Source organism: Arachis hypogaea, chromosome 13 (assembly GCF_003086295.3).
Source record: "Arachis hypogaea cultivar Tifrunner chromosome 13, arahy.Tifrunner.gnm2.J5K5, whole genome shotgun sequence".
Taxonomy (NCBI): domain Eukaryota; kingdom Viridiplantae; phylum Streptophyta; class Magnoliopsida; order Fabales; family Fabaceae; genus Arachis; species Arachis hypogaea.
This window is the reverse complement of record NC_092048.1, coordinates 22,189,335-22,246,601: the sequence shown is the minus strand read 5'-3', so window position 1 is coordinate 22,246,601 and position 57,267 is coordinate 22,189,335. Positions and strand designations below refer to the sequence as shown.

The window sequence follows — 57,267 nt, the reverse complement described above, 5'->3', positions numbered from 1 at the left end:
TCACAGTAGTCGCTGCGGCTCCCCCCTTTTTTATTTTTAATGGGTCTGGGGGGTGGCAGCCTTTCAGTATTACAAATCTCTCTGTATACATCCACTATAGAGACCTTTAGAGGAGTATAAGAGTGATATTTCCTTGGTCTATCGAGACCGAGTTCTTCCTTCTTCTTGGTTTTCCTCTCCCTCTCTTTTGTTGAGGGAGGGTGCCCAGGTCGACAGCTTAGGTCTCTCAGTTTAGCATTTTCCTCCATGTTGATGTACTTTTCGGCTCTTTCCTGTACATCGCTTAGGGAGGTGGGGTGTCTTTTAGATATGGACTGTGAGGAGGGACCTTCTCTAAGCCCATTGACTAACCCCATTATGACTGCCTCTGTGGGCAGGTCTTGAATCTCTAAACATGCTTTGTTGAACCTTTCCATATAGGCTCGTAAGGATTCTCCGACCTCCTGCTTTATTCCCAGGAGGCTTGGCGCATGTTTCACTTTATCTTTCTGGATAGAAAACCTCATCAAAAACTTCCTTGAGAGGTCTTCAAAACTGGTTACCGACCTCGGGGGAGTCTGTTGAACCATTTCATCGCTGCTTTCGACAAGGTGGTCGGAAAAGCTTTGCAACGCGTTGCGTCGGAAGCATCAGCCAGATACATCCGACTTTTAAAGTTGCTCAAGTGATGTTTTGGATATGTGGTTCTATCATAGAGGTCCATATCGGGGCTTTTAAAGTTTCTTGGAACCTTTTCCCTCATTATGTCCTCACTGAAGGGATCCTCCCCTCCTAGGGGCGACTCTTCTCTATCGTCACGGGAGTTTCGACCTGTGAGGGAGGATTCCAACTTTAAGAGTTTTTTCTCTAACTTTTTTCGTCGATCCATCTCCTCTCTTAGGTGTTTTTCTACCTCCCTTTGTCGCTCCCGTTCCTGTTCTAGTTGTTCCAAGCGACTTTGGTGGACATGAACTAATCCCATAAATTCAGTTGCATGGGACTGTCCGTCCTTCTCCGATTCACGGCCTTCAGAGGAATTCACCTTTGGGGTTTTGACTCCGAAGGTACCCTCTCTTTGTTGATCGTTGGTTTCCTGGTGGAGGGTTAGGTCCGGTCGTTATTTCCGGTATCCAGATTCTCTTGTTCGGAATCTGTTTCTACATGACCCTCCTCAGGGGATCTGTCCGCCATCACTGGTTGATCTCTCGGATCTCCGGCAACGGCGCCAATGTTACGGTGGGTAACCGGAGATTAATGGGCTGGACGGTATTGGTTGGCCCAAACGTATGGGAGAGGAGGCCTGTAGGTGGATTGACGATCCACGGGCTCCGTCCGACCTGCTCGTGAGAGGTGAGGGGGGTGGTACCTGCAAAGACACTCCGATGCCAAAGTCAGCAAAGGGAGCAAAACAGGTCTAGAGAGTATTGGGACTTAGAGATACCTGAGAGATGTCAGTGTACTTATAGTGGTGAACCAATAACCACCGTTAAAGTAGTGCCACTTTTTTAGGGTGTTAACCGTCCCTTTATCTTAGGGAGGTTAAGATATGGCTCCTAGAAGTGGTTAGAGAGATTCTAGGGGCAGTTACTCATTCAAACGAGTGTTTATCTGCCAGCTAACTCTCGTCCCCGACTTCTTTAGAGTAAGTCGTGGTAGGAACCGACTTCCTGGGAGGAAGGTGGGTGAAATGCGAGGCTCATCCTTTAGGATTGGGCCTTTTATTTAGACCTGGGCCTTATCATTGGGTCAGGGTATGAACAAATACAATAGGCTATTAGCGACGGAAGTGACGGAAAGACTAAAATGACTAACTTAAAATCTTTGAAAGATGAATTTGATTAAAAAAATTTTTTGAGATTCAATTTGAAGAATAAGTGATCTTTTAGAAATAATTTTGATTATTTACTCGTTTACTTTTAAAGTGATAATTTGACAAAAATATATTAGCAAGTATTAAAATTTCAAAAATTAAAAGGTGTTTTAGAAGACGACCCCTAATTAATTGAGTATAATTGGCAAAAAAAAAAAAAATCGTGGTGATTGTCATCAATGTGATTATTTTGTTGGTAATTTAATTTATAGCGGTAAAATTAAAATAAGTGAGTATAAACATGTCTAAGAGATGACAACTAAGAATGAAGTGCACTTGCCCATAAGGCGCTCCCCTTGTACATCAGAGCCATGTCTCTTCCCTAAAACAAGACAAATTACAAATAGCAGAGATAAGATACCATAAGATCATTTTTTTTTTCAGAAAAAAAAAGTATTAAAAGCCACCTTGTGAGTTGTGACTCTCTAGTCGCCGTCCAATTATTAAGAGTGTTTTGTTTTTCTCAATTTCTTTTTTATAATAATACAACCTAAAGGAATCATATAAAGCATGATAATGAAATTATGATGGAAAGTTGGAAACTCGACTCAAAATTTATAGTAAGATGTTGAACATATCAAATTCCACCCCTTTTATAAAGATTGGGCCGAGATTAAGCAATGTTTTCTTTAAGGTGAATTATATGGTAAAGATGTAAGTTTATAGATCTTTCTTTATATGGAATGAAAGAGAGGTTGAAAAAGGTATGACCCACACTTTGAAAGATGAAAGACCAAATAAATGCTGTTTTTTTTTTTATTTTTTGGTTTAGAAATAAATGCTGTTAACCCCTCAACCATTACAACCCAAAGCCCAACCCAAGTCGTTTTTGTATCAACCCAACCTGACCTTATTGGAACCCCAACCCAGTGTCCCAGTTTCTAAACAAAGAATTTTGTGAACCATATCCCACCCTCTAACCATTTTTTGAAAACAAGCCACCCCCTAATGATCAACCCATCCCTCCACACCCTCTTCCGATCTCTCAATCTTCTAATGCCAACAACCAACAATACTTCCAGGAGAACTGGATGGACACCGCTTCTAGTATGGACATCCAAACTTCAGTTATTTCGATTACTGAAAAAGATGATATTGACATGGAAACTCAACCGAAATCCAAACCACTAGATTTTAGCTTGGTGGAATCTGAAGTATTGGTTAATGCCATGATTCAGGTGGAGAAGCATATGGCAGAAAAGAATGAAGAGGAGGTTCAAATCCAATATGAAAAAAATAATCGTGAAGAATCCTTACTGCAGGGAGATAAAATGCAATTGGTGTGAAAGGCCTCCTTAGCCAACTCCTGGGGTTCGTATTTTCCTTCCTTCCTTTCTTTTACTATGATTATCATGGCTTGGAATATAAGAGGGGTCGTGAACAAAGCTACAGTTCACACCCTTAAGAATCTTGTTAATCAGAACAGACCTAGTATAGTCATGCTACTTGAACCTAAGTGCAGTGGAGACACTGCTAGTAAGGCTATTCAAGAAATGGATTTTTTTTTCTCTATTAGAGAAGAAGTTGTGGGATTTTCAGGTGGAATTTAGATGCTTTGAAACAATAATAATCTAGGAATTCAATGCATTACCTCCCATAGGCAGTTTATCCATCTGAGAATCAGAGGTAAAAGAAATAGGACTTGGCTCCTAACTACTGTCTATTCAAGCCTATAGGAAGGAAATCGAAAAATTTTGTGGGATGAACTTGTGGGGATTTCTATTAGTAACAAGGAGCCATGGATGCTGATAGGAGATTATAATGATATAACAGATGAAGGGGAAAAGAAAGGGGGAGCTAGGGTAGACCTCCATGCTTGTCGCAGGTTCAAAGGCTGGATTGAAATATGCAAATTAATAGACCTGGGATACACAGGGTCGAAATTTACATGGGTTGGAGACATAAGGGACAGTATGGATAGAGTATTTAAGAGATTAGATAAGGCCTATTCACACGTTGAATGGCGTATCATGTTCCCTGAGGCCAGAATCTAGGTGCTTCCGCAAGTTTAGTCTGACCACCATCCTCTGCTGACAGTGCTTGACCCGGATCGTGTTGATAGGGGAGAGAAGCTCTTCCATTTCGAAAGAGTTGTGACTGAGTTTTGGAATGCACAGCTATCTTTTTCGCGTGCCCTGTCAAAATTCGGATGATTTGAGAAAATGGAATAGAGAGATTTTTGGCCAAATGTTCAAAAGAAAAGGGAGAATTTTAAATAGGTTGGCTGGAATACAGAAGGCTCCATCTTACGGACAAAACTCTTTTTTGGAAAGACTCGAGAAGGAATTAAAAGAAGAGTTTCAAGAAATTCTCGATCAAGAAGAAATTTTTTGGCTTCAAAAATCTAGGCAAAGGTGGATTGTGGAAGGTGATCAAAACGCTAAATTTTACCATACTAAAACGGTTATTAGAAGGGGGAAGAATAAAATCATCAAATTGAGAGATGAAGGAGGAGCTTGGTGTGAAGATCAGGAAGAGCTAAAGAATAAAGCTTTGCATTTCTTTAAAAAGCTTTATCAGAAAGAAAATACTTCAAGGCCCTATCCCCAAACTCTGTTTACTTTCCCTGACATGACAAGCCAACAGAGAATTGATCTATCCAAGATGTCGATAAATGAGGAGATAAAAGCTGCTATCTTTAACATCGGTTCCCTTAAAGCGCCCGGAGAAGATGGGTACCATGCTGTCTTTTATAAGGAAAACTGGGAGACCATTGGAACATCCCTTTGCCAATTCATCAAAGAAGCTTGAAAAAATTCGTCACTTATACAACATATGAACTAGACGCTTATAGCTCTCATTCCCAAAACTAACCAACCTGAGTTTATAACCCAGTTTAGACCGATCGTCTTATGTAATGTTATTTACAAATGTCTCACAAAGTTGCTGGTTGAGAAAATAAAACCGACCCTTGCTAGTCGTATAACCCCAAACCAGACCAGTTTTGTCCCTTGACGAATCATCCATGAAAACATCATAATTGCAAAGGAGATGATGCATGATATGAAGAAGATGAAAGGGAAGAGTCAATTTATGTCTATTAAAATTGATTTTGAGAAAGCTTATGACCGGCTAAATTGGCATTTTTTGGAAGATGTGTTGAAAGAATATGAGCTGCCTGAATCTATTATTACCATCATCATGGACTGCGTCTCCTCAGTTTCTTATGAATTAATTTGGAATGGGGTCAAAACTGAAGCTTTTTATCCAGAAAGAGGTTCTCATATGATTGAGGAGAAAGTGATGAATGGGGAATGGGTTCCAATGAAAGTTGGGAGGAATGGACCTGCTATCTCTCACCTCCTTTTTGCCGATGACATTCTTCTTTTTGCCAAAGCTTCAAAGGAGCAAATGAGAACAGTGTTGGATGCTCTTCATCAATTTAGTGAGGCCTCAATATTGATGGTTAGTGTGTTTAAAATATCTATTTATTTTTCCAAAAGTGTGCAAAGAGGAGAAAGGGCATATATTTGTGAGATTAGTGGATATAAGGAGGTCCCTTACTTGGGATGTTATCTGAGTTCCATGATAACGAATGAAAGAAAAATCAAGAAAAATTACAAGACAACACTTGAAAGAGCTAAGGGAAAGATGAGGGGATGGAAAGCACATTGCTTATCCTTTGTAGGTAGAGTAACTTTGGCTAAGTCTGTGATAAGCCCAGCTATCAACTATAAGATGATGCATGAAAAAGTCCCTAAGGGCATATGCTATGAAGTGGAAAAAATGCAAAAGCAGTTCATATGGGGCGATAGTGAAGAAGGACGGAAGTTTCACGCTATTGAAGATAATCATAGAACCGAAAGCTCTTTAGGCAAGAGTCCTGTACAGTAAATATGGGAGAAATAGTATGAAGTTTCCTATTACAAGCTCAGATTCGCGATATTGGAATAACCTTGCAAAGGTTTGGGAGAAAACTCTGAGAAATATATCGTGCTCCATTAGAAATGGGGAGAGAGTTAACTTTTGGCTAGACAAATGGATGAATAGGAGGAACCGTTGGTTAATTTGTTAATGTTCCCCATTGAAGATAGGGACAGAGAATTCAAAGCAAAGGACCTTGTTAGAAATAACAGGGAATGGGACCTGGAGCTCATAAACAAGTACCTTCCCATTCATATAATAAACAAAATTTGAGCCTATCACCCTCCAAGGGATTATCTGGGCCAGAATAGATACTTTTAAAGCCTCACCAATGATGGAAGCTTTAGCGTGGCAAGCGCTTACAAGAACATTACGCAACATGGGAAAGAACAAGACCAAATTTGGAACATTGTATGGAAGTGAAAAGGGCCGCAAAGAGTTAAAACGTTCAATTAGCTTGCTATCCACAACAAGTTGTTAACCTCTAGTAGAAGAGCTTGATTCATGGGATCATATCCGAACTGCCACAAATGCGGAGGACAACTTGAAAACAACTACATATCCTAAGGGATTGTCCTGAGACATCTTTTATTTGGTCAGTCATGATCAATCATTCTCATCTAAACTCCTTCTTTAGAGCTCCCTTCGATGTCTGGTTTTGCTAAAACCTTACAGTAGAAATCAGAGAACCAAACCACAATGACTGAAAATTCCTTTTTTTAGTAACTTATTGGTGGCTATGAAAATGGCAAAACAGAAAGGTATTCTCCCCACCTTTCCAAAGACAACTGAAGGCACACAAATTCATATTCGATTATGTCAAGGGCATAAAACAAGCCTTTGATAAGGAAAGTCTTGTCAAACCTGCACCCAGGAGAAGAGAGACACACATAGCATGGACAACCCCACCTAACGGGTGGATCAAGTTTAATCCGAACGGAGCTTCTATAGGAAACCCAAGCATAGCCGGATGTGATGAAGTCATTAGAAATGACTAAGGCATGTGGGTGGCTGGTTTTATGACTAATATATGAGTGTGTATTGCATACCAATCGGAACTTTGAGGAGTTTTACATGGCTTAAACATTGCTTGGAACTTAGGGTGTAAAAAAGTGATGGTAGAAATAGACTCAAAGGCAGTAACAGTGATGCTCAATGCTAGAGAGAAAAGCAAATATCACCATGACCTTTTAATTCGGAGAATTGCTCAATGTATAGATCAAAATTGGATGGTGGTATTGAAACACAACTTCAGAGAAAGCAATCAACTGGCGGACTAGCTTGCGAAAGAGAAGGAGAATATAAGCATGCATCCAGATTTTCTTTTTCTAGATCAACCCCCTAGGGTGTTAAGCAAATCTTAGCTGATGATTTAAGAGGGGTATTGTTACCCCGAATGACCTCTTCTCTGTAATCTCTTCTTGGGCTTTAGACCCGTTTTTTTAACAAAAAAAAATTAATTATATTCGGAGGTTTTATCATCCAACTCCTCTTCTGAACTTAGTTGTAGAAACTTTATAATTTTTGAAGTTCGAATATTGATCACAGCACCTTAGGCCCAGACCAAAAAAAAAAAAAAAAAGAATATTGATCACAGCAGCGACAAAGGAGGAAAATATATTCCAGTATAAAATATAAGTCAGTATAGACTCACTTCAACAAAGAGCCAAGAAACCATTGAAGGACACATCTAGTGACAAATCCACCTAATATAACATAGCACACCTAACCAAATGATATGGATTTATGTTTATTTATTCAAACTATCAAGACTTGAAACCAAAACCTCTATGGATAATTTTAATGATATTAAGAATAACTCTAATAGAATGGTTTTAGGGTTTTAAAATTTACGTGTGTATAAAGCAAAATGGTTTTTTTTTTTTTTTCGTGACTTGCAAAACGGTTTTAATAACTCTTTGATTGAGACAATTAATAAAATAAAACTTGTTTCATTTTAGAAAGACGTTTTTACTTTGGTAAAAATCTATTAAATTTTTAAAAATATTATATGCTCACAAAAAATCGGTCACGGTGTATGTTAAGTTTGAAAAATAATAATATTAATTTTTTTTTTGTCAAGTGGATTGGACAATCCTATAATATTAGTTTGATGATGGCAAATATATAAGTGTTTGGGTTTAAAAGTTCAAATAGTATTTGATTAATGTTATTTATGTAGATCCAAATAAGAAAAGTTGCTCAGTACAAAAAAAAAAAAAAACATTGATCAGTTTTGGACAAAATTAAATGGGCATTGCAGCTACAAGTTGGACAGGAATAACAAAAAGTATTATGCATCTTAGTCCAGCATCTCATATTCGAGTATAGCACACAACCACACAGCAAGAAGAAAAAGTGTGTTTATTTCATCTTTGGTACCAAATCATTTACATCAAAGTATGATGGAGGCAAATTAACAAAACTTGGAGCCAAAAAACAAAATTAAGTGGTGCAGTTTTGGTTTGTCCAACCAAGGACAACGTGCTACCCACAAAAGAAAGAAAAAGAAACAGCAAAGACAGCACATTCCTACCCATGATCTTCTGTCACTGTAACATTGTTTTTCTGTCATTTTGCACCTCCACTACTCTTATGTTGTATTCATTTTTTGAAGGAGAATACAATCATGTTTTAGCCCTTGATGCTCAACAATTGTCACCAAGAACAACTTCAAGTTTTAGAAGCAATCCATCTATACAAAAAGAGCATTTGGCCAAAAATTGAAGATAAGGAGTAAGAGCACTAAATCTGATTTTTTTTTTATAGCATTCTTGCTATATTTATCTTTTCGTGCATGTTGTTCATTGAATATATTGTTTTTTAGTTTATCTTTCTTTGTTTTCATGGTAAAGACAAATATGTGAGGCATTAGTAAAGTTATTAAGAGAAAAGACAAAAAGAGATATACTTGTAAAAAAAGTCATTGAATGTATCAAATATTTTTTATGTATTTTTTTTATTTTTTGTCATGAACTTGAGAGGTTCTCCTTACTAAATTTGGAGTGTACTTAGTATTGAAGTCTAAGTTAGGTAGCTTAGTGGTTACAAGTTTAGTTAGAAACTTATGTCCTTCTTGATAGGATTAGAAAGAATCCTAAGAAATTGATGTATGTAATTCTTGAAACTATAATAAAAATTCTATCATTGTTATGGTAAAAACTAGATGTAGGCCACATTGTACTAAGTGGCTAAACTAGGATATTCTATTTTTTATTCTACTTTTATGAGATAAAAATAAAAAATCTCCTGCATAATTATTTTAACAGACACTATAACATTTAAGATTCAATCCGTTTTGGTTACTAAGTTAAAAAGTTGTCTTAGATTCAATCTTTTTTTTCTAAGTTATTAATAATCTTTAATGTATTTGTGTATAAATACATATAATTTATTTTTAATATATATTTATATTTTAATATATATTTTATATAAATAATTATTTTGATAGTTAATCTTTTATGTATATTTAATATAATTGTAAATTTTATCATTTTATATAAAATTTAAAATAAATTTAAACTAAATATTAAAACAATAAATTTTATATTTAATTTTAAATTATTATTTATCATATGTGATTTTACAAATATTAATAATATAATATTTTATAAGATCTAAAATAAAATTAAACTGAAACAGAATATTAGAAATATTCTAAAGTAACACACTATGAAAGTATGAATAGTTACTCAGACATTTTCTTCAATTTCTCTTTCCTTGTTTTACAATGGTCAACAAAATTAACAATTTCATTTTCCATAAGGATCAACAACTCTTATATTGTTTATGTGGACCATGTGGACAGCTAATCACATTACTTGGTTGCGTAAGAGTTTATTACTTCCCTTGGATAAAATTCAATTACCGGCCAATAATATCTAATTAATTAACAATGATCGGTCAAGTGGATGATGATCACAGGATCTTATCCATGAAGCCATGCTACTTTGATATTATTTGAAAAAAGAAAATGACACTAGCTAGCCGACACATGAAGCCATATGGTTTATTTTATGATTCTGGAATGCGTTTTTGTACTTATCTTTACTCAATTTCCTTTATCTTTTTAAAGAATTTAACTTTTGTTTATATCTAATGACTAATGAAACGTTACTTTATTAATGTCTGTTTGGAAGACATCAAAAAATAAAATAAGATTATCAGTTTGGAATGTCTTTAATTTCTTGGGTTAGTTCTTTGAAGCATTCTATCAACATCTTTGGACATGTAATTTTTCAAAGAAAAGTAGCGTTGGATTACACCGCACTGGATAATTTACTAAATTTGATAAAATTTTCATCTTGTAACCTTTATTTTAGTTTTCAAGTTTGTTCTCTATCATTTAAGATCTCATATATATATACTGCTCAAATAAACCGTTATTACTAGACTGCTTGATTGCTCCTTGTGTGGGGTTTTCTATTTTCCATTTTTTTTTATTTATTCTCTGGACCATTTGCTTTGGATTCATTTTTTCCACCAAAATACTATAATTGTGAATAGCAAAATTAATTAGGAGACTGATAATATATTCTAGTCGGTCATTTTTCCTGGCTTGCTAACTCACTACTCTTTGTTGGATTGTCTTCTAGTGTTGACACACATAACTTATTTTTTGGATCATCTTTAATTTCTAATTTCTTTCATCTCATCTTGATTTATTATTTATTTATTTTTGGGATAAAAGTTTTCTTGCCTTTTTGGTAAACTCTCATATCATCTCCCATTAGAATGTCATGTGTCAGAGTGTAAGATTATGTTAACCTTAAAATGTTAATTTTGTTGAGTTTAATTGTTAATGTACTAATTATCATCTAATTCGAAACTTACATTATTATTTACTCAGGCAATTTTGTTTATATAATAACATATAGTTGAATGTCTATTGGAAACATTTTTACATTAATAAAATAAGAGAAAATGACAAGTAGGTCCCTGACCTTTTGTCCCGCGGACAGTTTCGTCCCTAACCATTGAAAAATACTTTTAAGTCACTGACCTTCACAAAATTTGGACGAATCAGTCCCTCTGTCCAAATGCCTCCGTCAGAGACTGATCCGTCTAAATGCCTCCGTCAGAGACTGATCCGTCCAAATTTTGTGAAGTTTAGGGACTTAAAAGTATTTTTCAATGGTCAAGGACAAAAATGTCCACAGAGCAAAAGGTCAAGGACCTATTCGTCATTTTCTCATAAAATAACATAACTTTTAATGCGTAGAGTTAAATTCTAAAGTAGTATCTAAAATTGGTATTGTATACTAAAATTATTCCAAAATTTTCATTATAGTAAATACATTTTTGAAATTAATAAAAGTACACCACGTTGATCCCTGACCTATTTTTTGTTACCACTATACTGATGTAATTTGATGACGTAGATTATTAACGACACATATCAATTCATGGTTTAATCACGTGTAATAATATGATAACGGGTCGATGAGTAACACGTGACATGCTGACATAGACAAATGTGCCGCGTGCTATAATACTATTTAGCCATGTGTCAAGTTGTGTCACATGTCACAACATTATTTGTCCACGTTTCATTTATTATATCATCAATATAAATGCATCAAATTGATCATTGACTTTGCATAAGTGACTCATTTTAGTCTCTAAAATTGAATATCATGCATCAAATTAGTTATTTCACTATTTTTTTGTTTGTTTTATAAATTCAAAATTCTCAATATTTTTAAATGCACTAATTTTAATTCTATTTTTCATATATTATTTAAATACAAATATTTTTTGATATATTTTTTTTTAATTATCATACAAATTTTTTCATAATAATTTAATACTGATAAATATGTAATGTGAGATAACTTCCCATGCAATAAAGAAAGAAATCATACACTCGCTTTCGATAAGATCATCAATTCAGTCATCATCCTTCTCTATAAATATCTCAACAAATTCAGGTATTTTTCAACTCAATTTTCACATAAACTAACTTAAACTCTAACTAACTTAAACATCGAAGTCTCTTGCAGATATCTTCAACCACCATCTTAAAATACATAAAGGCACTTCAAGTATTTTCACTATCATTTCTGATCTCTTTCACTTAGTCCATTTACACACAACTGATTACAAATACACCTCATAATAATGATTATGATATTTAATAAAAGGATTATATAATTAATTTAAAAGAATATATTTTTTAAGTTTAAAAAATATGTATTTTGTAGAAACCAAGAAGATAAAAAAGGTATATTTTAATTTTTGATTTTTTAAAAAAACACGTGTGTTTTTGGACACAAAAAAAAGGTGTATTTGACTAATTATATATTTTTTTAAATAATATATTTATATATTACAAAATTTATTAATATTAAATTATTTTAAAAAAAAGTGTATAACTAAAACTAAAATTTAAAAATATTCTATAAAAGTACTTATATTTAAATGACATATAAAAAAATAAAAGTAAAATTAGTGTATCTAAAGATATTGATAATTTTTAATTTAAAAAAATGGTGAAGAAATTAATTTGGTTGGGACATTTAATTTTAGAAACTAAAATGAATTAATTAATGCAAAGTTAGAAACTAATTTGGTATATCTACAATAACGATATAGTAGATGACATATAGACAAATAATGTTGTGATATGTGGTACAATCTGACACATGTCAAATAGTATTGTGATATATGACACACTTTTTTATATCATCATGTTATGTGTCATTGATTGATCCGTCATTGTGTAATTATATGTGATTAAATCATTAAGTAATATGTGTTATTAATAATTCACATCATCAAATCATGTTAACATACACACCATTAACAAAAAATAGATTAAAGACTAATGTAGTATATTTTTGATAATTAAAAAACGTATTAATGCAACTAAAATCTCACGAAAGATTTTAGTAAACTATCCTAACTCCTGAGACCACTTTAAAAATTAGATGGTCTTTATTATTATTTTTTTTTATAGGTAAGCTATATATAAATTCCAAAGATAGAGAGGGAGACCCAAACAAGACAGCTAGACAACACTTGCAAAAAAGAGAAACAACACATGCAAAGGTATATATGAGATGAGGATAATTCTATGAAAAAAATATTTTTCTGTGGAGAAAATGTATAAGAGTATATAATAATTATAAAATGATATATTTTTTAGACAAATTTCTTCTTTTTTTTTATGAAAGAGAATTTTTATCTTTTTATTATTTTTCTTTTTTACTATAGTATATATCATAAGATAAATGTCGGATTAAAATAAATAAAATTGCTATTTATTTTTTAAATATCATTTTTTACTCGGTCTTTAAATTTAATATATTATTATTTTATTTTTTAATTAATCATATTTTTTATTTTTCAAGAACCAGTGAACCACTATTATTTTTTATTTAATTTAAATTTCATAATAATTATACTTAGCACTACAAAAATGATAACCACCTCTAATATACTGATTTTTTTTTTCACAAAATCAGGATAGTTTTCATAACAAATTTAATTTTGTTTCTTAATTTACAACAAACTCTTACAACGGGAGTAAATGAGGGGATTCAATTTTTTCGGAGGAGGTGAATATTAAAGAAGAGATAGTGATAGTGGCGGAGAATAATAATATTGTGGATGTTAAGTACAAGATAGGAGGTGTATGCTTCACTAAGCGAATAAAGTGGGAGAGTATAGTAATAACAAAGAATGAAAGATGGGTGAGATGAGAATACGAAGAACAAATTATAGCTTGAAGATGCAATCAGGTGTAAGAAAGATGGGGAGTAATCTTGAGCAACTAACAAGATGCATTTTCAAAAGGTAGAAGTATATTGATAATTTTCCTTTTTGTTTGTATGCATTAGGAACTTATCTATGTTGTTGCTTTACCGTAACAGTTTTCTGACTTGTTATTTCATAACACATCTAAAATAATAAGATAACATAGAAAATTTTTAGTATGTATTTAAAATTTGTTTAAATTTATGCTGATATTTTTTAATATAAATAATTTTTTAACATATTTAAAATAATAAAATAACACAAATTATTTTTTGTAAACATCTAAAATTTTTTTAAATTTATATTTATATTTTTTAATATAAATTTTTTAACACATCTAAAATTATATAATTGTTTTTATTATTTTTGTTAAATAATAATATTACACTTAAAACCAAAAAAATTAATTTTGATAGTATTATTTTAATTTTAACTTATCTAGGATTTAATTTAGTTTGTTATTTTTGTTTTTCTAGGTTTAAATTTAAATATTTTAAATTTTGAAGATATTATTTTAAAAATATAAAAAAATTGAGACATAATATCTAAAAATAATTAGTATAATTATTTTGTTGAATTTTTTTAGATAATGTCTGAGTAAATAATAAATTTTGATAGATACCTAGTTATACTATTTAAAAAAAATACTAGGCGTCTCACATCCAAACATTTTTTTAAATCAAATCTGCATGCTTCTTCTTTTTCGTATACACACAACACTTCTTCTTTTCTTGCTTCTTCTTCTCGTCGTCGTCATTCACTCATTCCCACTGTTGTTTGATCTTCTTCTTTTTTTGATGTTGTTGTTTATTTTATTTTTATTTTTTTTTCTTTGTCCTCTTTTGTTATCATTATCATTGTCTTCGTCGTCTTCATCAAGAAAACTAGAGCACATAAATTTTGATGTATAACACATAAATTCTGGTACACAACACACGAATTTTGAGTTAATACTCAAAATGGTCCCTGAAATTTGACCCGCGACTCAATTTAGCAGTCAAGATTTTAATTGACTCTAATTGTACTCTGAAATTTTGACCCGTGTTTCAATTTGGCCCTTCCATCGTTTTCCGTCACTGAAAAACTAACCTGACAATTTTAGTTAACACATGGCACGGTAAAAACAACGTCGTTTAACTCTTGGCGCCAAAAATATTTAGAAACGACGTCGTGTGACATGAGAAAGGAGTTAAACCTAGGGGTCGCAAGCGGGGAAGCCCACCCCGCCACGCCAGAAGCCCGCCAAGGACTAGCTCTTTTTTTTTTTACTATTAATTACTAAATAATATATATAATTTTACAACCATATTAATAAATTTATAATTTCTAAAAGTATAAAAAAATATATTTTTTATATTCACAAACATTAAAATCTTTGTAATTATAAATATCTAATAAACATAATTATAAACTAAATTTTCATCCAAAACATAATTATAAATATTCTCTCCAAAGCAAAATAAACATAATCCAAAACATAATTATAAATATTGTCTCCAAAACAACATAAACATAATCTAAAACACTCAATTTTCATCTTCATACTCTTGTAAGTTGGGTCGGAGGGAAGTTGGATTTTGACAAAAAAAATTACAAAAATACCCCCTTACCAAAAAAAACTAAGCCCGACGGGGAAGCCCACCCCGCCCCGCCTCGCCAAAGCCCGCAGTTTAAGCGGTGCGGGTTAGGCGGGCTTTTGCTCTTTGGCAGTCCTAATTTTCCAACCCGACCTGCCTTTTTTGACGGACTACGCAAGCCGGCCCAACGGATTTAGACCCGTTTGCCACCCCTAGTTAAACCAAAACCCAAACAAAAACCACTTCAAAAATGAAACTCCAATTGACCCTTCTTCTTCCTCCTCCTCCCTTCGTATACGTACCATCAGAGAAGAATCATGGTTGTCACTGTAGCTGAAGTTTGAAATTTTTCTTACTTGTTTCGTCCCCTCATTGTGAAGACTAATTACCTGAAAATCACCATCTTTTTCAAAAACAGGTTCGTAACAAAATCGTTGCTCTTAATATACCATGCTCTGTTTTTTACAAAATATTCGTTGAGATTTGTTTTTAATTTTTTTCGCTCTACTTCATCAATGAAACTTTAGGGGATTTTGGTTGATTATGGTTGTTGATGATGGTAGAGTTCTTGTATGTTAGGGTTTAATTTTTTTTGTATGTATGTGGTTGTGATCAACTGAATCTTTCAATTCTTTGTCCGTTTGAACAGTCATTGATTCTTCATATTCCATTTTAGAATGACAATCTTACTTCTTCATATCCCAATTTAATTTAATTATCTGTCCAATATTTTTCAGTTGAAATTACATATATTTATGATGGTTTCAGTGGCTAAGAGAAGGGGGGTTGAATCTTAGCCCCCTTTTTGCTTAGTAACACTTGCTGGCCTTTGAAATACCTTCAGGAGACTTTTCTGTTTGAGTAAAGTATCGTTTTTGTCCCTGACGTTTGGGGTAAATCTTATTTGTGTCCCTAACGTTTAAATCGTCTTATTTGTATCCCTAACGTTTGTAAAAGTGATTCAATGTTATCCTGCCGTCAATTACACATTATGAACGCTTTAGTTTTAATTTTAAAAACCTCTTCTTGAAGTTAAAATATAAATGTTTGGGATAGAATCGATGATCTACTCCAAAAAATAGCTCATCAAATGTTAAAACTAATTCCTATAACATTTACATAATTCACTTTTCTAATAATATAATTGAATCTAAACACAAATAGTAGGTATAATATTAAAATCGACCACATCTAAGTGAGACCTAATTGAGAATGAATACATCCAAGTGAGAATAATTGAAAAACATAATCTGATTTGTTAGTATAATTGATAGTAGGATAACATTGAATCACTTTTATAAACGTTAAGGATACAAATAGGACGATTTAAACGTTAGGGACACAAACAGGACTTACCGCAAACATTGGGGACAAAAATGATACTTTACTCTTTCTGTTTTTATCTCGTCACTAGCCACGAGACTTTTTCTTTTTGTCTCGTCCCTAGCCACGAGACTTTTCTTTTTGTCTCGTCACTTGACACGAGATATTTTTGGTTTTTGCTCCTGTGCAGTGGAAACAAAAATGGAGTAGAGAAGAGAGAAAATTATACCCAGATATATCCTGGTTCAGCTGCTAAGTGCAGTGCAGCCTACATCCAGTCTCCATCACAAACATGATGGAATTTCACTATAATCTTCCTGATTACAATCTGTAAAGTGCTAACCCAACTTACAAGAGGATTCCCACAGAATCATGAAACACAACATAGATGAACAAATGAACTCTAAGACATCTATGGCTTTTTCTTTTAATTTTGCACTCTCTGCCTTTTTTCGCTCTATGGATTTTTCATACAAACCTCACTGTTTTCCTTTTTCCATGAGACTCAAGACATGACAAAATTAAACAGAAAAATACTAAACAGAATACATTGAAGGAGAAGAAAATCTGTAAGCTTAGGTAGCTCTGAGAATCCTGTGCCTTGCACTCTCACTGCTTACTTCTAACTCCTTGCTCCAAACAGTGGCTGTTCTCTCTTTTTATAGAAGAGAGAAGCCTCCACACTTGAAGCCAAAACCCAAGCCAACTTCTTCTTCTTCAAGAAACAGAACCGGTTCGGCCACATAGAGAGAGAAGAGATAACCATGCAAAACCCAACATGCAATTACCTCTAGTCCTTCCTTGGTCACCACTCTTCATCAATCCGAGCGCTCCATCCTTGGCTTGCTCTCCAAGATGGATTTCTGGCCCTTGATGCTTCATGATGATGATGACTTCATCTGCTTCAATCTCTGCCTCTTCCATCACTTCGCCACTCTAGCTACTTCCTGTGGTGGTTGAGCAGAATCAAAGACAAGCCATGCCTCCAAGAATCTCTTCCTTGCTGGCCGAATCTTCTTCTTTCATTTTGAGCATGAAGAGCTCGAGATTACCTCACCAAATCTACCCATATTTGGTGAAAATCTCACCAACAGCACACTTTTGTTTTGTTATGTTTTCTTGCCATCAACATGATGGTCTTGTAGAGTGTTCTTCCTTCACTTCAGTAGCTCATTTTTGCTTTCATGGTTTCCTGGTTAATGACCGAAGAGAAAAAAGAGATGAGAGAATAGGAAATATAGAAAGAGAAGCAATCAAGTATTTTTGAACAAATAAACTAAAGTAAATTAATTTACTTCCCTTTTCTTTGCTATTGGTAGCGTGCAGCACTATGGCAATCAATCAATTCAGCTGCGAATTTCTCTCTCATATTTCCCATGCAATAAATGACAATTCAATGAATTTTGGAATCCATTGCATGGTAAAATTCTTGGATCCGTTGGAAGCAAACTAAGCTTTGTTTTCTTTGCTTCATGGTTACGGACCAAACATGCTTGCCTTCAAGCAATTATATTTTGGGCTTGTATCATTGATAATCACAATTGGCCCAAAAATATTTCATCCATGAGATCCGATGAAGGGCATAAGGCAAATGATAACATTTGCTTTCCTGATGAATTTTTTTCGGATCAAACATTGGATCTTTAGCATACATCACAATAGGGCTTGGAGCAACAAGAATTTATTCTGGCCAAGTGATATATTTTTCATTCAGCCATAAGAAACTAACTTCATATTAATGCTGAATGTTTTAATCATTGGGCTAGCAACATTTTCTTTTTATTTCGGCCCATTTATAAACCTGTATTGCAAAATTATTTTAATCAACATTTAATCCAAAGTTAATTTTGCAATAAATTATATTAATAATGTTTGGTCATCATAAATATTAATTTGGAGTTTTCCAAACTCATCAATTTATTTATTGGAGCAACCATTGTTAGAATAATTGTATTACTCCTTGATTAATTTAAAATGACATTCTTATTCTTTTATGTTTCTCTAATAGTATAACTGTACAATTACATATATTTAGACAATTGTATTACTATAGCACAAAAATTGCCAGGTCAGTTTTTCGGTGACGAAAAACGACAGAATGGCTAAATTGAGGCACGAATCAAAATTTTAGGTTACAATTAGAGTCAATTGAATTCTTGAGGGCTAAATTGAGTCGCGGGTCAATTTTTAGGGGCCATTTTGAATATTAATTCCACAAATTTTAGTATGCATCACAAAAATTTTTGAAATACCACATGCCCAAAATATTAACAAGCAACCAATGAAATATGCACAACACATAAATTTTTGTATACAACACAAAAATCTTGGTACATAGCACAAAAATTTTGATGTGTAGTACCCAAATTTTTAGAGGACTATATATTCAGAATGTTGACTCACTCAGCAAAGAAAATACATTCGCAACAATATTTGTATGCTATGTGCAAAAATTTGTTATATGTAAATATTTGTATACTATACCAAATTACCAATGAAATACGCATAACACATAAATTTTAATGTATAACACAAAAATTTTGATGTGCAATATAAAATTTTTTTACAAAATCTCTCTGTGAAGACAGATTCTGCACCTTAAGGAAAAGTTTGGGAATGTTAGATTTAAGTTCTATTGATAACTTGTGAATATTTGACTCTGTTCAGTTTTGTCTCGTAGGTTTGGACTAGATAAAAATGAGGGTATGATGGAAGAGCTATAATTAAGGGGGAGGCAACTCAGAATTTAATTCTAATGGGCCCCACCAAATATCTTTTGACCCCACCATGACAGTTTTGTTAGTTCCTCATTTTTTTGAAAAGTAAATTCACAAAATCTCTTGGTTGTCTTATCAAATCTTGTTGGAAGAAGAAGAAGCATGTTGTCAAATCAAATATTTCCTTCCAACTAATCCCTTGATTCAAGGAAACTCCCTTTTAAGTTTTTTTTTGAAACCTCCTTTGGTTAATAACCGCGCCTTAATGGTCATTAACTTCCCCATCATCTCTTTCCAATCAACATTTAATGCCCTCTAACCTCCCTCCACTCACCACACCTTCGGGCATCACTTCATCTTCCACCCCATTCTTTTCGCTCACCATGAAAAAGAAAATGGCATTTAGAAGAAGTGGCCGAACCCCCATTCCTAAAAATCCACCTTTTTCATCACCTCAAACTCATACCCATATCCATCTTCATTCAACATCCTCTTCTACTCATACATCCCCCTCCAAAAAGACCAAAACTATGCGCCGAAAAGTCGTTGCTCAGAAAACTTCAGGGAGAGGAAAGACTGGAAAGAACAAGCAACCTAGTGTTGAAGAAGATGAAGAGGAATCACACACTTCACCCCCTCCATCACCACCCAAGAAATCTACTCCACATGCAAAAAGCTCTCAGAAGAAGAAAAGCTTTGTGTTACATGATACGAGAGAACCCGCAAATTTGGAATCACTAGAGTTCAAGAACAAATTCCACAAAACTCACTCACATTTTGATCCCTCTCGGTTCTACTCTTATACTTTCTACGAATTCCACAAAGAGGTTCTGCTGAAACGTCATCTCTGCCCCTCATTAATATTTTGGGTATGTAGTCCTCTAAAAATTTTCTATATTGCACATCAAAATTTTTGTGTTATACATTAAAATTTATGTGTTTTGCGTATTTCATTGGTAATTTGGTATAGTATACAAATATTTACATATAACACAAATTTTTAGAGGACTATATATTCAAAATGTTGACTTAAGATTTACCAAGTATGAGGGATAGAGAAGACGTTTCAGTAGAACCTCTTTGTGGAATTCGTAGAAAGCACAGGAGTAGAACCGAGAGGGATCAAAATGTGAGTGAGTTTTGTGGAATTTGTTCTTGAACTCTAGTGATTCCAAATTTGCGGGTTCTCTCGTATCATGTAACACAAAGCTTTTCTTCTTCTGAGAGCTTTTTGCATGTGGAGTAGATTTCTTGGGTGGTGATGGAGGAGGTGAAGTGTGTGATTCCTCTTCATCTTCTTCAACACTAGGTTGCTTGTTCTTTCCAGTCTTTCCTCTCCCTGAAGTTTTCTGAGCAACGACTTTCCGGCGCATAGTTTCGGTCTTTTTGGAGGGGGATGTATGAGTAGAAGAGGATGTTGAATGAAGATGGATATGGGTATGAGTTTGAGGTGATGAAAAAGGTGGATTTTTAGGAATGGGGGTTCGGCCACTTCTTCTAAGTGCCGTTTTCTTTTTCATGGTGAGCGAAAAGAATGGGGGTGGAAGATGAAGTGATGCCCGAAGGTGTGGTGAGTGGAGGGAGGTTAGAGGGCATTAAATGTTGATTGGAAAGAGATGATGGGGAAGTTAATGACCATTATGGCGCAGTTATTAACCAAAGGAGGTTTAAAAAAAACTGAAAAGGGAGTTTCCTTGAATCAAGGGATTAGTTGGAAGGAAAGATTTGATTTGACAACATGCTTCTTCTTCTTCCAACAAGATTTGATAAGACAACCAAGAGATTTTGTGAATTTACTTTTCAAAAAAATGAGGAACTAACAAAACTGTCATGGTGGGGTCAAAAGATATTTGGTGGGGCCCATTAGAATTAAATTCTGAGTTGCCTCCCTCTTAATTATAGCTCTTCCATCATGCCCTCATTTTTATCTCGTCCAAACCTACGAGACAAAACTGAACAGAGTCAAATATTCACAAGTTATCAATAGAACTTAAATCTAACATTCCCAAACTTTTCCTTAAGATGCAGAATCTGTCTTCACAGAGGGGTTTTGTAAAAATATCAGCAATTTGGTCTTCAGATTTTACAAATTGAATATCAATAGTACCCTTTTGCACATGTTCTCTAATGAAATGATATTTTATCTCGATGTGCTTAGTTCTTGAGTGCAGAACAAGATTTTTTGATATGTTTATAGCACTCATATTATCACAAAATAAGGGTATACTATTGATTTTTAATTTGTAATCTTCCAATTGTGTTTTCAACCAAATTAATTGAGAGCAACATGCAGATGCGGAAATGTATTCAGCTTCAGCTGTGGATAAAGCCACTGTGGCTTGCTTCTTGCTGGACCACATGTTGAGTGAGCTTCCAAGGAAGCAACACATGCCGGATGTGCTCCGTCTATCCACTATATCTCCCGCATAATCTGCATCACAAAACCCTACTGCACAAAAATCATCAGATTTAGGATACCATAATCCAAAGTTACAAGTTTCCTTAATGTATCTAATGATGCGTTTAACAGTTGTAAGATGAGATTCTTTTGGGTGAGATTGAAACCTTGAGCATACACCCACACTTTGAACAATATCCGGTCTAGAGGAGGTAAGGTACATAAGTGAACCTATCATTCTTCTATACCTTGTTTCATCCACATCTTGGCCATCATCATCCTTTTCAAGTTTTGTGTTAGGATGCATTGGTGTACCCATTGGTTTGGAATTTTCTAGGCCAAACTTTTTGATAAGTTCTTTTGCATACTTTCCTTGGTGAATAAAAGTACCACTAGGAGTTTGTTTGATTTGGAGGCCAAGAAAGAAAGTTAGTTCTCCCATTAAACTCATTTCAAACTCACTAGTCATAAGTTTTCCAAACTCTTCACATAAGGATACATTGGCCGATCCAAAAACAATGTCATCAACATAAACTTGAACAAGGAGTATATCATCATTAGATGCTTTAATAAATAAACTAGTGTCGGTGGTACCACTTTGAAATTGATGTTCTAACAAGAAGGCACTAAGCCTTTCATACCAAGCTCTTGGAGCTTGTCTAAGACCATAAAGAGCCTTAGATAGTTTGAAGACATGATTTGGGAAATCTTTATGTTCAAAACCGGGGAGTTGAGCCACATACACTTCTCTATCAATAAAGTCATTAAGGAAAGTACATTTAACATCCATTTGAAATATTTTGAAACCTTTATGGGCAGCATAGGCAAGAAGCAACCTAATTGCTTCCATTCTAGCTACCGGAGCAAAAGACTCATCAAAATCTATACCCACTTCTTGATCGTAACCTTGGGCCACTAATCTAGCCTTGTTACAAACAACTTGTCCATCCTCACCAAGTTTATTTTTAAACACCCACTTAGTACTCGTAACTTTCTTACCATCCGGATGAGGTACTAGTGTCCAAACCTCATTCTTGTCGAATTGAGCAAGCTCTTCTTGCATTGCTTTGACCCAAGATGGATCTTCAAGAGCTTGTTTGACATTGTTGGGCTCCATTTGTGACAAGAGGGCAAAATTACTTGGTTCGGATTGCCTTTTGGTGGAGGATCTTATTGTTACTCCTTGAGAGGGATCACCAATTATGAAGTCATGAGGATAACTCCTCATAGACTTCCATTTTCTAAGCTTCCGAAGTGGTGTTGAGCTTTGATGAGTTTCTGGTGGTCTCATTGTTTCAGTTTCTCGTGTCTGCTCAGGAGATAAAATGGAAATATCTCCTCCAATCTGACGAGATAAAACTGGACTGACAGATTCTTCGTTTTGAGCAGATTTGGGATTTTCTTCACTTGTTCCAGCCTCTTCACCATCTGAATCATTATCTATCACAGCACTGGGAATTAAGTTAGAGTCACAAAAAGTAACATGTATGGATTCCTCTATAGTTCTATGTTCCTTGAGATAAACTCTATAGGCCTTGCTTGTGGTGGAATATCCAACAAACATTCCTTCATAAGATTTTGGATCAAATTTTCCAAGGTTTTCTCTATTATTAAGTACAAAGCATTTGCATCTAAAAATATGAAAGTACTTAAGATTTGGAGGGGTTCCTTTCCATAGCTCATAAGGGATTTTCTTTAATCCTTTTCTAATGATTGTTCTATTCAAAATGTAACAAGCCGTATTCACAGCTTCAGCCCATAAAAATTTAGGAATCTCATTCTCACAAAGCATGGCCCTAGTCATCTCTTGAAGGCTCCTATTCTTTCTCTCAACCACCCCATTTTGTTGAGGTGTTCTAGGGCATGAAAAGTTATGAGAAATTCCTAAGTCATCACAGAATTTTTCAAAGTCTTGATTTTCAAATTCTCTTCCGTGATCACTTCTCAAATGAGCAATTTTTAAATCTTTTTCATTTTGAATTTTCTTGCAAAGAGTTAAGAAAGCATGAAAAGCATCATTTTTATGGGCAAGGAAAAGTACCCAACCAAATCTAGAGTAATCATCTACCACCACAAGACCATAGTGTTTACCTCCTAAACTTTGAGTTCTTGTTGGTCCAAAAAGATCAATATGTAACATCTCTAATGGCCTTTTGGTTGAGATTCCATTCTTAGGTTTAAAGGAGGATTTTACTTATTTGCCCAATTAGCAAGCATCACAAGTAAGATCCTTATCAAATTTGATGTTTGGAATTCCTCTAACCAGATTTTTCTTAACAAGCTTAGAAATTTGGTACATGCTTGCATGACCCAACTTTCTATGCCATAGCCATTTTTCATATTCAAGAGATGTAAAGCATGTCACATTTTATTCTTTTAAGTCCTCAAGAGTTAATCCATACACATTATTGCATCTTTTAGCTTTAAATAAAATATCCCCAGTTTTCTCACAAACAACTAAACAAACAAACTTCCTAAAAATAACTTCAAAACCTAAATCACACAATTGACTAACACTAAGCAGATTATGTTTCAAGCCATTTACAAGAAGGACATCATTTATACAAGATGAAAAATTTTTACCAACTTTCCCAACAGCCACTATTTTTCCTTTTGCATCATCACCGAACGTGACAAGTCCTCCATCATATTCATCAAGCTTTATGAAGAAGGTTGTCTTTCCGGTCATATGCCTAGAGCATCCGCTATCCATATACCACATATTTTCTTTCCGTTTGGATGCTAGGCACACTGTAAACCCCGGTTAAATTAGTAGATAATTAGTTAATAAATTATTTTTTAATAAGGAGGATTAGAAATGCGAATATTATATCAAAATAGGGTAGAGCTCATCGAAACGAGAATTTTGACACTAATTTTGAAGAAAACGGTCCAAGAATGGACCGAAAGGACCGAACCGGTTGAACCGGACCCGAACCGGGCTGTCGGTTCAACCGGACCAGCCCATTAAAAAGAGCCACGGGCTCATTTTCTCTTCATTTCCCTCAGCGACGCAGCAAGCCTCCCAGGGAAGAGAAGAAGAGAAATTCGTTTACGTGAAATTCAATTTCCCGTAACTCCTCCGTTCGAGCTCCGATCGCCGCACCGTTTGCGGCCACGCGTTCACCGCGTCGAGCTCTACATTTCTACCGGAACAATTTCATAGGTAACTTGCTATTTTACTCTCAGCTTCATCTTCCCCCAATTTTCGAATTTTAAGTGGGAATATTGAATTTCTTTGATTTCTGATGTTTTAGGATCCAATTAGCTTGAGAGAAACGTTCACTCTTGTTTATGTGAAGCTTGGGTAAGGTGAGGATATGATAATTCTATTTTAATTTCATTAAATTTGAGCTTTGAGTATTAAATTGGGTATATATGTATTATGAATGTGTATTAGGTTGAAAATAAATAATTGGAGCTTGAAATTGTGAATACTGGAACTTGGAGGAAGCGGATTAGTTGAGTTTTGAGGGGCTGTTTTGGTTTTGAATAAATAGCTTTGGTCGTTACGTGGAAATCGGCTAAGGTATGGTTTAGGTTTCTTGCATTTAATATATAATGTTCTGTGAAAACTTAGGCTAGATGACCATTGGATAAGTTGGAATGCAGGTGTATGTTTAATGTTTAGTAATTTATCGATGAATATATTTGGTTGAAATTTATTGGATAATTAGTTTTTAATTTTGGATGGTGAATGTTGTTATGTTAATTTGGAGAGAATTATGGTTGAATGTTATTGTTGATTAACTAATGATTTGGTGAATTATTGATTTGAGGCATAACTATTGTGGAGGTTGTTGTGATAATGAGGTATTTTGTGTTAAAAGCCTAGGATTTGTGAACTATGATCCTTAGTTGAATTTTGGTTGTTGGATTTGAATATTGTATGAGTTTAATTGTTGATTTGAAGTAGATTTATTGTGGTGATTGTTATGATGATGAGGAAGGGTATGTTGAATTGAAAAGAAAGCAGGTTTGGACCCGAAAAGGGTGGCAAAGTCCGAGTTTTAGAGGAGATGCTGCCGAAATTTTATAAAAAATTAGAGATTTTATTTAGATGATTATTTAAAAGAGATTTAGATTTAAGGGTTATATGGTTTGATTTTGAGTTATTAAGATAGTGAGTATGTTTTAAGTTTGAAGTTTGATTCTTAGAAAAGAATGAATTATGCTTTGAATTGAAACTATTGATGGATGGAATGGGAGGTGATATAATGAAGGATAAGGATTGAATATGTTTAATGTATGATGATGAATGAGATGCAATTGGGAATGATGTGGATGTTGATGAATTATAATTGAATTATTTATATGGCTTATGAATTTGAATAATCTGAGATACGAGATTCCTTGGATTAAGTGCCGTGGCTTGCCACCACGTGTACCAGGTTGAAAACTCGATACTCTGTTGACCCTACGACGTAAGTGTGACCGGGCACTATATAAATTCCCGGGAATGTTACCCCCATTGAGCAATATTGATTATTTGAGAAAAATCTATGCATAGACTCTTGGGGATGCACGTCGGGGGACAGTCTAAGGACAATTCAGACTTGTCGGGTTGGCTGGATAACCGACAGATGAGCCTCATCAGCCATAGGACAGGCATGCATCATATGCATATTACTTGAATTACTTGCTTGTGCTCTAATTGGGTGTGCCTATCTGTATTTGCCATGCTAAATGTGTATTTGTTACCTGCAGTAGTTGTAACTTTCTTGTGTTTGCCTTTATCTGTTTATTTGTCTGTGAAAATGCATGATGGAATTGGAGGTATGGAGGAATGGCAGTATAGGACTTAGATTTAAGGTTAAGTTAAGTTAGGATTAAATATTTCTAGGAAACCACCTTTTATGGCTTCTGTTTAATACTTTAAGCTCTACAATCTGAGTGTCGGCGTTCTAGGATTGCCTCTGGCATTCCCAGGACCTTATATATTATGTGTGTGGCACCTTTACCATACTGAGAACCTCCGGTTCTCATTCCATACTATGTTGTTAATTTTCAGATGCAGGTCGAGAGGCATCTCGTTAGGCGTCTGGACTCTTGAAGCGGAGTGGTTACTGGGATATTTTGTTATGCTATGATGTATATATATGTACTTAGTTTTCTCTCCGCATGACTTATTCTTTTTGATCCTCTTAGAGGTTTATGGAGAGGCAGGATTGTGTATATGTACTTTTGGGTTTTGGATATGTATGTATATATATGTGTAAATATTCTCCGGCCAGTCTTGACTTCGCAGGCTGAGTTAGGAGCTTGATATTTTGTATCTTTGGCACTCTATTCCTACTTCTGTTATCTTATGTTTGACAGTTACAGTTTTCTTAGCATGCAAGTTAACTCGTTCCTTGAGCGTTGCGCTTTTATCTCGCGATTTTTATTTTCCCTATCCTTCAAGGCTCCTAGCATATTATAACTCTTCTGCTATTATATGTACTTATTTTATTTTAGAGGTCGTAATACCACATCACCTTTGTTTTACGACTTAAGCGTAAAGCTTTGTGTGGTAGGGTGTTACATTAATGGTATCAGAGCAGTTCGTTCCTATAGAGCCTGAAAGACGGACTGATTGTGCTTCTGTGCATTCTCTGTATATGTGTTTATGTGCTATTAGGATATCTGATTGATATATATGGCATAAACGTTTGTGAGCATGCATTTGGAACTTAAAGCATTAGACCTGCGATATTGAGACTGATCAACTTAATATCACTTGTTTGGTGTGTATAGGGACCAGATGTCGACTCGCGGACGCGGTCGCGGGCGAGGTAGAGGTAGGACAGGCACCGTTACTCCTGTACCCACAGGGACTGATCCAGTAGACTTTATGGCTGCCTTGGGAAATATGGCTGCAGCTATGCAGGCAACAGCTGAGGCACTGGGTAATCAGATAAATCAGGGTAATCATGGGAACAATAATGATGAGGACGGTCCTATGACACTTGCTACATTTCTGAAAGTTCGCCCTCCGACTTTTAGGGGAACCTCAAATCCAACTGATGCAGATAATTGGATTCAGGCTATGGAAAGGGCGTTACAGGCACAACAGGTTCCTGAAGAGCAATGGGTTGAATTTGGGACTTATCAGTTGCAAGGTGAAGCTCAGTATTGGTGGCAGGGAACACGACGTATCCTGCAGCCTGATGGTGCTGCGATTCCTTGGGAGGTTTTCCGGACAGAGTTCTATAAGAAATACTTTCCTAATTCAGCTAGAAATGCCAAGGAACTTGAATTAATGCAGTTAAAGTAGGGACAAATGACTGTTGCTGAGTATACCAGCAAATTTGAGGAGTTATGTCGCTTTTCTCGTATCTGTCAAGGTGCGCCTGAAGATTTTGCTGAATGGAAGTGTATTAAATATGAGGGAGGTCTTCGGAGCGATATTCTGAGCTTCGTTGCCCCAATGGAGATCAGGGTATTTTCTGAATTGGTGAATAAGAGTAGGGTGGCTGAGGATTGTGTGAGGAAGGCGGCAGCAGAGAAAGGGAGTTTGAGGATGCCTTTTCAGAGGCCTTCAGGGAGGAACTTTGCTCCGAGAGGTAGGAATTTCAAACGTGGAGGTTTTGTTTCGCAGCAGACTCAGGGTCAAGGTAATTACAGAAGGCCGAATATTACTGCTAATCAAGGAAAAAGGTTTGGGAAGCAGCCACAGCAGGATCTGAATTGTCAGAAGTGTGGAAAATATCATCCTGGAGTTCCGTGTAGATTAGGACTTGGAGTGTGCTATTCCTGTGGACATCCCGGGCATATAGCCAGTAATTGCCCTGAGAAGAAGTATGAGACTGGTAGGGTGCAACAGCCGGGGAGAGTATACACTACTTCTACCATTGGTGCTGAGGGATCTGAGACACTTATTAGAGGTAATTGTGAAATGGCTGGTAAAATCTTAAATGCTTTATTTGATTCAGGAGCAAGTCATTCATTTATTGCATTTGAAAAGGCCCATGAATTAAGATTGAGAATGGTGGTCTTAGGTTATGATTTGAAAGTATATAATGCTACTCATGAAGCTATGGTGACTAGGATAGAATGTCCACAAGTTCCCTTTCGAGTACAACAGCGTGAATTTGTGCATGATTTGATTTGTTTGCCTATGACTGGTCTTGATCTCATTTTGGGATTGGATTGGTTATCCAAGAATCATGTTTTGCTTGATTGTTCTGAGAAGTCAGTACAGTTTATGCCAGAAGGGTCAGAAGCACCGGTTGTGGTGAATAGTTACTATTTGAACTCTATGATAGTAAACTGTTCTGGAACCGAATGTCAGGGTATTATGTTATTAACTGCGGGAGTATCAGGTGATGATCAGAGTTTAGAGCAAATTCCGGTTGTATGTGAATTTCCAAATGTGTTTCCGGATGATATTAATGAATTCCCACCTAACCGAGAGGTTGAATTTGCAATTGAGTTGGTACCTGGATCCGGTCCAATTTCAATTACTCCTTATAGGATGTCGCCTTTAGAAATGGCTGAACTGAAAGCTCAACTGGAAGATCTGTTGGGTAAGCATTTTATCCGACCAAGTGTTTCTCCGTGGGGAGCGCCAGTGTTACTGGTAAAGAAGAAGGATGGGAGTATGCGGCTGTGTGTCGATTATCGGCAATTGAATAAGATCACTGTGAAGAATAAATATCCGTTGCCTAGAATCGATGATCTAATGGATCAGCTACAGGGTGCCAGTGTGTTTTCTAAGATTGACCTGCGATCCGGATATCATCAGATAAGGGTTAGAGACGAGGATATTCCGAAAACTGCTTTCAGAACCCGTTATGGTCATTATGAGTATACAGTGATGTCTTTCGGGTTAACTAATGCCCCGGCAGTATTTATGGATTATATGAACAGGATTTTTCGACCGTATCTGGACAAGTTTGTTATTGTCTTCATTGATGACATTCTTGTTTATTCTAAGACTGAAGAGGAACATGCTGATCATTTGCGAACTGTGCTGCAAATTCTGAGAGACAGGAAGTTATATGCTAAGCTATCTAAATGTGAGTTCTGGAAGAGTGAAGTGAAGTTTCTTGGCCACGTGGTGAGTAAGCAGGGGGTAGCTGTGGATCCTGCTAAGGTGGAAGCAGTGATGAATTGGGAGCGACCAACTTCAGTGACAGAGATCAGGAGTTTCTTAGGTTTGGCAGGGTATTATCGCAGATTCATTAAGGGATTTTCACAGCTCGCCTTACCTTTAACTAAGTTGACTAGGAAGGATACACCTTTTATCTGGACTCCGGAATGTGAAGAGAGTTTCCAGGCATTGAAGCACAGGTTGACTACTGCACCTGTATTGGTATTACCTGAACCAAGTGAATCGTTTGAAGTGTATTGTGATGCATCTCTAAAAGGGTTGGGGTGTGTTTTGATGCAGCACCAGAATGTTGTAGCATACGCCTCACGGCAGTTAAGGCCGCATGAGATGAACTACCCGACACATGATTTAGAACTTGCTGCTGTTGTGTTTGCTTTAAAGATTTGGAGGCACTACCTCTATGGCGTTAAGTTTCATGTTTTCTCAGACCATAAGAGTTTGAAGTATCTTTTTGAGCAGAAAGAGTTGAATATGCGTCAGAGGAGGTGGATGGAGCTTCTGAAAGATTATGATTTTGAATTGAATTATCATCCAGGAAAAGCGAACGTTGTGGCGGACGCTTTGAGTCGGAAGTCTTTATATGCAGCTTGGATGATGCTACGGGAGGAAGAGTTACTAAAGGCATTTCAAGGTTTGAATTTGGGAGTTAGAGAAGAATTTGGAATTTTGTGTTTGAGTCAGTTACAGATTTCAAGTGATTTTAAATCAGAACTTCTGAAGGCTCATCAAGATAGTGAAGCGTTACGTAAGGTATTACCAGCAGTTGAACAGGGAAAACAGTGGAGAATGTCAAAAGGTCAGGATGGTTTATGGAGGTTCAAGAACCGGATTATTGTGCCTGATGTTGGAGACCTACGACAAAGTATCTTGAAGGAAGCTCACAAGAGCGGGTTTTCAATTCACCCAGGGAGCACTAAAATGTATCAGGATCTGAAAGCGATGTTCTGGTGGCCAGGTATGAAGAATGATGTGGCATTGCATGTATCTAAATGTTTAACGTGTCAGAAGGTTAAGATTGAGCATCAGAGACCATCAGGGACCCTTCAGCCTTTGGAGATTCCACAATGGAAATGGGAGAGTATCGCAATGGATTTTGTGATAGGTTTGCCTAGAACCCGATCTGGTTGTGACGCTATTTGGGTGGTTGTGGATCGACTGACAAAATCAGCTCACTTTCTTCCTATCCGAATAAGTTGCACAATGGAGGAATTGGCTCGAATGTATATCAAAGAGATTGTCAGGTTGCATGGTGTGCCTTCTACTATCATATCTGACAGAGATCCTCGTTTCACATCAAGGTTCTGGGGAGCTTTTCAGCGTGCATTTGGGACTCAGTTAAGCTTGAGTACTGCGTATCACCCTCAGACAGATGGTCAGTCAGAAAGAACTATTCAGACCTTGGAAGATATGCTAAGAGCTTGTGTTTTGGACCAACTGGCGAGCTGGGACCGGTATATGCCATTAGTAGAGTTTGCTTATAATAATAGCTATCATGCGAGCATCGGAATGGCTCCATATGAGGCTCTGTATGGCAGAAAATGTCAATCTCCATTGTGTTGGTATGAAACTGGAGAAAGGAGTTTATTAGGGCCTGAGATGATAGCCGAAACGACTGAGCAGATAAAGAAGATTCGTAGTCGAATGCTTATAGCCCAAAGCCGCCAAAAGAGCTATGCTGACCAGAGGCGAAAGCCTTTGGAGTTCGAAGAAGGAGAACATGTCTTTTTGAAAGTTACACCAACCACTGGAGTGGGAAGAGCTATTAAGACCAAGAAACTGAATCCCCGTTATATTGGACCGTTTGAGATTCTGAAAAGAATTGGACCAGTGGCTTATAGAATTGCCTTACCGCCATACCTTTCGAATTTGCACGATGTGTTCCATGTGTCACAGCTTCGGAAGTATAATCCTGACGCAAGTCATGTTCTAGAACCAGAACCAATCCAAGTGAGAGAAGATCTAACACTCCCAGTAATTCCGGTGAGGATTGATGACACCAGTGTTAAACGATTACGAGGAAGGGAAGTATCATTGGTAAAAGTAGCTTGGAGACGAGCTGGTATCGAGGAACATACCTGGGAACTCGAATCAGATATGCGAAAGGACTATCCACATCTCTTTTCAGGTAACTATATTTGAATTTTGAGGGCAAAATTCTTTATTAGGTGGGTAGAATGTAAACCCCGGTTAAATTAGTAGATAATTAGTTAATAAATTATTTTTTAATAAGGAGGATTAGAAATGCGAATATTATATCAAAATAGGGTAGAGCTCATCGAAACGAGAATTTTGACACTAATTTTGAAGAAAACGGTCCAAGAATGGACCGAAAGGACCGAATCGGTTGAACCGGACCCGAACTGGGCTGTCGGTTCAACCGGACCAGCCCATTAAAAAGAGCCACGGGCTCATTTTCTCTTCATTTCCCTCAGCGACGCAGCAAGCCTCCCAGGGAAGAGAAGAAGAGAAATTCGTTTACGTGAAATTCAATTTCCCGTAACTCCTCCGTTCGAGCTCCGATCGCCGCACCGTTTGCGGCCACGCGTTCACCGCGTCGAGCTCTACATTTCTACCGGAACAATTTCATAGGTAACTTGCTATTTTACTCTCAGCTTCATCTTCCCCCAATTTTCGAATTTTAAGTGGGAATATTGAATTTCTTTGATTTCTGATGTTTTAGGATCCAATTAGCTTGAGAGAAACGTTCACTCTTGTTTATGTGAAGCTTGGGTAAGGTGAGGATATGATAATTCTATTTTAATTTCATTAAATTTGAGCTTTGAGTATTAAATTGGGTATATATGTATTATGAATGTGTATTAGGTTGAAAATAAATAATTGGAGCTTGAAATTGTGAATACTGGAACTTGGAGGAAGCGGATTAGTTGAGTTTTGAGGGGCTGTTTTGGTTTTGAATAAATAGCTTTGGTCGTTACGTGGAAATCGGCTAAGGTATGGTTTAGGTTTCTTGCATTTAATATATAATGTTCTGTGAAAACTTAGGCTAGATGACCATTGGATAAGTTGGAATGCAGGTGTATGTTTAATGTTTAGTAATTTATCGATGAATATATTTGGTTGAAATTTATTGGATAATTAGTTTTTAATTTTGGATGGTGAATGTTGTTATGTTAATTTGGAGAGAATTATGGTTGAATGTTATTGTTGATTAACTAATGATTTGGTGAATTATTGATTTGAGGCATAACTATTGTGGAGGTTGTTGTGATAATGAGGTATTTTGTGTTAAAAGCCTAGGATTTGTGAACTATGATCCTTAGTTGAATTTTGGTTGTTGGATTTGAATATTGTATGAGTTTAATTGTTGATTTGAAGTAGATTTATTGTGGTGATTGTTATGATGATGAGGAAGGGTATGTTGAATTGAAAAGAAAGCAGGTTTGGACCCGAAAAGGGTGGCAAAGTCCGAGTTTTAGAGGAGATGCTGCCGAAATTTTATAAAAAATTAGAGATTTTATTTAGATGATTATTTAAAAGAGATTTAGATTTAAGGGTTATATGGTTTGATTTTGAGTTATTAAGATAGTGAGTATGTTTTAAGTTTGAAGTTTGATTCTTAGAAAAGAATGAATTATGCTTTGAATTGAAACTATTGATGGATGGAATGGGAGGTGATATAATGAAGGATAAGGATTGAATATGTTTAATGTATGATGATGAATGAGATGCAATTGGGAATGATATGGATGTTGATGAATTATAATTGAATTATTTATATGGCTTATGAATTTGAATAATCTGAGATACGAGATTCCTTGGATTAAGTGCCGTGGCTTGCCACCACGTGTACCAGGTTGAAAACTCGATACTCTGTTGACCCTACGACGTAAGTGTGACCGGGCACTATATAAATTCCCGGGAATGTTACCCCCATTGAGCAATATTGATTATTTGAGAAAAATCTATGCATAGACTCTTGGGGATGCACGTCGGGGGACAGTCTAAGGACAATTCAGACTTGTCGGGTTGGCTGGATAACCGACAGATGAGCCTCATCAGCCATAGGACAGGCATGCATCATATGCATATTACTTGAATTACTTGCTTGTGCTCTAATTGGGTGTGCCTATCTGTATTTGCCATGCTAAATGTGTATTTGTTACCTGCAGTAGTTGTAACTTTCTTGTGTTTGCCTTTATCTGTTTATTTGTCTGTGAAAATGCATGATGGAATTGGAGGTATGGAGGAATGGCAGTATAGGACTTAGATTTAAGGTTAAGTTAAGTTAGGATTAAATATTTCTAGGAAACCACCTTTTATGGCTTCTGTTTAATACTTTAAGCTCTACAATCTGAGTGTCGGCGTTCTAGGATTGCCTCTGGCATTCCCAGGACCTTATATATTATGTGTGTGGCACCTTTACCATACTGAGAACCTCCGGTTCTCATTCCATACTATGTTGTTAATTTTCAGATGCAGGTCGAGAGGCATCTCGTTAGGCGTCTGGACTCTTGAAGCAGAGTGGTTACTGGGATATTTTGTTATGCTATGATGTATATATATGTACTTAGTTTTCTCTCCGCATGACTTATTCTTTTTGATCCTCTTAGAGGTTTATGGAGAGGCAGGATTGTGTATATGTACTTTTGGGTTTTGGATATGTATGTATATATATGTGTAAATATTCTCCGGCCAGTCTTGACTTCGCAGGCTGAGTTAGGAGCTTGATATTTTGTATCTTTGGCACTCTATTCCTACTTCTGTTATCTTATGTTTGACAGTTACAGTTTTCTTAGCATGCAAGTTAACTCGTTCCTTGAGCGTTGCGCTTTTATCTCGCGATTTTTATTTTCCCTATCCTTCAAGGCTCCTAGCATATTATAACTCTTCTGCTATTATATGTACTTATTTTATTTTAGAGGTCGTAATACCACATCACCTTTGTTTTACGACTTAAGCGTAAAGCTTTGTGTGGTAGGGTGTTACACACACCTACAAAACAAGCTCAAGTAACCTTAGGTATCCAAATCTTCTTGGATCCTTTCACATTAAACCATCTCCTATGTCCCAAACCATTGTAATCAAAAACAACTTTGTAAACTTTATCACCAATTATTCTTTCACCAAAAAAACATTGAATGGGAAAATGACCATTTCGGTTGCATAGCCTACAAAACCTTGAAGTTGCTGTTTTGTTAAAATAGGTGGGATTTTGAAACCTTGTGTCATTAGAAGATGAGGCTCTATTTTCAAAAGAAGATTTCTCATCAGATTTGTAATACCCCAAACCAGCTTTATCAAAGAGTGGTTTTTGACTAGCCAATATTTGATTTAAATTTTTTGAACTTTGAGTAAACTTGGCTAAATCATTTTCATGATTTCTAATCTTTTTCAGCAACTCTTCATTCTCCTTAAAACAATTTACATAGGCAATAACAGAATGGTTACTTTCACAACTTCTAAGTTGGGCTTTTAACTGCTTATTTTCTTCAACAAGATCACAAGCAGTTTCGGCCTCCCTTACTTTATCTTTAAGAAAACTGTTTTCAGCTCTAAGAATAATGATTTGTTGTTCAAGTTCTTGATTTTCCAGCAGAAAACATCTTATTTTTTCAAAAAGGTGGTCTATCATAAGATGAAGATCTTCAGTGTTAGGGTTATGAAAGACTACCTGATCTATGTGATCTACCATGAGACATGGTTGTGACTTGGTCTCGGATTCATCATCATCATCATCCGAGTCATTTTCCAAATCTTCCCATGAAGCCATCAGTCCCTTCTTCTTTCCTCTTTTTGGCTTTTCTTCCTTCTTCAACTTGGGACAATCAGATTTGAAATGTCCCATTTTCTTGCAGTTGTAACAAGTTACTTTGCTAAGGTCTTTCTTCATTTTCCTTGAGCTGCCGCCTTTGCCTTTGAGCTTCACCATTTTCCTGAATTTTTTTGCAAACAACACAAATTCATTTTCAGATGAGTTATCACTGGATTCATCATCTAGAGGGTTAGTGACAGAAGAAAAAGCTATTCCTTTCTTTTTTGAATCCTTTTTCAAGTAGGTGTTTTCAAAAGCAAGTAAATTTCCTCTCAAATCATCATAAGTCATAGAGTCAAGGCCACTACTCTCAGAGATAATTAAAGCTTTAGTTTCCCACTCTTTTGTGAGACATCTCAACACTCTTCTCACTAGCACAGATTCAGGATACTTGATTCCCATAGCATCCAAGCCAACAATGAGGGTGTTGAAGCGTTCAAACATCTCATCAATGGATTCTCCTTCCTTCATTGCAAACATTTCGTACTCTCTGTTTAACATATCAATCCTGATCTTTTTCACAATAGTTGTTCCTTCATGAGTAACTAGGAGTTTATCCCAGATTTTCTTTGCTGTTGTGCAACGTGATACCCGTCGGTACTCCTCAAAGCTGATAGCACAGTTGAGCAGATTGATGGCCTTGGCGTTGAGCTCCACCTTTTTTCTATCTTCATCCGTCCAACTTGCTTCAGGTTTAAGAGAAACAACTCCTTCGGCACTTGTAACAGTTGGATATTGAGGCCCTTCTAGGATGATCTTCCAAAGTCTGTAATCTACTGCTTGTACAAATATCTTCATCCTCTCCTTCCAATAGGTATAATTTTTCCCATTGAAAAGAGGAGGTCTGTTGCTTGATTGTCCTTCGGTCAGATTGTAGGATACCACATTTGAGCCACTGTTTTCTGCCATGAGGATCTTTACTCCAAGCTGCAAAGCTTGATCTCTTTGAGACCAAGCTCTGATACCAATTGATGGTTTCAGTGGCTAAGAGAAGGGGGGTTGAATCTTAGCCCCCTTTTTGCTTAGTAACACTTGCTGGCTTTTGAAATACCTTCAGGAGACTTTTCTGTTTTTATCTCGTCACTAGCCACGAGACTTTTTCTTTTTGTCTCGTCCCTAGCCACGAGACTTTTTTTTTGTCTCGTCACTTGACACGAGATATTTTTGGTTTTTGCTCATGTGCAGTGGAAACAGAAATGGAGTAGAGAAGAGAGAAAATTACACCCAGATATATCCTGGTTCAGCTGCTAAGTGCAGTGTAGCCTACATCAAGTCTCCATCACAAACATGATGGAATTTCACTATAATCTTCCTGATTACAATCTGTAAAGTTCTAACCCAACTTACAAGGGGATTCCCACAGAATCATGAAACACAACATAGATGAACAAAGGAACTCTAAGACATCTATGGATTTTTCTTTTAATTTTGCACTCTCTACCTTTTTTCGCTCTATGGCTTTTTCATACAAACCTCACTGTTTTTCTTTTTCCATGAGACTCAAGACATGACAAAATTAAACAGAAAAATACTAAACAGAATACATTGAAGGAGAAGAAAATCTGTAAGCTTAGGTAGCTCTGAGAATCCTGTGCCTTGCACTCTCACTGCTTACTTCTAACTCCTTGCTCCAAACAGTGGTTGTTCTCTCTTTTTATAGAAGAGAGAAGCCTCCACACTTGAAGCCAAAACGCAAGCCAACTTCTTCTTCTTCAAGAAACAGAACCGGTTCGACCACATAGAGAGAGAAGAGATAACCATGCAAAACCCAACATGCAATTACCTCTAGTCCTTCCTTTGTCACCACTCTTCATCAATCCGAGCGCTCCATCCTTGGCTTGCTCTCCAAGATGGATTTCTGGCCCTTGATGCTTCATGATGATGATGACTTCATCTGCTTCAATCTCTGTCTCTTCCATCACTTCGCCACTCTAGCTACTTCCTGTGGTGGTTGAGCAGAATCAAAGACAAGTCATGCCTCCAAGAATCTCTTCCTTGCTGGCCGAATCTTCTTCTTTCATTTTGAGCATGAAGAGCTCGAGATTACCTCACCAAATCTACCCATATTTGGTGAAAATCTCACCAACAGCACACTTTTGTTTTGTTATGTTTTCTTGCCATCAACATGATGGTCTTGTAGAGTGTTCTTCCTTCACTTTGGTAGCTCATTTTTGCTTTCATGGTTTCCTGGTTAATGACCGAAGAGAAGAAAGAGATGAGAGAATAGGAAATGTAGAAAGAGAAGCAATCAAGTGTTTTTGAACAAATAAACTAAAGTAAATTAATTTACTTCCCTTTTCTTTGCTATTGGTAGCGTGCAGCACTATGGCAATCAAGCAATTCAGCTGCAAATTTCTCTCTCATATTTCCCATGCAATAAATGACAATTCAATGAATTTTGGAATCCATTGCATGGTAAAATTCTTGGATCCGTTGGAAGCAAACTAAGCTTTGTTTTCTTTGCTTCATGGTTACGGATCAAACATGCTTGCCTTCAAGCAATTATATTTTGGGCTTGTATCATTGATAATCACAACTGGCCCAAAAATATTTCATCCATGAGATCCGATGAAGGGTATAAGGCAAATGATAACATTTGCTTTCCTGATGAATTTTTTTCGGATCAAACATTGGATCTTTAGCATACATCACAATAGGGCTTGGAGCAACAAGAATTTATTCTAGCCCAAGTGATATATTTTTCATTCAGCCATAAGAAACTAACTTCATATTAATGCTGAATGTTTTAATCATTGGGCTAGCAACATTTTCTTTTTATTTCGGCCCATTTATAAACCTGTATTGCAAAATTATTTTAATCAACATTTAATCCAAAGTTAATTTTGTAATAAATTATATTAATAATGTTTGGTCATCATAAATATTAATTTGGAGTTTTTCAAACTCATCAATTTATTTATTGGAGCAACCATTGTTAGAATAATTGTATTACTCCTTGATTAATTTAAAATGACATTCTTATTCTTTTATGTTTCTCTAATAGTATAACTGTACAATTACATATATTTAGACAATTGTATTACTATAGCACAAAAATTGCCAGGTTAGTTTTTCGGTGACGAAAAATGACAGAACGGCTAAATTGAGGCACGAATCAAAATTTTAGGTTACAATTAGAGTCAATTGAATTCTTGAGGGCTAAATTGAGTCGCGGGTCAAATTTTAGGGGCCATTTTGAATATTAATTCCACAAATTTTAGTATGCATCACAAAAATTTTTGAAATACCACATGCCCAAAATATTAACAAGCAACCAATGAAATATGCACAACACATAAATTTTTGTATACAACACAAAAATCTTGGTACATAGCACAAAAATTTTGATGTGTAGTACACAAATTTTTAGAGGACTATATATTCAGAATGTTGACTCACTCAGCAAAAAAAATACATTCGCAACAATATTTGTATGCTATGTGCAAAAATTTGTGTTATATGTAAATATTTGTATACTATACCAAATTACCAATGAAATACGCATAACACATAAATTTTAATATATAACACAAAAATTTTAATGTGCAATATAAAAAATTTTTAGAGGACTACATACCCAAAATATTGATTCACTTGACTAATAAAATACATTCGCAACAAAAAATTATACTATGTACAAAAATTTGTGTGCTATATTAATAAGTTTGTTATATACAAAATTTTGTATGTTATACTTAAAAAAATTTGTATGCTATATCAATAAATTTTTATGTTCTCCAAAAAAAATTTATATGCCATAAAAAATACAAAAGAAGAAAAATAGTATGTATATCTGTATTTTTTTTATTAGACTTACACCAACTTAATTGGCCTTAATCACAAAAATATTTGTATATATAGATAGACATGTAATATCACTCTAAAAAAAATTTGATTTAAAAATGTAAATAAAAGAAAAAAGTAGTGCCCATTTTTTTTTTTAATTAAAGAGACATAAAAGTAAACAAAAAGTCAAACAAAATCTAAAACAAAGTGACCTTCCATATCTGGTATTAAATTGACCATGCAAAATGCAATTCCTTCTTCCATACACCTATTCTGCCCACCTCCTTAATAGCACTATTCATCCCATTCTCCCCCACTACTCCTTAGCAGTTTCACTAGTATACTCTCATTATCACTACACGTAAACTGCCACAACGAGACCCCAAATTTGAAGAAGCCAATTTACTTCTGTCCACTCCATGCTTTCATACCCATTTCTATTAGCTTCATTTCAAATTCCATTGGGTCCCCTTTATGGTGTTGATAGAAATCTCCCAATGCATAAGGCTTTTCCCTCATAAATTCTTAATTCCCTCATTAATGTCCTTCATTATTTATTAAATTCTTATAAAACAACTACTCTAATAAAATACTAAAAATATTTTTTTATGATAATTTTGTTTAAAAAATATAATTTATTTATTTAACTGTATTTTAAATAAAAATAATATTTTTATAACATATAAAAATTAAATTCTATAATTTATTATTTAATAATCAAAATAAAATATTTTTACATAAAGATAATTATAAAATTTTTATTGAAGTATCTACCTTCTTATAATATTCCAAATTTTCAACTTCTCTATGCAATCTCATATGTGACTTTCATTCCCTTCTTGCAGTCTCATCGATTTGTTAACCATCAAGTGGCCATTACCATTTTTCATCCTCCTCCATATGTTCCTTCTCTATCTTATTATTTGAACTTAGTAACCTTTCTTGCACTTCTTTCAAGTCTTATTTTTTTCGTTAATAATTGTTAGTTCGAACTAACAATTATCTCCCTAGATTTTTTAATAAATATCTAAAATGATAATTGAAAGTATTTTTTCTTTATCTCAATTTGTTCCTTACACAGCATTAAAAACCTAATCTTAATTTTATTTAAAAGTTTTTTTGAGAATAAATTAAGATAAAAAATTTTCAATTTTCATATCAAATAGTCATTAAAAAATCTTAAAAGGGTCAACAATGAAAACAACACAAATATCCAATATATATAAAAATAATATAAAAGCACTCACAATATAATATGACAGCAATTATAAATAAACAAATGTATCAATTAAAACAATAACAAAAACACACTAATATTTTAACGTGGAAAACTCCTTCAATGTGAGAGATCTCATGCGTACAACCAGCCAACACATCAAAGCACCAAAACTCACAAATGAATAATAAGAAGATAAAATAAATCCAATAATAGAGCTACTGTTCAAAGCATATTTCTCCCTTTAAAGACCTCCAATCAAAATCTTCACCGTTCAAAATGAAGAATAAGATGAGATGAAGCTTTAGTTCAATTTTAGGTTAATCCAACGGTGAACAAATGAAAAATTGTTGTTTGAAATTTACTATTCCACACAAAAGCGAAAATTCTGTTTAGATATGTTTAGATCTTGCATGGAAAGTAAAATTATTAACAAGATGAATAATACTTTGACTGTCACACAACAACACATAATGGTCTTGCTTGAAACTAAGCTCTCCAAAAAACTTTTTCATCCACGACAACTCTTTATATGCTTCAGTTGTTGCAATAAACTCTGTCTCTATGGTAGTAGAAAGTGCAACATACTTCTATAGTCTTGACTGCCATGAAATAATTTTCCTATAAACTTGACCGAATAACCTGAAATAGACTTTCGAGAATCAATATTTTTTGCCATGTCTACATCAGTAAAGCCAACTAGTAAAGAATTCTCACCACCAAAACCTAAATTCAAGTTAGTTGTACTTTTGAGATATCTCATAATCCATTTAACAGCATTCTAATGTTCTTTACCTAGATTAAAGAGGAAACGACTCACAGTACCAACCGTATGAGCAATGTCTGGTCTAGTGCACACCATACCATATTTCAAGCTTCCAACAGTTGAAGCATAAGAAATTTCATCTATTGCTTATTTCTCCTCATTAGTAGTTGGACACTGCTTGGTACTCAACTTAAAATGAAGAGCAAAAAAATTAGCAACACATTTGGCATCATTCATGCCAAACCTATGAAGTACCTTCTTTATGTACTTCTCCTGTGACAATTAAAGCTTCTTGAAATCTCTATAACGAATAATAGTCATGTCCAAAATCTGTTTGGCAGAACTCAAGTCCTTCATAGCAAAAAACTTGCTCAACTGTTTCTTCAACTCATTAATTCTCAAAACATTTTTACCCACAATCAAAATATCATCTACATAAAGTAAAAGAATGATAAAATCACCATCAGAAAATTTTTGTACAAACACACAATGATATGAAGTTGTCTTACGATAACCATGCTCCCCCATAAACATATTCAAACTTCTTATACCATTGTCTTGGAACTTGCTTCAACCCATAAAGACTGTTCTTAAACTTGCACACAAGGCCTTTTTTTGTTTAACAATAAAGTCCTCCAGTTACTCCATGTAGAATTTTTGTTCAAATCACTATGAAAAAAAGTTGTCTTCACATCCATTTGCTCAATCTCTAAATCAAGAGAAGCTGTTAATCCAAGTATAACATGAATGGATGACATCTTCACAACAGGAGAAAAAATCTCCTCATAATTAATACCTTTTCTCTAGCTAAAACTTCTAACAACCAATTTAATTTTATACCGAGGCTTAGAATTATGTTCTTCATTCTTGATTCTAAATACCCATTTGTTCTTCAAAACTCTCATATCCTTAGATAGCTTCACCAGCTCATAGGTATCATTTTCAAGTAAGAAATTCATTTCTTCTTGCATAGCTTTAATCTATTCAGCTTTGATTCCATCTTCAACAGCCTGTCCAAAATAGTTAGGTTCTCTTCCATCAGTCAACAAGACAAACTCATGTGGAGAATACCTTGACAAAGGCTTCATCTCTCTTGTAGACCTTCTAAGTGCATTTGTCGGAATTTTCAAAGTTAGTTGTTCATCATGATCATCATCACCAACTTCATCAAACGTCGGATCAACTATTCCATCTTCACCTGCACCTGTATCATGCTCATTATTGTGAGCTTCAACTCTACCATGTTCTACCATAGACATAGAAGGGGTAATATCCAAGTCAGAAAAATTATCACTAGGTTGAACCATTAGTTTCTCTATATTATCAATCATTCAACGTTTGGTTTTCAACAAAGATAAGATCTCTACTTTGAATCACTTTCTTGTTAACAGGATCATAAAATCTGTAACCAAACTCATTCATGCCATAGCTAATAAAAATACATTGCCTAGTCTTTACATCAAGTTTGGATCTCTCATCTTTGGAAATATGAATAAAGACTTTGAATCCAAAGACTCTTAAATGATAATAAGAAACATCTTTACCTGACCATACCTTTTCTGGCACTTCAAATTGTAAGAGAACACATGGTATTCGGTTCAAGACATGAACAACATTGCTCAAAACTTCACCCCAAAAAGATTTTGTCAATCCAGATTGTGACAATAAATACCTAACTCTGTTAATCAATGTTCTATCTATCCTTTCAGCCAAACCATTCAACTGAGGAGTCTTCGAAAGAGTCTTCTGATATCTTATACCATACTCTTTACAATAAGCATCAAATAGACCTGAGTACTCACCACCATTATCAGTACGAATGCATTTTAACTTCTTTCTAGGTTCTCTTTCAACAGAAGCTTAAAATTGTTTGAATACATTCAAAATTTGATTTTTGGTCTTCAAAGTGTAAACCCATAATTTTCTAGAATGATCATCAATAAAGGTTACAAAATAGATGGACCCTCCAAGTGTTCTTATATTCATTGGCCACATACATCAGAATTCACCAAGTCAAGTATCTCCGGCTTCCTTGAAGGTGGATGTCTCTTGAAAGAAATCTTGTTTTGTTTTCCAACAAAGCAACGGTTGTACTTTTGCAAAGTAACCTTGCAACCAAGTAGAAGATTTCTCTTGGATAACATATTCATGTCTTTCTCACTCATATGACATAATCTCTTATGTCATAAATCATTCTATCAACAAACTCAGCTGCATTAACATCATCTTTCACAATCTTTGCTTGAGTTAAATAAAACATAGAGTATCATGTACCTCTAATAACAACCATGGAACCCTTGGTGAGCTTCTAACTACCACGAGAGAATGAGCTATTCAAGTCTTCATCACATAACTTACTAACAGAAATTAAGTTCAACCGAATGAATGTCTGGAACATGCTTCACACGTTTCAAAATTAATTTAGTATCGTTGGAAGTTTCTAGGCAAACCTGTCCAACACTGACACACTTTGCAACACCTTGATAAGCCGTTTTCACATCACCAAAATTACCAGGAGTATAAGATACAAACAAATCCTTCCTAGATATAACATGAATAGAAGCACCACTATCAATTATCCAACTAGTACTATTATCAACAAGGTTAATAGGTTCAAACTCTTCAACAAGAAGAAAATCATCATGAGTTACATTAATCTTGTCTTCATTGATACCATCATCTTTATTTATACTCTTGTCTTTGCTTGCCTTGGCTTTCTCCTTCTTTAGTTGCTAACAAAATTTCTTCATATGCCCCTTTTGACCACAATGATGACACTCAATATTTTATACCTTCCTTGAGACTTATTTCTACTTTGATCTCTACTTTTAGGACCTCGGCTTTTGTTTCTCCCCCTAGACTCAGAAATCAGAATATATGAATGTGTAGTCGATGTATCTTGTGACTTTCTTCTTATTTTTTCATTCAAAATACTGCTCTTGACAAGATCCATAGAAATTACACCATTAGGAGTAAAATTGAACAATAAAATTTTAAGAATTTTCTACGAGTCTAGTAAAGAGCTAAGAAATAACAACCCTTGAACCTCTTCATCAAACTTGATACCCATAGAAAATAACTAATTCATTATTCCTTGAAAGTTATTCAAGTGATCTGTTATTGATATCCCATCTGTATATTTTAAAGCCAACAGCTGCTTAATAAAAAACATCTTGTTATTCCCAGTTTTTCGAGCATACAACTGTTCAAGTTTATCCAAAAGGTCCGAACATGTGTCTCACCAATAATATGATTCAACACATTATTGTCAACTCATTGCATAATATATCCACAAACTTGTCTATACAATAAAGTCCAATCATCATCAGATTTATCATTAGGCTTCTCTATACCAAAAATTGGTTGATAAAAATCCTTGACATAAAGTAAATCTTTCATCTTTGACTTCCACAAATCATAATTAGGACCATTAAGAGTGATCATCCTACTAGTATTAGTATTAGCTTCTATTGTTCACAGAATTATAAACCCAAAAAAATACCAACAAGCTCTGATACCAGTATGAAAGAATCCAATAGCAAAAATAACACAAATATCCAATACAAAAACAATATAGAAGTACTCACAACACAATATAACAGCAACTATAAGCAAACAAATATATCAACTAAAGCAACAACAAAAACACACTGATATTTTAACATGAACAACTCCTCAATGTAAGAGGTAAAAATCACGGGCCACCAAGACAAAAAATAGCTCCACTATAATCACATATGAGGAACAAGAGAGTCTTAAATAAAATCACAAATCATGCATACAAACACCCAACACATCAAAGTACCAAAGTTTACAAATGAGTAACAAGAAGATGAAAAAATACCCAATAATAGAACTGTTGTTTGAAGTAGATTTATCCCTCTGCAAATATCCAATCAAAATCTTCACCGTTCAAAATGAAGAACAAGCTGAGTTGAAGTTTATATTTTAAGCTGATCCAATGGCGAACGAATGAGAACTGGTGTTTGAAATCTACTGTTCTACACAAAAACGAGAATTTTATTTTTTTTCTCTTCTCTCTCATTTTGTGGCTACTCTCTTTCACTCTCAATAATCCCAAAAAATTGATTAGGATTGTAACACAATGAGTGTAAAGAGACACCCCAAAAAATTGGGTTTGGACCTTACAAAAGAGAGAAAAAACATGATAAATCCAACGAGATAATCGTTAGTCTATTTTCACATGCCGTTAACAGTTCTATGACAAAAACAGAATTATGGACTAAAGTAAGTCACGAATGCCAAATTAGAAGACCAAATTGATTAAATTAAAACTTTAAGAATTAGAGAAGCGCAAGTATAGTTTTTGGTAGCATTTATTTTGAAGTATTGGATTGGAACTCATTATTATGTTTGGTGGTAAGAGATTGGAACTACAATTTCAATTTTATGACATAAAATTTAGTCCTTTCAATACTTTTAAAAAATGGAGATACAAAAGACTGAAATTTATAAGAATGGACACTAAAATTTTAATAACATTTTTTTCTGTAAATATCCTTATTCAACTTTGATAATTCTCAATCTACCCTCTCTGTAAACAAAACAAATTAGGTCTACACATCTTTTTCATGTCTCATACCACTTTCTTTCCATCACCAACACCCTCTGCACCTCTCTCACCATCTCCGACCAAATCTACCCACTCTCCTCTGATCCATCTTCTCCCACCATTTTTCTAACTTCACCTCCATCAAAATCTCCCCTTCCTTCTGCAGTGACCTCAACGCCCTTCTCCACCAACTCACCTTCTCCGAGATTTTTTTTCTGTATTCCGTCGACCTCTCTCACTAACCCACTTTCTCCAAAATTGGGTTAGCTTATTTCTCCAAAAGATTTTTAACTTTGAAGTCTTTTAATTATTTTTACATATTTGCTCTTTCAACTAGAAGTCTTTATGAGTTTCGAACTCATGGATACGTTGTTGAGTTTGATAGGTTTGACTTGTCTTGATTTGTCTTCTATTGATATATCCAATGAGTTCTTGTGTGATATTACAAATGGTGGTTTTTCATTGAAAAAGTTTGTACTTTTTGATTGTTACAATTACTTTGAATTTAAAATTTTTTACTTGTTGAGGAAGTGTAGTCTTTTTACGACACTTGGTTCTTTACCGTTCAATCTTCCCTCTTGATAATTTGTATCCTTTGCTTGGGAATTTGATATATGTGAAGTTAAGGAGAAACTATTTGTTTTTTTTTCCTTCAATCCACCCGTGGAAGGAGGTGGTGTAGGTGAAGGAATACAAGAGAAAGAAGGAAGAAAAAAGGAAAAATAGATTTTTTTTAATAATTAAGAATATTTTAGTAATATATTATCTTTATTTCGGTCTCTATATCTTGAACTAAATAGGATATTGAGACATAACTCAGTCCTACACTCTTTACACCAAACACAATACAAGATTTAATTTAATCTCATTATCTCAATTTCTGTTTTTAATCTATGTTTCTCAATCTTAACCTCTTTTTCAAACGCAATTTTAGAAACCAATTTAAGTATTAACTCAATTCTCATATATCACCTGTCCTCTTGCATAATTCGTTCATTATCATTAATTTAGGCTTCATTATTTTCTTGCAAATACAAAAATTACCTAATAATTCTTTTTTAACATATGAAAAAATATAAAAAAATTAACTTTATATATAATTAACTTATTAACATAGCAGGTAACTTTTTAAAAATTTTGATTTTAAAATTTTAAAAAATATGCTCCACTCCCTTTCTTCTTCACCTCCTTTCAAAAAACGCAAAAGTTGTAGTATTTTACGTCGCTTCCTACCACTCTTCTTCAATAATTACCATAATTAAAAGAGTTTTTATTGTGCTTTTGAATAATTATTTACATGTTTATTTTCGGATGCTTATTGACCCTCAAAAGAGGGAAGCAGTCCATAAGACAAAACAAAGCAAAATCACATGATGACAAAGAGTTTTACAGAGAGTACCATTAGGATAAAAATTAAATTCAATTAAATTAAATATAAACGTTCAACATCGATAGCTAGACCAAAAGTCCAACCTACTCTACAATGCTCGTGAGGATATATATGATTTACAAAATGCACACATTGACCCAAAGTTGAAAACTTGCCTCAACTATTTTTCAGATTATTAGTTGATACAAGAAATGCAGTGTGTGTACTTTTATCATTTTCTGTATAAACTCACTTACCAACAATCGGTGCTAACTAAGTGATATATATATATATATATATAATGCATTGCATGCATATAAATATCTGGTGGCTTGGTGTTCTTGGTGGTGACGTCTTAATATATATTCCAATAAATGTGCTTAACGGCAAATTTGAATAATTAGCTTAATCAATTTTTAAAAAAAAAAATTTAAATAATAAATATTTATATTAAAAATAATTTATAAATAAATTATTTTATATTTAATTTTTTAATTCTAAAAGTGTTTATTTTTAAAAAGTATGATAAAAAGTTTTATATTATGAAAAAAGTTTTTTTTAACTTTTTCATAAGCACTAAAATAATTTTTTAAAAAATTACAATTTAATTCTAAAAATTACACCAAATATTAATATTACTATTTTTCATAAATCAAAAGCTCAAAAATAACTTTTAAAATTTTTCAAACGATTTGTTAGAAACAAGAGACTAGGAGAGGAATCTGAAAAGTGTATTATTGAGATATGATGAAAGGTACAATATACAAGAGGTATTTATAGGTGCTAAATGAATCAGAGTAATAAAAACATAGAATCCTACAATTAATATACAGATATACTATATAAAAATAGACGATACTAATTGATCTAAATTGATGCTGATGATTCTCTAACATCCCCCCTCAAACTCAAGTGGGAGCTAAGGATACCAACTTGAGTTTGGATAACAAAGTCCGGAAACGAGTCGGGTGATGAGCTTTCGTGAAGATATCAGCAGTCTGATCTAGTGTTCCAACAGCAATGAGACGAATAGCATCAATAAGGATACGTTGCCGAACAAAGTGACAATCAAGCTCAATGTGTTTGGTGCGTTCATGAAATACATCATTATGGGCGATCTGAATAGCACTGCGGTTATCACAAAAAATATCAGTAGGGGATGACTGAGGAGCACCCAAATCTTCGAGAAGCCAACGAACTGAGACAACTTCAGCAGTGGTGTCAGCAAGGGCTCGGTACTCAGCTTCTGTGCTTGAGCGAGCAGTGAACGTTTGCTTCTTAGCACGCCAAGAAATGAGAGCGTCGCCAAGAAACAAACAGTAACCAGTAGTAGAACGACGATCAGTGGGATCACCAGCCCAATCAGCATCGGAGTAAGCCTGAAGAGACAAAGAGGAATGGGCAGAAAAATAAAGGCCATGAAAGAGAGTGCCTTTGATGTAGCGAAGAATGCGTAGAACTGCCGCATAGTGAGTAGTACGAGGAGCTGACAAGAACTGGCTAAGTACATGAACCGGATAGGCGATGTCTGGTCGGGTGACAGTCAAGTAGACGAGACCGCCAACTAACTGTCGATAGAGAGTCGGATTATCCAAAACAGTGCCATCCATAGGGGTAAATCGAACATTAGGCTCAAGAGGAGTAGACTCAGTGCGACTATCTGTAATCCCAGCACGAGCAAGAAGATCGGAAGCATACTTAGCCTGAGAAAGATAGATGCCATCATCGGTGGAGATGACCTCGAGACCAAGAAAATAGCTGAGAGAACCAAGATCTTTCATCTCAAAGGTACGGTGAAGTGAGGCCTTGAGATCAGAGATACCATCAATATCATCCCCAGTAATTATCATGTCATCAACATACAGAAGTAAAAGAACAACTCCACGTTCGCTTTTATGAATGAAGAGCGCATTCTCATGAGGGCTAGAAGTAAAACCGAGACTGCATATGGTAGTGCTGAACTTGTCAAACCATTCACGAGGAGCTTGCTTAAGTCCATAAAGTGCCTTGCGAAGGAGACAAACCTTATTAGAAGGACAAGGATATCCCGGAGGTGGTTTCATATAGACTGTCTTTTTCAAATCCCCATTAAGAAATGCATTCTTCACATCCATCTGACTGAGAGACCATTTTTTAACCGCGGCAATGGCAAGAAGAGCTCTAACAGACGTAAGACGAGCGACAGGGGCAAAAGTCTCTTCATAATCAATACCATACTCTTGCGTGCAACCTTGAGCAACCAAGCGGGCCTTATAACGGTCAATAGAGCTATCAGAGCGAGTCTTGATCTTGTATACCCATCTACTGCCCACAACTTCCTGATCAGAAGGAGGATCAACCAGATCCCATGTGTGTGCTTTTTCAAGTGCCTGTAATTCGTCTTGCATTGCTTGTTGCCAATTTGGGTTTGAGGAGGCTTCTCTAAATGTCTTAGGTTCATGTTGATGAAGAATAGTAGAAAAGCAATGGTAATCAAGAAGATGAGGAGGTGGATTCCTTACCCTAGAAGAGCAAGCGGGAGGAGGAGCCATGACGGTAGGAAGAGGATCATCGTCCGGTCTGGAATCATCGGGAGATGGAGAAGGTGGAGGAACAGTAGGCTGTGGAGGGTCACTCGAGATAGAACCTGTAGAATCATCACTAGGAAAAAGATCAACATTGGGGTTAGTAAACAAAGGTGACTGAGTAGTAGGAATCGACTCAAAGGATGAGAACCGAGAAAACATGTGATGCTCCCAGAAGACAACATGACGAGATATACGAATACGTTTAGAGAGAGGATCCCAACAACGATAACCCTTGTGTTCAGTGCCATAACCAAGAAAACAACACATACGAGCCCGAGATTCAAGTTTACTATGTTCATGAGGCTGAAGAAGAACAAAACATACACAACCGAAAACTCGAAGAGAACTATAATCTGGGGGGTATGATAAAGACGCTCAAAGGGAGTAACGTTACCAAGAACAGAAGAAGGGAGTCTATTGATAACATGAACAGCAGTAAGAACAGCTTCACCCCAAGTACGCTCAGGACACGAAGAAGAAAGGAGCATTGCACGGACGGAGTCAAGAATGTGACGTTGTTTGCGTTCAGCTCTACCATTTTGTTGAGACGTACCAGGACAAGAAAACTCGGACAGAGTACTCTGTTCTGCAAGAAAGGCTAAGAGTTTGGAATCACGGTATTCCATAGCATTATCACGTCGGAAAACCTTAATGACCTTGGAAAACTGAGTTTTAATCATAGTAGCAAAGTTGATATAGATCTGAGGTAACTCATGGCGATTAGTCATCAAATAAACCCAAGTAAAACGGGAATAATCATCAATGAAAACGACAAAGTATCGAGCTCCGCCCATAGAGGCAGTGGGAGCGGGGCCCCAAACATCAGAGTGAATGATATCAAAAGGAGAGCAAGCAAGAGATGAATTATTGTGAAAAGATAAAGCAGGTTGTTTGGCAGTTTGGCAAGAAATGCAATCAAAAGATTCATTTGGAACCTGACCTAAAAAACCCTGAGACACAAGAGGACGCAGTTTTCCTAAGGAGGTGTGGGCAAGACGTTGATGCCATAAGTGAAGGGTAGATGGAGAAGAAGCAGCACAGAGATTTGGTGCAGGAGGAATATGAAGACTTTCGAGTTCAAACAACCTTCCGACCTTACGTCCAGTCTCGATGATTTGTCCCGTCCGAGGATCCTGTACACGACAACCAGAAACAGAAAAGGTGACGTCAAAACCCAAATCAACAAGTTGACCAACAGAAATAAGATTGAAGTTTAATTTGGGAATGTAGTAAGTATCAGAAAGATTAAGAGATGACTGTGATATAGAACCTTTGTGTGTTGCGTGCAAGAGGGAGCCATTTGCAGTATTGACAAAAGGCCCATTTGTAGTTGTAGACATGGACGAGAAAATATTATGCAACGGAGACATGTGATTAAAGCAACCCGAGTCAAAGTACCATTTAGAATTACCTGGAGGGGTCGATAAAGCAGCAGGGGTATTACCAGAAACAGAGAGAAGACGTTGTAGAAGAGATGCAATATCAGATAGAGAGACAGGAGACGGGTTGAAAGGTGCAGAGGTGGTAGGTTCAGTAGTAGTAGCAACAGCAGAAGCAGGCACAGGACGTGGTGGACGAGTAGGACAGGTAGTAATCAAATGTCCCGAGAGCTTGCAATAACGGCAGAACAACTGTGAACAATGGTAGCTAATATGCCCATTCTGGTGGCATGTCCGACATTCAACAGAGGGACAGACGGAGAAAATGTGCCCAAAACGGTTGCAGTTGCGACAGAATGTATTCTTTCTGTCTGTGGTAACAAAAACATCCGACTTTTCCATAACAGTAGTCACACAAATCAAAGATAGGAGAGAAAACTGCAATTTCGAAGCAGAAAATGAGGAAACGGAGCGCGGAATCGGAAAGAGCTCACAAAAAAACCTTAGGGAGGGCCCCACTTGTCTGCCACGTCAGCAGACACGTCAGCAAATAGTGACACGTGGCAGCACCTAAGAGGACGGAGAGAGACACACTGGCACGAGCTGGGGACGCGGGTCAGATGCGGTCCGGGTCGGGCGGGTCGGGCAGCGCGGGTTGGCCAAGGAAAGATCGTCGCGACACGTGGCAGGACTTGGAGCGTTGGATCGGCACGAGATCAACGGCTGCTGAACCTTCTGGAGGCAAAACAACAGAGGTGGCCAGCTGACTTTCGGCGGCGCGTGACGGCGCGTCCGGTGGCTTCTGGTGGCGATGTCGGCGGCGTTGGAAAGCTAACGAAGAGAAGATCACAATGATGCCGGAGGTGACGAACCAAAGCGTCGGAAACACAGAGAAAAATGAGGGCAAAGAGGCACAGGTGGAATCTGGAAGGGAGAGCAACCTGGTCGTGGCAGCGGCTTGCAGCGGCGCGTGGAGGCGCGTCTGGAGGCGGATGGCGGCATTTCTGGTTGCGATGGAATCACGGCAACAAGACGAACAAGGTGGTGACTGGGGTGACGAACCAAAGCGTCGAAAAGGGAACGGAAAAAGAGGCCAAAGAACACTGCCGGAAAGGAAAAAACAATGGGGCTATGAACTAATATTCATTGAAAAAAAAAATGCCTAAGCTCTTGATACCATGTTAGAAACAAGAGACTAAGAAAGGAATCTGAAAAGTGTATTATTGAGATGTGATGAAAGGTACAATATACAAGAGGTATTTATAGATGCTAAATGAATCAGAGTAATAAAGACATAGAATCCTACAATTAATATACAGATATACTATATAAAAATAGACGATACTAATTGATCTAAATTGATGCTGATGATTCTCTAACACGATTCATAAATCATATTTCACTAACTTTTATTCATTTAAACATTATTTTTCTCTTTAAAGATTTTTTATGTTTACCCACAATATTATTATTAGCATTAAGAGAATTATTTTACATTATAGAGGCCAACTATTTTAACATTACTTATGTCAAAAAAAATGAAATTCTAATTCCAAAATCCTCTAACCTTCCTCCTTTTTTTTTTCACTCTTTTCTTCAATCCTTTCCACCCCAAAGTAAAAACTTCCCGGTGCAACATCTCATCCAAGAGATGCTTTATATAGAAATCACAGTCGCATTAGCGGATCTTGAAAAAAATTTTAGGGAACTAAATATGTAATTAATTATATATATTATATAAAAGTATTTATATTCAAATTAAATATATTAATTTTTATTTTTTAATCATTATAAATTTATAATTATAGAAATAAATTATTAAAAAATAAAAAAATTATAATTTACATAATAGCATCTAAAACTATAATAAATATATACTTTTTTTGTCCAAATCAATTTTTTTTCAAAAATATTGAAGATCAATAAAAAATATAAAATATAAAATAAAAAACTTCAAATATAATAATTTTTTTTATTTGATATTATGATACCAATTACTACATTGTGCAATATATTAAAGATACTAGTGATATAAAAAAAAACTAAAATATTAGACTTATATATATATAGTTTATCTATTTTATAATTTAGTTAAAAAATAATTTTATTTTATAAAATATTAAAATTAATAAAATAATATAAAATTATTTATTTGTATTATTTATAATTTTATAGTTGAATTTTATTTAGTTCATTATACTTTAAATAATAAGATTATGTTTTTTATTATAAATTTAAAAAATAAAAATAAAAAAATAAAAATTTGTTGACTTCAAAAAGAAAAAGAAAATAATATATATATATATATATATATATATATATATATATATATATAAAGAGAAGAATGTGATTGTAGTAAATTTTGAATCCAGAATAGTTATGAAAAATTTGTAACAAAAATAAAAATTAATTGAACAATTTGTATCAAATTAAATAAAATAAGTGATTACAGTTTTAATTTTATAAAATATTTGGGAGTCATGACCTTTCATTACCTCTATAAAGCTCGGCCACTCCTATTTCCTTGGGCTACAAGCGTGAAAATATATTTAAATTTTTTACGCATTTTCGCAGACACAACATGAAAATGTTTACCTGATTTGCTTCATTTTTCGCCGTTGATATAAGCGAAAATAGTTTAAATTAATTTGTCACATTTTCGTATGCTTCGATTACGAAAATAAGATAGAACTTTATACTATTTTTGTTGGCATAGAAAACAAAAATTTTTACAAATTATTTATGGATTCTTAGACTGTAAAAAGTGTAGCTGAATCTTATTTTGATAAATCTCCTGAAATTGTTTTAAAACGGTAAATAATATAACTTTTTATTTAAATAATAAAAGGCCTAAGTATCACTGTTGTACGTTAATGAAATATTGAAATTTATAATATGATACATGCGATTATTAATAATGAACGGATAGCTAGAAAACATATTAAAAAATGTGATTGAATAATAGAGGCCAATCATGTAACCCAGATTGACATGGCCTTTTCTTCTGATAAATGGCTACATCTTTTGTTATTTAAAATATACAGTCAGAAATCCTTTCAAAAAAATAAAATGAAAACAAACACATCAGAAGCTGCTAGCTAGCCTGCTACTCTGCTAGCATGTGTTACAGAGTATGGCAAATTATATCACAAAAGATACTATCTACTCCAACGATAATGTTTAAATTATTCTTCTGGTGGAATGCGTTCTATTTGAATTTTTTTAGATTTTATTTTTCTATTAGTATTTATAATTATTGAATTTTTATATTTTTTATTTTATAATTAAATTTTTATTAATAAAAAATATTAGAATTAACATAATATTTTTCTTTAAATTAAAAATACTCACAATTAACTAAGATAGTTAAAATTGGCTAAATTTATCGAATCCGTCTGTTAACTAGTTTAAATAATCGATTTTTACCTTTAAAATTAAGTTCGTTTAAATTTTGTATTAAACAAATCGAGTCCAATTAATTCAAAAAAATGATGGATTAAACGTGCTAGTCTGTAGCCTAAACAGATAGTCCATTTAAAAAATACGGTTATGTAAGATTTTTTATTTAAAAATAATTTGTTGTCAAAATATTTTTTTAAAAAATAAAATAAAATAATAAATAGGTCAATTCCTTTAATCCATCCAACTAGTTATAAATGGTTCAAGCTAAAATATCATGGCCAATAAATAAAACAAGCTTAAAAGGATCGATATGTTTAATCTATGGGATTAGGCAGCTGATCTGTTATTCTACAATTAAAAATTTAATTAAATTTTTAATCAATGATTACGTTTTTTTTTTAAAAAATATTTTATTAGTTTTAATATTTTTTATAAAAAAATTAATTACAAAATTAAAAATAATATAAAAATCTAATTAAAAAATTAAAAGGATCTAATTGTAAATCTAATTATTTTTTATTTGTTTCAATGATTGATTCGTGTATGTACCTTTGCAATTGAATTGGGTTGTTTTTACTATTAGTAAATTGTCACTAATTATTAATCTCATTTTTATTTGGTCACCAAAAAATCTCATTTTTATTTTCATCATATATTATATGTAATTAGTGGACAATATTGTACGTAGATATAATTTGATCCATTGATTGGTTGACATTATTTCTTATTTTTCACGGTAAATCCCTTTTTTTTTTCCTCATGGGAGTCATTACAAGATACTGTGTAAAATAAGTAGATTCATGTATCTAATCAAACTTTAATAGAATTAAATAAAGTTAAGAAGTATATTGTAAAATATTTATTAAAATATCATTTCTATATGAAAAGATTTTTGTACTTCATTTTCATGTAGAAACTAATATAATTTTCTATTATCGAAAAATGATTTAATTTTATTGGATTAAAATTTTGAAAATAAATTCTCCCATTTTTTTAAATTTTTTTTGTAAAGTATGATTCAATATCTTTTTTTATATTTTTGTCTTACTTAAAAAATATATAATAAAAAATTACATTTTACAAAAAAATAAAAAAAATTAAGAGAATTCATTTCCTATCATCTCTTGAGTATTCTTTGTTTTTCATTTTAGTCCCTTAACCAGTATTCTTTATTCTGGAAATAAGATTAGACTCAATTTAAATAAATAACTTAATTAAACTATTTTTAAAAAAATAATTTAAACAATAAATACTTATATTAAAAATAACTTATAACTAAATTATTTTGTATTTAATTTTTTAATTTTAAAAATATTTATTTTAAAAAAATAATAAAAAAAATTTATTATAAAAAAATTATTTTTTTATTTTTTTTTTTAAATATTAAAATAATTTTTAAAAAATTATATTTTTTTTAAAATTATACTAAATATTAATATTATATATTTTTATAAATTAAAAATTAAAAAAAATTTCTTATAAACCTATCCAAACGAACTGATTAACTTGTTTTAAAACAAAAGGAGTAGTGACATGAGACACGTCCCAATAAAACAAGAAAAGTGCGCATGTGGCGCCACGTCACTGAACGTTATCCATTCCGGCGAGGAAATTTATAACTTTTGGGAGCTATCCGTTTCCGTTCCTAAAGTCTAAAGATGACGGTGTGGCTCCAACATTGAAACACATATTATTGTGAAGAGCAATGCTAGGGCCAGTCACATTTGTGATTGGTAGTCATCAACTAATCATCAATGATGATTTGATGGTATGAGATTAGTATGAGGTATTATTCAATGACTCATATTTCTCTATTGATTATATACTAACCAAAATACAATAAAATTGTTAACCCCTAGACTTTTTCTATTGTAAATCCCATATAGGTGAATATTAATTCAATCGGTCAAAGTTTTCTTAATTATTATTAATAATGAATAAAAGGGTTTATAATGTTTCTTGGTTGATTGATATTTTATTTTATTTTAAGTTTTTTAAATTAAACATAAAATAAATATAAAATATGATTTTTCAATAAAATTAAAAGTTATAAACTTTTAAAATATACTAATTAATCTTCTAAAAATATATTTTATCCTAAAATTAATATAAAAATATTTTTTTATTAAAACAAAAAGACCCATCAATCTTATTTTTTAGACTTTATTGTAAAATATAATGTTAAAAAGTTATAATTTTTTATATTAATTTTAATATAAAATATAACTTTAAGAAAATGATTAGTAGTTTCATAAATTTATAATCTTTATTTTTATTTTATAAATAAAATAATATACCTATTTAATATTTTGAACCGAAGAACATTATTAATTGTTCTACACGAGGCTTTGATCGCTAAGTTAGTGCTAACTTAACTGAAATCGTAACGTGTATGTTTTATGATTGTTTGAGCCACATCATTGTTCTTAGCAACTGATGTTTTGGACATCAACAACTGAGTCGCTGCCATAACTTTTTTTTTTTACATTAAAAAAGGTTTATCTATCTACTAAATTAATTATGTTCCAAAATGATTAATTAAATTATGGATTCAGTTATTATATATATCTTGAGAATACTTGTAAAAGTTACTAACTAAAGAAGTTACTATAGAAAACATACGTAAAATTCAGTTTTCAGTGTAATTAAAATAAAAATTTAGATATTTTATTAATAGTAATATTAATTTATGTCTTTGGGACATTTTTTGTTGTACAGTGACTTCTAAATCAACGAATCAAAAATTAATTTATCATAAATCTAAATTTTATTTAAAAATTTGTTATTAATTAATAATATTTATATATATAAAATAAAATTTAAATTTTTAATATTTACTTAAATAAATAAGCTGA

General features: G+C 34.3%; 1 protein-coding gene and 1 long non-coding RNA gene across 2 annotated transcripts; one reads left to right on the top strand and one right to left on the bottom strand.

Annotated features, from left to right (window-relative positions):
• Positions 1–2,016: 2,016 nt before the first annotated feature.
• Positions 2,017–7,009, bottom strand: LOC140177885 (uncharacterized). The gene is made up of 2 exons (XR_011869454.1): positions 6,578–7,009; positions 2,017–2,171 (listed from the first exon to the last, which is right to left on the bottom strand). It is a non-coding gene; the product is annotated as an uncharacterized lncRNA (long non-coding RNA).
• Positions 7,010–24,884: 17,875 nt separating this feature from the next.
• LOC140178048 (uncharacterized) lies at positions 24,885–27,742 on the top strand. Its single transcript, XM_072212979.1, has 2 exons — positions 24,885–25,015; positions 27,223–27,742. Exon 2 carries the CDS (start codon positions 27,230–27,232, stop codon positions 27,740–27,742), a length of 513 nt encoding a protein of 170 aa, XP_072069080.1. The 5' UTR covers positions 24,885–25,015; positions 27,223–27,229.
• Positions 27,743–57,267: the final 29,525 nt, after the last annotated feature.

What these genes read in the sequence shown, in the direction of transcription:
- LOC140178048 (XM_072212979.1), top strand. Translation starts at nt 27,230, where the DNA reads ATGTCGACTCGCGGACGCGGTCGCGGGCGAGGTAGAGGTAGGACAGGC.